This window comes from Canis aureus, chromosome 20 (genome assembly GCF_053574225.1).
Source record: "Canis aureus isolate CA01 chromosome 20, VMU_Caureus_v.1.0, whole genome shotgun sequence".
NCBI classification, from domain to species: domain Eukaryota; kingdom Metazoa; phylum Chordata; class Mammalia; order Carnivora; family Canidae; genus Canis; species Canis aureus.
The window spans coordinates 16,049,647-16,121,735 of NC_135630.1; the positions used below are offsets into that span (position 1 = coordinate 16,049,647).

General features: G+C 34.1%; 1 long non-coding RNA gene across 1 annotated transcript; it reads left to right on the plus strand.

The window, feature by feature from the left end:
* Nucleotides 1-23,411: 23,411 nt before the first annotated feature.
* Nucleotides 23,412-37,788, plus strand: LOC144291901 (uncharacterized). Its single transcript, XR_013359455.1, has 4 exons — nucleotides 23,412-23,560; nucleotides 26,621-26,683; nucleotides 27,220-27,364; nucleotides 37,171-37,788. It is a non-coding gene; the product is annotated as an uncharacterized LOC144291901 (long non-coding RNA).
* Nucleotides 37,789-72,089: the final 34,301 nt, after the last annotated feature.

Here is a 72,089-nt window from a genome sequence, read left to right on the forward strand (position 1 = left end):
TTTTCCATGATGTGGATCCTGAAATCCAACCCAATATTCAATTTCCATTTCTAATGTCATTTTTTTCCCTAAATCTCATGTTTCCCATAAATGCAATGTCAACTCTCCACTGAATATCCTTACTGAATTTGTCTGAATCTACTCTTGTTCTCCTATAGTTTTTTCCTTCATTTTAGTGTGTAGCTTGTAAACACACACACACACACACACACATACACGTGTAAGTATATGTATATACATAAATAATATATATTTTAAAATTATAATGTCAAGGCAGTTCACATTTTAAATAATTTTGAGTTGTCCAAAGCAGCCACCACAGATACTTAACCTCATATTAAATATGACAACTATTTGTCAGGTGTCTAATACATACCAGGCACCAATCTAAGCACTGTACATATATTAATGAATATTAACAATTTGAAAAGTATGTTTTATTATTATCATTAGAGAATATTAATCTTAATCATCGAAGACATTTGTTTTGAATGGGTTTTTAGAAAACAGCAACACATACAGAGAAGCCTATTTGCTTTTCCCTCAATTCTCTAAGGCAGAAGTCACATAATACCATTTACTCACAAAGACCATCATCAGTGATGGCTAGCTGTCACAGGTTTGTACATGAGTAAAACAGGCCTCGGTGAAGCATAGGTCCCAGGTTCCTGGATCTATCCTTTTTAAACGCCTTTAGGTTAATGAACATTATAGCAGGTTGTACTATTTATTTGAACATCCAAATTCGAAACAATTGGAAGAATCTAGGAATTAAGCAGTGAAAGTCAGTTTTCTACTTCTTCTTCTTTTTTTTTTTTAGTTTTGTTTTACCTCAAAAACATTTAACATGTTGTTTAAACTGCCTATCCATATTTTTAGTACTACCATGTTTTATGCTTCTCAGAGAACATTCTTTCTTTTTTTTTTTTTTTTAATTTCTTCTTCCTTGTTTTATTAAATCCAGGCTTTAACTACATTTTCTTGTTTCCCTGCAATGTCCACCTTTTGTATCTGCTTCAGGCCTCATAACTAAAACCTCAGGTCAAGTAGGTGGCAACTCTCTGTGTTTTAAGCATTAGAAGATTGAGACTGTGATTGCTTATTACCATAAATGGTGGGAAACAAGTCTTGGGGGGGGAAAGAAGATCTATTAGTTACATAATGAAGCAGGACTAGGAAATGGCTTTTCCTCTGCTGGCTGCTGCAGTTTGTGGAGCAGTTGCCAAGCTCACTTGTGGGCTCCCATGGGCATAACTGCTCCCTTTCTTTCACAAATCCACTGTATTTACTGTATTATTCTTACCTAACATAATTCTTTCCCCATTTATTGTGGAAAAATGATTTTGCCATACAGTTCCCTGGCCTCATTCTTTTTTGTTTTGTTTTGTTTTGTTTTTGTTTTGAAACAGCAATTGCATCTGCTCCTTGAGAGGTATAAAAACATCCATCAGTTTCACAGCTAGAGGTAGAGTGATGAAGATTCAGCCTTGACTTTTTGTCTCATTTTAACTTCTCATAGAACCACTTTGGGTTTTGTCTTTGTTTTTGTTTCTTGTGCAAAGTGTATCGTGTTGCAGGAGCTACTGATTGAGATGTTAAGAGCAGCTAGATCTTTGCCTTTGCCTGGGACTGCAGACCCTGAAGGTAAGGGAACAATTCCTTCCTCTGATAGCTGATCGCTGCATCTCCATAATCCTTGCTGCCCTGCTTTTCAATCCCTTGTTTGGCCATTTGTTGAATGTTACTTAAAATTCAAGTGAGGGGGTGCCTGAGTGGCTCAGGGTTGAACATCTACCTTTGGCTCAGGGCCTGATCCCACGGTCCTGGGATGGAGTCCCACATCAGGCTCCCCGCAGGGAGTCTGTTTCTCCCTCGGTCTGTCTCTGCCTCTCTCTCTGTGTCTCTCATGAATACATAAACAAAATCTTTTTTAAAATAATAAAAGAAATAAAACTCCAGTGAGGCACTTGAGTGGCTCAGTCAGTTAAGCGTCTGCCTTCCAATCAGGTCATGATCTCATGGTTCTAGGATTGAGCCTCAACTCTGGCTCCCTGCTCAGAGGGGAGTCATTTTCTCCCTCTCCCTCTTCCCTTCCTCCCCTCTGTACTTTGTCCCCTAAATAAATACATAAACTTTTTATCAATCAATAAAACTGCAACGACTTTCCACCACTTAAGGAGACATGTATTTTTTCAAGTGGTACTGCATCAATTGCATAATCCTCCTTCATTTGGTCAAACCCTGCTATCACTGTCACATTGCTTATATAAATCATTGTTTTCTTTTCCAGTATTTTGTGATTGTAATATAAGTGCTGTCTTTTTTTCAGAATTTGGTTATATCTTTTTTTAACTTTTACATATCTTTTACATATCTTTAACATAGAATGCAAAAAAAAAAAAAAAGTCTGAAAATGGAGACTGGTATCCTATTATAGTGTTCCCTGAATACCTGCAATGAGGAGTCATTTCTGAATCCTATGGGTGATGCAGAGGCAGGAGAGGTCTACTTGTTCACCAACTGTCCACTCAAATGCAACATGCCAGTAATTTAAATTTGTGATATAGTGTGTATCCTTCATTATCTCTTAAAATATATCTCTTTATCTTCAATTATTCCTCAGTGACAGAGCTTTAAGGTCTATCATCACAGGCCTGACATATGTTAAGTGCTCAATAGATGGAAGATGTAGCAAATTTAAATGTGTTTTACTTAGTAAGTAGGTAAGGGAATACTTTGAATAGAGTTAACTTTAATAAAAGTAAATTCACCACGGTGCATAGCATGGCTTCGGCTCGGGAGTCTGTAAAAATATATAACTTAGGAATCACTTACAAGCTTATTTTTATAGCCTTTGAATAATGATTACACAAGTGAGATTTTATAAGGTCAGGGACTATTGAGTTGGCAATAGCAACAAAAAGAAGGAATGGAGTGCATGGGCAATGTCCTGGTACAATCTATAGGACTCTGGAAATGATTTCTTTGTTTGGAGAAGGGAGTAGAAATAAAATATTTTTAGCCTAGGCTGAGCAACATAAGTACAAAAACACCCCTGAATTTCAAGAGATAACACAGTGGGTAGAGAAGGAATATTTGATGAAAGAAAGGAACTTGAATTTTATATTTTGAAATTCTAGCTATTATTCTCAACTGTGGCCATAACTAGCAATTTGATATTGAGCTAAGCCCTTAACTTTTAAGATCCTAATTTCTCATTAATAAGAAAAAAAAGATTAAGGATCAAAATGCTGGGGTACCTGGCTTGCTCAGTCAGTATAGGGCATATGGTTCTTGATCTTGGAGTCTTCAGTTAAAGCCCCACATTGAGCCAAGGACTCCCCAAAAAATCAAAATGCTTCTAAACCCTTATTCCATGATTTCTAACAAGAAAGCCCAAGCTATGAAAGACAGGGACAGAGAGTGGGATAAATGAGTGAAAGAGATTTCCATATTTGAAGGAATGTATTTTGTCTTGTTTTAAAATTAAGAAAAATAAGGTATAGAGAAATAAGGATGACTTAGCACCTAGCCCTACAGGACATACGTTTAAAAAGTATTAATAGAACAGATAAATATATAGTTTAGAATTGGCCAGGAAATTGGGCACCTATGGGTGCCTGTGTGGCTCAGTAGGTTGAGCATCAGGTTCTTGGTTTCTGCTGGAGTTATGATCTTATGATGGTGGGAGCAAGTCCTAGGTCAGTCTCTGCAGTTGGCATGGAGTCTGCTTCAGATTATCTGTTCCTCTCCTTCCCACTCACTCTATCTATCAAATAAATAAATAAATAACATCTTTTAAAAAGGGAAATAAAGAAAAGGAGAGCCTCAGTGGTGGCATCCCACTCTTGATTTCAGCTCAGCTCTTGATCTCAGGGTCATAAGATCAAGCCCCCCATCCCATAGGACCCCATGCTCAGCAGGCAGTCGGCTTGAGATTCTCTCTCCTTCTCCTTTGCACCTTCTCCCACCAGCAGTGCTCTCTGCCTCTCTCTCAGAATAAATTAATAAACCTTTTTTTTAAAAAAAAAGAGTTGACAAGAAAAAAGGAACATGCTAACATACCAATAAGTGTCATATATACAATATATATGTAAATATAACGAACCATGTAACATATATGTTAAGAGGCAAGCAAATTGAGGACTGTTATCCCAAATTTCTGAGAGATGTGAAAAATGAGGCTGCTATTGACTGAGAAGACTGCATGATGGATACTAAAATGCTTTGAACCTGTGGATGAAAAAAGAGATGATTCAGGAAGGCAATAGTAAGTGATAAAAAGAGATGGAGATTCCATTTGAGGAGACATAACATGAAACTTAGTTATATGAGTGAATGTATTTTCTCATAAATTTTCTCATCTTCCATTTTATGGATTTGAAGATGATAGGGGCAATGCTTCCTGACTGGCTGACACTATTTTGGAAAGAAAATTGCATATGGTCACTTTGGTGGGTACTATTCTAGGTGAGAGAACTGAAACAAGTCCTAGAACTTGAAGGGGCTTACCAATGAGACTGAAGATGAGATTCAGAGGGACTACAGGAAGTTGGGTTCATATTTCAGTTTTCGAGATTAAGAAAATGGTACAAATTAGAGTTAACAAGGTGTAAGGTACAGTCACATCAGGGTAGACGGTAAGAATATGGTAGAGGTCACTGAAGTAGTGCAGATATAATGCTTTTGAGGTCAGGGTTTTATTAAGGACATAAGTATAGCTCTTAACATATCCAGAGTTTTTCTTAATGCAATGCAGAGTGCATACATAGCTTTCACAATGCAAAGAACACATCCAGGAGATTAAAATATAAACAAATCTCAAAGGTTTATTATTATTACTATTGTTATTATTTTTATTATTATTGCCAATATACCCTTGAACTAGATGCTGAAGTGTAGTGGAGGAAATAGATAATGCGCACATTGAATAAATGTATAGTCATACATAACAATAAAGAATTTGGGAGATGAAAGCATAGAAATCTGGGAGAAAAACTCATTTAAAAATGAGTTTATAACACATGTTAGAAAAATCCCCCTGAAGAACTGGCAAACTTAATCTAAAAACTTACACGGTTGCTAATTCCTACTAGCAAGAAATTAGCGAAACAAAAGCTTAGAGAAAAAGTTCCTGGAAGTGGACACAAGAAAACCAACTACAAAATAGTTAGCATCATTCCCATTTGGCTGGGGTGGGGCTTGAAATGACATTGAAGAAAAACTGGCACTTCACCTCTCAATAAATGCATAAATTAATTCTAACTCTATATAGCAAATAACATATATGATAGAGTAAATATCTGTTTCTTCTTTTTTTTAAAGATTTTATTTATTTATTCTCTCATGAGAGAGGGGGGAGCAGGGGCAGAGACACAGGCAGAGGGAGAAGCAGGCTCCATGCAGGGATCCCATCCTGGGACTCGATCCCAGGTCTCCAGGATCACACCCTGGGCGGAAAGTGGCGCTAAACTGCTGAACTACCCAGGGTGCCCTGTTTCCTCTTCTTATTTTGAATAACTGTAGATTAGGAAAGTTATTAACATGTTTTCAGTCTATATAATGCAAGAATGGAAAAGCATTGATTTAGGTGTTAGTAGAGAAATAGGAGGGAAATGTATCAATCACAAAATACATGGCTTTTGCTTTGCTTTCTAAACTCTAAACATTCTTCATTTATAAGGAAAAACTAGATCCAGGATATTTAACAGAGACCAGTATTAAATTGTCTAAGTACAGGGTTACCAACAGATTTTGTTGTTTTGTCTGTCATTGGAGAAGCTTGCCTTTTTTCCAGTGCTGGACCCTCTATTCCTATTAGCTCTGACACTCCATTATGGTATCTACATAAAATTGTCCTATCCTATCAGGGGAGGAGTGTTCATTCAAGTTACATCAAACTGGGACTGAACTGAGACTGAGAAGAACATGTGGAATCCAAGCCAGTAGTATTGAAAATGGATGATCAATGCATGACAGATGATGGCCAATGATTTGTACTCCTTAGAAGCTGGTACTGATAGTGGATGGTTTTTGTCCAGGTGAGTCTCATGATTTTCCTTCTAGAAGCTTGATCCCTTCTCCTGTTAACTCTCCTTCCTCAGTTGATATTAGCAAAAGGATGTATAATTTATTTTAAAGGTTTTATTTATTTATTTGACAGAGAGAAAGGAGAGAGTGCACAAATGGGTGGAGAGGCAGAGGAGACAGGAGACGCAGAGAGAGAATCCTGAGCAGACTCCACAAACCAGCAGAGAACCCCACATGGGACTCGATCACACAACCCTGAGATGATGACCTGAGCCAAAACCAAGAGTCAGATACGTAATCGACTAACCCACCCAGGTACCCCAGTGATATATAATTTTTATTCCCAAAGTTGAAAGTTGATGGGCCATGTTCCTAGATGCACTACAAGTGCAATTTGTTAAGTGCTTTTTGGCATTTGTTTGACCAAAGCATTGATTTCAGTACACAGTGGATAAAAGATCAGTAAATTTTGAGGAATTTCTTAAAATTTATTTCAAGAAGACAGAAGAGAAGTTGAACCCAAACTGGATTGGTACATATTAAGACAGGGTTACAAACTAAGCACAGTGAGAGATCATAGAGGGAAATCTCACAGAAGAGTTTCCCTGAGAGGTGTTTGAGATGGACTTGGAAAAAAACTGTAATACTTTCAAGTGATGGAGTTGGGGTTTGTGGACATTATAGGTAAATGTAATAGCCTGAAGTTAAGATCAAAGAATAAATGTTGAAGCTTTTTGAAATGTTGAGTTTTCCACTGGATAGGATAAGTCTACAGATTTAAGTTTGACACTTATTTGTATGGGAATGCTAGTTGACGTTAAAGAAATGAATAAAATTCCATTAAAAATATTAGGAAGAAAGTTAAAAGGACAGAATATAGAATATAGATAAACCTCAGCAACCAACAAACCTCTATTTTTCCCCCAATCAACTTTTCACATTCTTCTTTTCCTATGCTATTAATATTTTGTTCTGAACTCTTCTATCAATATTTATGAGCCGTATTCGCCTTTCATTTTCTTTCTTGTCTCCTTGTTAGTATCATAGTTGGTCTCACGTAACAAGCTGGGGAGTGGTCTCTATTTTCTGAAAGAGGTTTCCAAGATAGATAAACTTCTTCCCCACATGTTAGGCAAATGTCACCGGTGCAGTCACTTAATATGGAATTTTATTTGTGGATAGTTTAGTTCACTAATTAACATAGAATTATCCAGATTCTATATTTCATCTTTGTCACTTTTGGTAAATTGTACTTTTTAAGCAATTCCTATTTCATATTGTCATATGTATTCCATAATATTTTTCAGTAATATCCTCTTGTGATCTTTTAAATATCAAGTCTCTATAGCGATACCCCCATTTTATGGGTTATTCATGTTATTTCTCTTTATTTTTCTATTATGATAGGTGCTTAATGAATTTTGTTAATCTTTTAAATAAGCAGTTTTTGCTCTGATTTTTTTTTCCCTTCTTTTGAGTGTCTGCTTTCAGTTAATTGAGTTATCTTCTTAACAGCATTATTTTATTTATTCTTTTTGGCTTTATTTGATCTTCTTTCTATAACTTTTTGAGATAAAGACTTAGATCATTTTTAATGTTTGTCTTTATTAATATATGCATTTAAAGTTATATATTTTCAGCTAAATATTGATTTAGCCAAATCTAAAAATCTTTGATTTATCATAATTGAATTTTGTCAAATTATTTCCCAATTTCCATTTCCTTAGATCCTAATATATTTGGAAATATATTTTACAATTGCAAACCATTTAGAAATTCCTGTGATCTTCATATTTAATTAAATTCTTCTGAGTATAATGATGTAATTCTTACTTCTTCAACTGTTTGAAATATTTTGAAGCTCCTTTCAGAATATATCATATGGCCACTTTGGTAAATGCCATATGTACAAATAATGACAATACAGTTATTGGAGAAAGACTTCTGTAAATACCTTTTAGCTCAAGGAGGTTAATTAGGTTTCTTAATTCATCAAAATAATATATTTTTCAAATATTTGCTGATAGTATCAGTTACTAAGATCTCAAATATGGTTGTGGATTTGTTCATTTGTTATGTTAATTTTGTGATTTTTTTTTTTTGCCTTAAGTATATTGAAACTGTGCTATTAGATTCACACACATTAGTATTGTTACTTCTTGTTGCTTCATGCCTTTTCTTTTATTATGAATTCATCTTTATCCCAAATAACTTTTTTTTTTTTACCTTAAAAATATACCTTGTGGGGTATCTAGGTGGCTCAGTCAGTTATGCATCTAACTCTTGATTTCATCTCAGGTCATCATCTCAGGGTAACAAAACTGAGGCTTACCTTGGGATCCACACAGAGCACAGCACAGAGTCTGCCTGAGTTTCTCTCCCTCTCACTCTGTCTATAACCCCATGCTCACTCTCTCTCCAAAGTAAATAAGTTTTTTAAAAAATATATAACTTGTGTGACATTGGTGTAGTAATACCAGCTATTTTATATTGAAAGTTTTACATGATTTTACTTTCAAATTGATTATGTTCTAATTATTAAGTGAATTCTGCAAACAGCATATAGTTGCAACATTTATTAGGTTTTAAGTCTGAAAAAATCTGTCTTTACATTTGAATGTTTTGTCCATTTATTTTTAATGTAATTAGATATATTTTGCTTGAATCTACCAGCCTACTTTTGTGGTTTGTCTTTGCTTTTTTATTCTTACTTTCTACTTTCTTTAGCAAATTATTTTTTCCATTTTTTCTCCTTATAAACTCCACAAATTTAATGTGCAAATTAAGCTTTGGTATGGGTATAAACCCATAAACCTGTCAACATAATCAAGATAGTAAACATATATCTATCACCCCTCCCCTACCAAAGTTTCCTAATGTCTCTTTGTAATCACTACTACCTCCCTACTGCACCTGCTTATAGGAAGCCAGTGATCTAATTTCTGAGTAGTTTGTATTTAATAGATTTTTATGTGTATGAAATCATAATGTGAACTGTTTGTCTAGCATCTCTAATTTAGCATAATTATTTTGAGATCCATCTTTGCTATTGGTTCATTAGTAGTTATTCTCTTATACTGCTAAATTGAATTTTTATTGTGTGGTATATTATAATTTCTTTATTCATTCACATTTTGATGGACATTTAGGTTGTTTGTATTTTGGAGCTATTATAACTACCATGATCATTACTGTGTAGGATTTTCTAGGAAGCTTTTTCATGTATCTGGAATAAATATTTAGGAGTAGAAAAACTGGCTTGTAGAATAGGAATATGATTAACTTTTTATGAAAATGTCAAATTGTTTTCCCAAATGGCATCTTACATTCTTATCATCATTGGACAAGAATTCCAGTTCCTCCGCATCTTCATTAACACATGGTATGTTGTCTTTTTAATTTTAATCATTTTAATATATTGGTATATATCTTATTATGACTTTGATTTGGATTTCTCTAATGATTAAATAGGTTCATCATCTTTTAAAAAACAGATGTGAAAAAAATAAGAAAATAAAAAACTGATGTGCCATTAATACACCTTCCTTGTTGAAGTGTCTGTTCAGAACCCTTTCACATTTTTATTTGGAGGTTTTAATCACTTGGTTTTGAGTGTTCTTATAAATGTTATAGACACAACTTCTTTTATGTATATATCATTTACACATAGTTTCTCCTGGTCTGTATCTCCTAATTAGTATCTCCTAATCATTTTATTCTCTTAACAGTATCTTTCTATAGGTCGTTTTTTGCTTTAAACTTAGGCCAACTTACAAGTTTTTTTATGGATGGTGCTTTTGGTATTATATCTGAAAAAAAATTTTTCCTAACCCTAGGCTATAAGGATATTCTCATATATTTACTTCCAAAAATGTGTAGTTCAAAATTTATTTACATTTATAACTCATTAAATTAAACATTTTATATTTGTGAATTATGGATTAAGTTAATTATTTGTGTAGATGTCTAACTGTTCTAGCACCATTTGTAAAACTGCAATCAGAAAGTTATACTTTTCTTACATTTTACAAAAAGAGTATAAAAGTGTCATTTGAATATTGATAATGATAATTGAAATGTGTGTGTGCTAATCTCTAGGACAACCACAGGTCTAAATAAATGTTAATGTATTGAAATCATTCATAGTATTTTCTATAATTTGCACAAAATTGATCTACAAATCAAAAATAAAAATTCAATTAACTGGAATGTCCCTATATATGTGAAAATTAAGAAATGTCTAAATAAATTATATGTCAAAGAAATAGTTTCCTATGTGTCAAATAAGTTGCTAGAATGGGTTTTTGGTGTATTTTGAAGAACATGAAAGTAAAAGTGCAAAATTGCAAAGCTTGTGGAATGCAGCAAAAGCCATGTTTACCAGAAAATTGTCTAAGTACAAGATTAATCTCAGATGGCCTGGTGCAGTCCGGTGCTTTTCTCTAAGGATACTTGGAAACAGTGCCAAACCTTGACCAAAAAAGCAATAGAATGTACTAGCTAATGGTTATTGCTTTTCTATGCTAAGATTTATGATATAATAATGATTAACATGTAGCAGATTTTCAGCTTTGTCTTTAGATATGTGCAGATTTGAGTTTATGTTATCAATGTTTGTATTATTGATTTTGGTCAAACAGCATGGTTTTAGTTAGCTAACAAGAAGAATATAAAAGACTTGTCTATGTCCTGTGAGATAGAAAGTACTCTGAAGGCCTTCTGAATGTTACTTTAGGTTTGTTTGCTTTTTCTTGCTATGTATTTTTGTTTACATTAAACTGTTTCATGGATAAATGTTTTGTTTTTGTCAGTCCTTTCAATTATCTAGACCAATATAATTAATATAGTTGGCATATTTGGCAGAATAATAGTATAATCAATCAATACTAGTATAATCTATTCAGTAATGTAGAAATGTTTGGATTTTTTTTTTTTTAATGAAAAAGGATAAGAAGAAAAAGGTAGTAGAATATGCTACCCCAAAATATGATTGTAGAGGAGTTTGCTACTTTGGTAAGTTGATTGTTTTGAGCTGTAGGCACTTGAAAAACAGCAAATATGGGGAGAGGCTTTCTTTGAACTCCCCCTATCTGTTCAGATACAGATCCTCCAAAAGGAACTTAGCTTTGTAAATCTTTTCCCCAAGAATTTCATCAACCAGAGAAGACTGATTCTTATAAAAGGAGAGACTAGAAGTTGATACTGTATCCCAACAAACTTTATCACAAACTACCATACCTTTCATCTATTATTTTAAGAATTCATTCGTCTTTCTTAGAAATCACTTACTCTTCCCTAAGAGGCCTAGATCTTCCTGTCCTTTTCCTTGTTAAGATGGTATTTAATTCTAAACTACCTTAGGGAGTTATTCCCTTTCCTCTGGATGTCTCCCATGTATACAGGAGATATATGTGTTAGTAAACTGTCTGTTAATCTGTTTTTTATTAGAAGCATCTCAGCTATGAACTTATAAAGATAGAGGAAAATTATTTTTCTTCCCTTACAGAAGGACAGGAGGAAGAGGAACCTCTGATATCTGGATTGCTGCTGAGCCATACATGGCTTGAAGGTGATCAAATGTTATTATCATTGGCAGTTAGAAAAAGCTTATCAATGGGATTTAGAGGTGGTAGGCCCAAAAATTGAAATCATTGCTAAATCAATAAAAAAGTAATTTAGACAGAAGAGAACTCAACAAAGAATTTGGAAAGCTATTGCAGAGCTGTATATTATCCAATGGGGACCTAAGAGTTTCCTCTGTAGCTCAAGACACAGTGATCTAAGTGTAGTTCGAGCTTACTCAGCATCCCCAGTTAATCACACCCTGTAGAAATGGATAGATCTCCAATCTGATGAGCTGGTTAAAGGTGAGAGTTATGTAGAGATTACTGTGAGAAGACATTGCCCAAGCCCATCTTTATATATTAAAAGGAACATTCCTGAGTCTGCTAAATATTAAGAAGGTAAGCTACTTTGGATTGAGTATGTGATGACATTAGGGTGCTAAATTATCCCTTTAACTGAAGTCATGGTGGATGCCAAAACCTGCCTCTTTGAGCATCTTATTTTACATTGTAGCTAAAAAACAAGACCAAATAAGAGAAACAATCATGAATAAATGAGCTACCAGCACATATTGGAGCTGCTTGACAGAAAGAAGATACGAATTATTCAGAAAAAATTGGAAATAGTTTAAAAAGGGATGATACAAAGGCAAGGTGTTTAAATCAAATGTGTTTAGGTGGGTAGTTAACAGTGGTACAAAAAGTAGGAGGTAATTCAAGTGGCAGTTAAGGCGATTATGGATGCTAATGTGAGATCAGGTGGTCAGGCTGCTCTAACAACTCCTACAGTGAAAAGAAAGTAACAGATTTCTTCATTCATCTTAGTCCTGATGAATGTGAAATCTGATAATGACACAAAAGTGAAATATAGTCTCTTCAGAATCAGTGCTGATCAAAATAGTATGAATCAAGGGACACCTGGGTGGCTCAGCACTTGAGCATCTGCCTTTGGCTCAGGGAGCAATCCCGGGATCCCGGGATCGAGTCCCACATCGGGCTCCCTGCATGGAGCCTGCTTCTCCCTCTGCCTCTCTCTCTGTGTCTCTCATGAATAAATAAATAAAATCTTAAAAAAAATAATAGGAGTCAAAAATGAGGATTGTGAGTCAGAAAGTGTGGGGAGCTGAGGTCTCTCCTACTACTGCCTCCAGAGGGAATCTGAGGTCTTTTGATTGGTGTGGGTAAACTAGTCTGGAAGTGATGAAGAAGGATTACTAGATTATAATAAATGGGGGCTTAACACATACTGCTACCTATACCTGAAAATGAAAATCTGAAGGGCATCGTATTAAACTTCTAGGATGTGGTGATGTTACTTTGGAACATTCAAAAGTAAAAATGTGCCTTCAGATGGGAATTTATAAATGAATTATCATGTCTGATAATCTCATTGTGTATAGATTTATGCATTATCAGAATGAATGTGATGTCCAAGTGAGAAACGCTTGCCTCACCCAAATGATTGAGAAATGAGGATATCATGCAAACTGTCCATTTTACTTGTTTGGTCAGATTGTTGTTTATTTACTTTTATTTCATTTTTTTTAAAGATTTATCCACGCATAATTGATATGCAATAAACTTACAATAAATGACATGTACTTAAATTATACAAGTTAGGTCTTGAGATATGTAAAAATCCATTGCACCTATATAGTGAGCAAATCCATAGCCTCAAATGCTCCCTCATGCTCTTCTTTAATCCCAACTTCCTGATGTTCTCACTCTTCCATCTTCAGGAAAGTATTGGTCTGAATTTTTTCACTATAGATTGATCTGCATTTTCTAGAATTGTCTATAAATAGAATCATTTAATATGGATTTTTTAAAAAATTAAAGATTTTATTCATTTATTTATTCATGAGAGACACAGAGAGAGGCAAAGACACAGGCAGAGGGAGAAGCAGGCTCCCTACAGAAGCCCAATGCAGGACTTGATCCCAGGACCCTGGGATCACTCCCTGAGCCGAAGGCAGATGTTCAACCACTGAGCCACCCAGCTGCCCCTGTTTTTTGTTTTGTTTTGTTTTGTTTTGTTTTTTTAAACAGGATTGTCAATCTCCTTTTTCTCAGCATAATTCTTTGAGATTAATCAATGTCATGGCATAGATCAGAAGTTTTTCTTTCCTTGCTAAATTCTATTCCATTATATGGATATGTGCCGATATATGTAGATCACCATCTACTTGTTGATTGACACTTGGGTTGTTTCCAGTTTGGGACTGTTAGAAAACATCAGTTATGAAAATTAGTGTAAATGTCTTCAGTGGCCATATATTCTCAATTTTTCCTCCCGGGTTTATACCTAAGGGTGGAATGGTTCCTAGGTATATCTTCAATTTCAATGTGAGAAGAAATTGCCTATTTTTCCAAAGTGGTTATATATAACATTTTATACTCCTACTTTCAGTTCATGAGGTTTCTATTAGTTCCAAATACCAACACCTGGTATGATCAGTCTTTTTAATTTCAGTTCTAGTAATGTGTCTGTTTAATTTGCATTTCTCTAAGGACTCATGGTTTTGAAGAGCTTTTCATGTGTATTTGCCATTTATATATTTTGCTATGACATTGCCATTCACCTTATTTTTATTAGGTTGTTGGATTTCTTATCAAGTATTGAGAATTCAGCATCAAAGTTATGACTTGAAAATTTGTCTGCCTGTTTTTTTTTCTTTTCATTCTCTCAATAATCTTTTGAAGAGCATGTGTATTTCTTTAGTTTATTTTTTTTAATTAAGTCAACTTAACAAGTTCTTCCATTGGCTAAAGTTAATACTTTGTATATACTCTATTTCAAGTCTTCCTTGTCCTTCCTTGAGATTCAACTTAATGGAGCATATTTAATAACAGCTATTTAAAGGAAAAATGAACCTATATACCTGATATTAAAATGATGGGAAACTTTAATTTTCTTTCCTTTACAAAGTGTACCATTGCCTACCCCGGTCATACCACTTGTGTATCTTATGGCAGTCACAGTCATAATGGATTTCACTGGACAATGGCTCAATGGCACACAGCCCCATTTTTTTTTTCTTCCAGAAATACCTAAAGGAGTAACAGGTTTTAGAGAAATATTCTAATGGAATGAATATAATACTATCTTTAGTAGCACAGTCTGTTTAACGGTTGTCTGGATAAAACCAGTCTCAGTTTTGCGTCTTTGTATTATGTTATATAACAAAGAGTCATCTTATTGTTTTGTCCTATGTTTGCATGTCCTAGTCAGAGCTATGAGGGCATGCGTACCAATGACTTATCCCATTTATATTAGCTAAAAAGAAAACAATCATAAACATTCAACATCAACTTAATGCATCAACACAAAACACAATTCAGAAATAGCAATCAGGGAAGAAGAGGAGTATGTATTCAATGCTTAATATGTGTCAGGCATTGCACTAATCATGTTACATGACATATACACAGGTCATCCTTAAAATGTAATCATGACAACAAATGGCTTTTTGGAAAACAAAGTTAACTGTCTTCCATCTCAGAGCCAACTTACCCTGTACTGATTTCACCTTAGGATGTATATCACTTGTTTCAGAAAACTTGCTTTAGGTAAGAGAGTTCAATATACCAAAATTTTAGTAAATGTGACTTTGGGAATAAGTGTTTATTTTTTGTTCCTTCCCTAGTAGCTTTCAGAGCTTTCATATTAATAAAATCTCTCACATATAGAATATTGTTTTCCATTAGCCAAAATACAAATATACATATTACCTATATATTTTATTTGTTGCCCTATATCCATTATGGACATCTACTATGTTGCTCTATATTCACTATAGCCAACTTTAATTAGTTTTTTTTTTTCCATTACTTACTATGTGGCTGTCACTAAGCTAAAATAAACTTGATTTATCTTGTAATAATGAATAAGGAAGTGACTTCTGAATGTCTGAGTTTGACTCCAGACATTTTTCTTAAATTTTCTGTTTTATCCCTATAAGAAGAATAACAAATCCTCCACAGGTAGAGAACAGAGAATTTTGCCAGAGGCTCAGATAAATCTCTTTTACCTTGAAAATTGCTCACATAATGCTTTTTAAAATCATGGATTATATCATGTTTGGTAAATTCTAGGATCTATATTTATTTGTATTATTCTAAAAGCAAACACAAAGTTTCTGGATCGAATATGGATTGTTTATGACAGCAATAACTGTACCTGTTCCCACGTTCCATGTCCTTCCCCCGCCACCACCACCTTCAGGATGACGCCATGAGGGCCAGATGGGCCCTACACATACAAAAGAAGTTTTATACACTCCAGCAGAGGGACTAAAAAATTATGAATCTTGGAGCTTATGGACTAAACACTGCTTCCTTCCCTTCTGAGAGATGAGGGAAACATTTGCTCCTAAATGAATGCACCATAATCCTATGGAATGCAAACAGCCTACTCCATGGTTCCAGGTTTCATTGTACTTTGAAATGTAAACAAATTTTAAGATAAATATCTAAATCTCTCCAGAGGTCTCCCACTAACTAGTCTGTCATCTTTTACCTTCTGAGAGATTTGTCCCTTAATCCAGCTTCCAGTTTCTTTGCTGAGAAAGGCCTAACTGTACAAAACATCAAAATACTCACTTCCTGACATGTCAAATCTGAATTAAAACTCTATGTAACTATGAAGACTAGAAGTACTGCACAAAACTTAACCATGAAATTACTAAATATGTATTTTCTCACACGTGACAAGTGGCAGCGGCTTTTTTTATTTGTGCCAATAATACAACTAGCCTGTATGACTCAAGAGTCTTTCACACATAACTCTTAACAGTCGAACTCTTTTTTTTTAAAATGAAAATTAAAAACAGCATGCTGTTTTCATCTATCTAATTGTCACTACATGGGATAAAATGAAAATATTGCATTTCAAATAATTGTACATCATGCTATGTTTCCTCAGAGACTTAATCTACATGCAACATTTTTGGAAACAGCAAAAGCTTTAATAAGAGAAAGTCAATGAACCTCATGTACCTTTTATAAAACATGACATCAGGCAATATAATTAAAACTAAACTTATTTCCTGTGGTGAAATTAACTTACAGAAATGAAGGTGTTTATTTATTAAATGGGATCTCTGGAGCTCTCCCCTTATTCTTTCCCCTCCTGGGAGAGTTTTGATTGTTTGCTTCCTTTCTCTTGCCTGCTTGCTGTGTAATTTAAAACTGATGCCTTCCTTTGGGAAACAAAATTTGATAGAACAGCCTGCACCACCAGCTAAACAAATTACCAACGTTTTACTCACTTTTCTTCCTGTATCCTTTTTTTTTTTTTCTTTAAGAACCAGAAGAACTGCGTGCTGGGGTTTCCAAGTGCTGTTGTACAGTTTGGGTTTAATTTGTAGCAGCGTGGAAGACATACTGGTCCCGTAGTGACACACAGCTGCTTGATGAGAGTCAGCTTAGAAGCAAACAGGTTACTCTTCTCTTTTCCTCCTAATGCCTGAACTTAGTCTTTTTCTGAAAAGCTTTTGGTTTCTCTGGAACTATATTTTGATTACTGATTAAGTTACAAGTGCAAGATAATTAAAATAAAAACAATTATAAAATTCTTCCTTATAAAAGCAAAGACCAAATGGTTTTTATAGCACAATACATCCAAATAGTATCAGGTACAGCATATAACTGCCCATTCGTTCATTAAATAAAACATTTATTGAGTTCAAACTCTGCTTCAGATATTATGGAAACGACTGCTAATGCAGACATAAATATGAATAATATACTGTTTTGCTGGAGGCAGTTTATGTAGCAGTCTGTTTACTCATTTTGAGGAAGACATACATGTGAATATATCTAGCCAACATGACCCCAGATAGCAGTAAGCTATGATTCACACTTGATTACTAGATGATAGCCAGAATTATCTTTTAAAGTGTAAGTAAATTTGGTCAGTTAATCATATGCATTGAAAAATCATTTTTCAATGATTAGGCTCATATTTGCTTTGGAAAATGTTGCTATAGACCATCGGATTTACCAAGACAAATCTAACTATATTAGACAGGTTATTACTTCTGATCCCTTATTTTCTTTGTAATCAACAATTTTTTTCTAAAGTTTAAATTATTCTAAGTTTAACTTAAGATATGTATAAATACTATTGTTTTAAATAAAGAAAGCCTTATTACTACTATTTATTTAATTGTACCTTAAACCTGTGGACAATTTATAAAGGTACAGAAAATTCTCCAAATTAAAGAGGACTTAGATATCTGATAATAGTTTTATAAATGAAATATTTCCATGTGGCCTCCCAGAGAGTATTGAGGAGTGATTATTTGACCCTCCTACTTTCCCCTAAATTTATGATGAAACTTAATTCCCGGGTTGATGGTATTGGGAGGTGGGACATCTGAGAGGTGCTTAGGTCATGATAGGGAGGCTTCATGAATGGGATTAGTGCCTTTATAAAATATATCTAAGAAATCTTGCTTGTCCCATTTCTGCCATGTAAGTTGACAGTGAGAAGATGGCCATCAGAAAAGAAGGAGGCTCTCACCAGACACTGAATCTGCTGGCATCCTGATTTTAGACTTTGCAGCTTCCAGAACTGTCAGAAACAAATGTTGTTGTTTGTAAATGCTGAGTATTTAGCTAAGCTAATCCATGCATTGTGCCTCAGCACCCAGTTTGTTTGCCCAAACACCTGGCAGTAATCTTAAATGGCCATTAGTCTCTCATGCAAGTACAAGCTCTATGTAGAACCCTCCAAGTCATTTACATTAGTAAATGTAAGTTCCTAATAGGACTCCCTCAACAGTCCTTGTGATCAGCAGTCTCCCCTGTCTCCCAATACCTTCCTCTTATGTACCCTTTAGATAAGACACCCAGAAGGCTTGCCAAAAATCTCACTCTTTGGCTTGAATTGACCATTCTGGCCTTAGCCTGGGAACTCCAAAGCGCTCCCATCAGAGACCCTAATAAAGTCATGTGTCCCAGACACTGTCTCTCTTTATCTGTCTGCACTCTGCCTTGATCTTCCTTACAGCCCCTGGAGGCATGCCAGATACTTTACCCAGGACTTGTGAGTAATAAATTTCTCTATTTCAATTTCTCTTGTGTCTATTTTGAATTATGAATCACCACTCAGACCTTGTGCTCCATTTAACAAGTGTTAATTCAATAAATTCACTACAATAAGCCACCCAATTTATGGTATTTGGTTATTGTAGGTCAAATAGACAAATTCACAGAATTTGTGAATGTCCACACTATATAACCCAAGCTTCCTTACACTGAGTCGATGTTTTTCTCATAGAAAAACTTATGTAAATTAAGTATTTTGTCCACTTACTTATCTGATAAACAGGGATTCATTGAGCATCTACTCTGCCTAAGATTTTGCTATGCGCTGAAGACAGAATAGTAAAAAGGCTGTGGTGGGGCTTGCAATCTAACAGGGGAGTCAGTCACTGCTAATTATAAAATATGTAAAGAAAATAATATCAAATTATAAAACATGGTATAAAGGAAATTAACAGAGTGCTCATATAGAGAATATCAAGGTTCTGGGAGTGTGTGTATTTGCTGAGGACTATTTACATATAATAACCAAAGTAGACATTCCTATACATATGGCATTTATTTTATTTTATTTTATTTTACTTTATTTTATTTTTAATATTTTATTTTTTTTATTAAATAGAGACACAGAGAAAGAGGCCGAGACATAGGCAGAGGGAGAAGCAGGCTCCCTGTAGAGAGCATGATACAGGGCTTGATCCCAGGACCCCAGGATCATGACCTGAGCCAAAGGCAGACGCTCAATCACTGAGCCACCTAGGCACCCCTACATATGACATTTAAATTAGTAAGATGAATTGGAGCGAAATATGTGGGGAGAGTTAGAGAAGTGTTCTAATGTGGGAAGTCTACAAACAATGACTTTGTGTTACAGAGACTGAATGAATACCAATGATTGTATTATCTGAGGATCAATGTCACTATGTATGTCCTTATACGTGTATGTGTTAAGAAATTTAATTTTTTCCATGTCCAATAAAAAATGAAATGATTCTTTAAGCAACAAAGTGACAGAATGCATTTCTCTACCTTGCTGCACTATGGAGAAAATATTGAAAGAATATAAATGTTGATAGTACTTAGGATACTCTTGCGATTGTGAGGGAAGTCAGTGAGTAGATTATGATGTTGACACTGATGATGGAGAAGAGTAAGTAAATTTGAGAAATATGGGACACGGTATTAACAGGCCATTAACAAGTAAAACATATATAATTTGCAGGAGTATAGAGGAAAGAGAGGTGTCAAAGTAACCATTAGGATAATGGCTTAAGCAATTAAGTAAGAGTGTGATTTCCTAAGATTGGTGAATTTGGGGTATTACTGGGCTATTATTTGTGGAAGGGAGGAATTCAGACTTCAATTTTGGACATGATAAGCTTGAGATTTCTGTGAAAGACACCCACGAGGAAATACCAAGTGCATACTCAGAGGTGCGTGTAGGGGATTACGGAGATTTGAGACAGAGACATAAAATTGAAACATGGCATTGAACTGAAATTTTAAACTTGGGAAATCAATGATACAACTGACTGTGGAATTCCAAGACAGAAAAGGGGCTAAAATGATCCCAAATAGAGGACAGAGAATGGAAATAGAGGATGTTGGGGAAAAAAAAAAATGTTAGTGAGACAGAAGTAAAAACAGGAATAATTGGTGACAAAATACTACCATTTTTACAAGAATGATGATGGGTTCACTTCCCTAAATGATTTCCAAAGGTGAAAAAAAATGTGAAGATGGAAAAATTTACCTTGGATTTCTGAATGTTTAGGCCACTGGTGACTGAGATGAGAGCAGTTTCACTAGAATTCTGGGGTTGAGAGTTGATTTTATAATTGATTGAAGAATGAGTAGAAGGTGAAATACGGACACACTGGGTATAGGTGGCTCTTTACAAATAGTCAGCTGTGAAAGGGAGCAGTGAATTTGGTGGTCTCCATATTTCACTATTTGGCAAGAACATTAACTAGGACATATCTGTGCACCAAGGAAAATTATTCAGCCGAAATGGAGAGAATGATGGTGCAAGAGGGAAGGAGTTAAGTAAAGGTGCAGATATTAGGAAGTCTAGAGTAGAAGCGATCCATAGCACAAGTGGAGAAATGGTTTCCTGGTGAGAAAAGAATGGTTTACAGGAGGAAATCATTTTAACAGGAAGAAAGATGATGGGAACAAAACAGTAAGTGTGTAGGTTTCAGTGCGTGATGGTGAGAAGATGTGTAGTTGTTTATTTTCCCAATGAAATGTGGAAAGACCACAGCTGAAAGTGAGAGGAGATGAAGACATATGGAACATTGAAAGAGAAATCAAGGCTGCAGAGTAAACATTTTAGGAAGTGAGGAAAAGAAAGTCCATTCTAAATAAAAGGGATTAAAGGATGACTGTATCTGTTATTGTTAAACTATGAATGGCAGGAAAGCAAAGTAGCAGTGGCTTAAGTAAGACTAGAGTTTTGTTTTCTTATACCCATGGATAGACAGATAAGAGTTAGTGTGAGGATCACGGGATCATCAGGAAACCAGGCTCCCACAGTTTTGCTCCACCCACCTTAACATTGCTTCCTCCTCAACGTGCAGATTGCCTGCTTAAGCTCCGTGATACCCACAACCTTCCAGGCAGCCAGAAGAAGAAGGAGAAAAGGAGGAGGTGCAAATTTTTTGTTCCATTCAAGCACAATTCCAATTAATTTCCTGCATCATTTTATGTTACGTGCAATTTGGCCAGAATGTAGACATGTGGTCATGCTTAGCTGCAAGGCGACTGAAATACAGGCTTTATTTTGGCCATGTCTCTAGGAATAATTTGGGATCTACTTGCCAGAGAAAGAGAGAACACATATTAGCCTATGTGATGGTTACTTTTATGGGCCAATTTAACCAAGCTAAGGGATACCCAGATAGCCGGTAAAATGTTATTTCTGGATGTGTCCCTGAGGATGTTTCTGGAAGAGATTAGAATTTGAATCAGTAGACTAGGTAAAAATCTGCCTTTACCAATGTGGGCAAGGCATCATTCAGCACACTGAGGATCTGAATAGAACAAAAAGTTAGAGGAAGAGTGAATTGTTTCTCTCTTCTTGAACGAGAATGTCCATCTTCTCCTGCCCTTGGTCATTGAAGCTCCAGGTCTTTGGACACGTATTCAATCTGAATTATAACACTGGCTTTTCTGGTTCTCTAGCTTGTAGACAACAGATGGTGGGAGTTCTGGTGTCCATATCTGTGTGAGGCAATTCATATAATAAATCTTCCCCTGTATGCATCTCTTTATCTGCTATTGATTGTGTTTCTCTGGAGAATCCTGACTAATTCAGGCAACAAAAGTAATTTGTGCTACATCATATAGAGGATTTTTTTTAAGATTTTTTTTTTATTATGAACTTCAAGTGAAATAAAACAGCTTCACTTACTCCAGTGTTTTCATCTAGCCGCCACAGGATGTATATCATATACAGAGAGGTAAAGGGTTCAACTGAGTTTTAGATTTTTCTGGGTGAACATGAGTAAAAACTGAGGGATAATATGTTTATATAAAAACAAGAATATATTCAAAGTTATATGCAGTGCTGTTATACAGTTTGGGTTTAATTTGTAGCAGCGTGGAAGACATACTGGTCCCGTAGTGACGTGTGTCACTTGATGAGAGTCAACTTAGAAGCAAACAGGTTACTCTTCTCTTTTCCCCCAAATGCCTGAACTTTGTCTTTTTCTGACAAGCTTTTGGTTACTCTGGAACTATATTTTGATAAGTGATTAAGTTACAAATGCAAGATAATGCCCAATATATCTTTTAAATTGGTAAGGGGTGAATTTGCACCTTGTTTTGGAAAGCATAATTATTTATCCAGATAATTTACCTTCCTTTAATTCATGTATTGATTTATATCCTTTTTTCCATATTCATTGAAGTGAATTAAGGGAAATATGTATATACTTGTTGGTACTATATAATGGTTCTAATTGTTTAGGATATAGTTTATCACGATACTTCCAACTTATGTCCATGTCACCTGACCTTTATTTTCACCCTCTCCCTTTTCTTCCCTAATATTAAAACAGTAGCAGATTTATAATCCAAAAGCAATCTGATTTTGGACACCAAGAGCCATGTCACTAGTAAATAGGAGTTTTTGAGGGCTATGAGGGAATACGGAGATAAACTGGCTGATAAAACCTAGGACTTATTGGCCTCATGATACCATTCATACTGTGGAATCAGGCAAAGCCTTAGCCTGTGACCAACAGACACATTTTCATATGCAATTCATGAGCTATTTTCCTCTTTTATCCTTTTACTTTTCATCTAAGAAACTTTTCTGATTTTTGATAGCCCAAATATATACAAAAAATAAATTGTGTGATTTAGATTGATGTTTACCATAGATCGTATACCATTTAGATGCCATAGCTTCAGGAATGATGAACAATTTAAATACTTAACTGATGTCCTAGAAAGGAGAAAGGAAAGCCATTGTGCAGTGGCTGGGACACTCAGGTCACTCCCTGAGGAGTTAGGAAAGGCTGGAATGGCAAATAACCTGTTTTGCTGTGACTTCAAAACAAAACAAAACAAAACAAAAAAGCAAAAAAAAACCCTTATGTTTACTTCTTGTTCATGCTCCATATCCCATTAATAGGGATCATTAAACTGTTTTGCTCCACACAGGCTTTCAAGAACCCAAGCTAACAAAATCTCTATTGTTTCCTTCCCGCACCAGCTGAATTATGCAGCTGTTTTAGTCAGTCAATGAATCAGAGGGAAAAGATTAGGGGCTCATTAATCGGCTTTCCACTGCTTACATTCAGAGTAATATAGATGACCTTCTTTCATAGCCCTTTGGCCAGAGGTACACGTAGCCTCACATATATGGAGGGCAACTGAATAATGTGGAGAAATGACAAATGGAAGATTTGGTAAGTATTAATATCCTTCAATTCAATCTTTTAACTACTAAATTCCCTCTTTTTTTTTTTTCCTTTTCCTAACTCATAAAAAACATTTGACAATTTCACAAGCTATTTAGCTCTGAGATATTCTTCAATGTCTTTTATCCTACTTGGCCACATATTAAATAGCTTAGGAAAATACGCTCTCCTTGTAGATTAAATATCTTTCTCAGTGCATTACCTGAATGTAGAAATTGTTTGGATCAAAGCATGGCTACGGTTCCAACCAGTCATTGTATCCAGTGATGGAGTCAGATTATGATCTCTTAAAAAGGTCAGAAAGATATTTTAATTGGCTGACTCCACAGTCTAATAAAAAAATACCTCCACAGGATAGTAATAGAACAGGAAAAGAAAAACTGTAATAATCACATTAAAAAAAAAACCTGGAAAATGATAATAGCAATGACTATTGCTATTTAGTACTATTGAAGTAGAACTAAAATCCTGCTGGGTAGACATTGAAAGAGTCCCTTATTCATCCTTTCACTTCAAACTCTTGTTTTGCTCCCTGGAAGGAGCTCTCTTTCCAGCATGTAAATATTTGGGAGCCAAAGTACAATTGTTGGGAGGCCTGGGTGGCTCAGCAGTTGAGCATCTGCCTTCCACTCAGGGCGTGATCCTGGGGTCCCGGAATTGAGTCTCACATTGGGCTCCCTGCATGGAGCCTGCTTCTCCCTTTGCCTATGTCTCTGCCCCTCTCTCTCCATATCTCTCATGAATAAATAAATAAAATCTTAAAAAAAATAAGTACAATTGCTGCTTAAAAAAAAAAAAAGACTTTATTTATTTATTTGAGAGAGAGTTGGGGGAGGGCAGAGGGAGAAGCAGACGCCCTTCTGAGCAGAAGTCCCATCCCTGGGTCCTGGGATCATGACCTGAGCCAAAGGCAGATGCTTAACCTAGTGAGCCACCCACATATCCCCAAAGTTCAGTTTTGTCTTAAACACTAACGGTATCTTTTAGGTCTGGCTTTTGCCATTTTTGACAGAATATATTTCTCTAAAATTTAGTAAACATACACATATTTTTCAAGATATATTTGTTGAACTTTTGTCTGGTTTGTTATTTTCACATTCTACTTTCTAGTCTCTGTCCATCTTTCTTCTCACCTTAATATTGGATACCTTGAATGGATTGTCTTTGATCAGAAATTCACATTCATCTCTGCTCTGGGTCATTGAATTGAAATAATTCACTGGGGATCACACATTTATTTTCTTTTCCTATACCTGGTGCAATTTTATCATTTGAAAGATACTTAGGATTTACCATTCACATACTTTGCCAGTCTTATTTTTTGCTCTTTTGGGTGAGAAGCAGTTGGTGTTTTTAGCAATGAAAGGCTTTTTTTTTTTTTTTTTCCTGGAAACTCTATATTCATCTTCTATTTTGCTTTCAAGTTTTCATTTTTTCCCTGAGTTTTTCTCTTTCTTTTAATATCCTGGCAATATAGCCAATAAACATCAACATACATTAAAAAAATTCTATATTCTTACTTTTTCTCACAGGGATCTAGGTTCATTTAAGCAAGGTATTTTGCATCCATTTAATTTCAGTTGAACTTTTTTTTCAAAATATATAGCCACCATATATCATGGTTCATCCTCTTTCCAGCCTTTAATCAACTTTCTCATTTAATGCCACATGTTTTAGATATTTTTATATTTTTTTTCTAAAAGGATCATCTCATTTTTATCATGGCCATTTCTTTAGCAGTCAGTAATAGATAGGTCATACTGTAGTGACACAAATTATTAAGATCTCATCTGGAGTAACACATACAAAGTTAAATCTATGCTCAGATTCATATTCAGTGCAGTCCCATGGCAGTAGTCATGCTGCACATAATCACTCAAGAATGCAGATGAAGCTCAATATCCTGGAGCTAAAATATCTATTTGGAGCAAATGGACAAACGTTGCCAAGGCAAAGTAAGAGAGACCAGAGAGGCTTCTGACCAGCCTGAAGGGGACGCACATCACTTTCTCCCCCAGTGAGTGATGTGCTCTTGCCTACCTGTAAGTAAGGAAGGGTAAGAAACAGAATATTTAGTGACCTTTACCCTCTTTGCCACTTCTACAATGTGATAATTTATTCCTAAGCTATTTATTAAACATATATATCATCGACATCTAGATTTCGCATTGTGGTTAATAAAGAAGTCCTTGCAACTCCCTTGCACAAAATATTCTTAGGCCTCTCTTGAATTAAAATAGATGCATGAGCCAACGTTGAGTCTTAAACTGTGATTCTAATCTTCCTTTTTAACTATATTCTATTGATATCAAATCTTGTTTTTTATATAATCTTCGCCCTCCAAATACAACAGTTTCACTCACATGTAATTACTTTATTCATTCATTTTGATTCCCTTAAAACTACCTAGATCCTAGCATCTCAGTAGTGGCAAAACTTAGATCTTTGAATAAAAATGGGGGGAAAAAGAGTATCAACTAACATCTTTGAAATAGTACCTAAATTCTTTGAGTTTATATTCTATTGTATGATGTGGGATGCTACTCTGTGTTTTATGAAAGCATTTCTAAAGGCATTCATGTAAGAAGTTCTTAAGAACACTTGGTTTTTCTTTCATTCACTACTCCTATCTGGTGCTCTTTGTCCTATGGACAATAAAGTAGTCCAATTGCCAAAGAACTGAATTTCAAACCTGCCTATGGGTTCTATGTCCAAAATATGTTATCCCCTCTAATTCTTAATTTCTCATTGATCGAGAAAGTATAGCAGCATTCTCCATATTGTTTTCACAGACTTACTACAAGTTGAACTTTGCAACATGGTTTTTAAATTCTTAATGGGTAACATAAACATCATGTATTCTTTTAATTGATATCTATGCCATTGAAGGTTCATTTGGTCTAATAATTTCTTTAAAAATTTATACAGCCTTCTCAGGACAGATTTAACCATTCTTTTTCTTAAGCATTTATTAGTTGCAATGATTTTGCAGTTAAAAAAATAAAACAGTCTCACAGCTCTTTAGGTTTTTTTTGTCTCTGTTCCTAGACACCCATTAACCTTCCTGCAGGGGTTGGTGTGAAGCATGACTTTTGTCAAGCTCACTACTTGGTAAGTGCCCAATGCTATCTGTCAAACTAAATTAACACATTTATCCTTCTGGCCTGTTTACATTAATATCATTATCAAAAAATATCTGCTAAAAGGAAAATTTGTTAAACAAAGAAATTTTCCTCTAGTTCAAATGAGACTTTCATAAACCATGAATAATTTAGAATTATTGGGATTTTATAATAAAATGTTTTACTCTCTGTACCCTAAACCTAAAGTTCATGTCTGTTCAATAAAAACCAAAAAAAAGTATTACTCTGGTGAGTTATCCACATGATTTTAAAAGCTCCATTTCAATTTTTAAATCCATCTCCTTTCTCTTAGAGTAACTGTCTTTTCTGGGAGAAAAGTTGGTCTCAGTTCCTTCTGCAATGTTTTCGTCACTAATCTTACTGATAATGATTTTCAAGGCTTTTATGTTTCACTTATAATGGAAATAATATTAAAAATATGTTAAATAAAACCCACAACTGCTTTGTTTCAGAATTCTGAGTGGAAATATAAAAGTTATAGAATCATAATCTTTTAAAACTCAGGCCATGTTAAATATCATCCTGAACAACTCAGCACATTCTCAGTAATGAGAAGCCCGACACCAGGAGTACGTATGTGAAATTGCTGTGTCCACACTGCTTGAGAGTGTAAGAAATGGATCCAGAACTCCTGTTTCCTGACTTTCAGGTAAATTTGCACCACACTGCAGTAAGTTCGAATTTCTTTTTGGTACCTACGTGATAATGTTTAAGAAATAATATTTCAAAAGAACAAAATAGAGGCCCCTGGGTGGCTCAGCAGGTTAAGCATCTACCTTCATCTCAGGTCACAATCCTAGGGTTCTGGGATCAGCCCTGTATCCAGCAGGGAATCTGCTTCTCCCTTTCACTCTTACTTTCCCTCTGTGCACCTCTCTCTCTCTCTCTCTCTCTCTCTCTCTCAAATAAATAAAACCTTAAAAAATATATGACAAAAAAATCCAGGTGTGACTTTTATTTAGAGGGGATATAAATATATGTTTAAATCACACAAAATTCAACTAAATGAATAAAATGATAAGAAAGTTATTATTATTTTTAATAAACTTAAGGATTTGGGACATTTAGGTAATTTGGCAAATTCATAGTGGCTAAAGGATTCATAGCAAGTTAGGGAATGAGGAGAGAAATAAGGTTATTTTCATACATGGCATTTTCTACTGTATTAATAACTTAAGACTGGATTCTGAAGGTGTCAATATTCCCTTCTGGCTTGCTGTCTTCATACGTATGGCTTCTCAAGATTGAAATGAAGTCCCTTCATCTAATAATTAAAGACAGGATGAGATGCCTTTAAAATTATTGGATATAAATGTGGCTAGAGGTAGGGAGGGCAACAAAAAGACAAAACGGTTTAATAAAAAAAGGATATGGAGCACCTGAGTGGCTCAGTCAGGTAAGTGGCCTACTCAATTTCAGCTCAGGGCTGGATCAGGGTCCTAAGATGAAGCCCCATGGCCGCCTCCCCTCTCAGTAGGGACTCTGCTTCTCCACCCCCCTCTCTCTCCCTCTGGCCTTCTGCCCTGCTTTCTTTCTCTCTCAAACAAACAAACAAACAAATCAATTAATCAGTCTTTACAAAACAAAGAAAGGATGAAGTAACAGACCAGGGCAGAATGGACAAAAGAGATGGAGGAGTACTAAAACTAGGAAGCAGAATAGATGAGTTATGCTAATTAACCAGAGAGAGAGATGGAGAGAATAGTATATTTATAGAGATTCATGCTTAGGCAACAGGGCCAAGTGCGTCCCTATGATTGGGAACACAGGAGCAAAAAAAGTCCAGACAGGGACAAGAAGTTGTCTTGACAACTTGGCTTTGAGATACAAAAGGAAATCCAAGTAGTGTTTCTAAAGAACATTGATATTTAAATTTGAATTTAAAAAATATGTGTTTTGGAAATAAATTTATGCCAACGAATATATAGGTTTTAGATGAAGCCAAAGGTATACAGTGTTTAAGAACGCATATTGAGAGAAGAAAATAAAGCAGAGGACAAGATGCTAGTGGCGGTCGAGGAAACATAAAAGCAGCATAGACTGAACAGAGGTCAACCAGGAAATAGACAAAGGCAGAGTGGAGTTAGAGAACCCAAGTGAGGCAAGGAGTTGAAGTGCCTACTACTGCAGAGAAGTCAAAGATAAAAGAGATGAACCTGATAGGAGATCTCTGCTCAAGTAAGTAGAAAATTACTTACATGGAGGGATGATGTCATGCGGCAGTGAGCTGAGAAGGTGAAGATGACATACGGACTGGAGGAACATAGTTGGGTTTTTTGTTTTGTGTTTTTATAAAACAGGCTGTAAGAGTGAAAGAGAATGGGTAATACAAAAATGGACAAAGATGCTGATGGACTTTTTTTTTTAATTGCAGAATAACTGCAAAGATGATTGATCATGTTTTTAATATGTGTAACATCCAAATTACTCCTCTCCCCATCACCCTTTTCATCTCACATATTTTTTAGCAGAACAAGAGCCATTATGCTGAACTAAAAACTACCTGTGTTTCTTGATCCTCTCCTTCCAACCTGCTGAAATGGAAGCAACATATCTCTGTCTGCTGCAGGTACCTTTCCCTGGGTCCAGCATGCCATCTCTTTCCGCTACCTCATTCACACCTATCTTTCTGTCATCTCCTCCGGCTGGATTTTAGCCAACAATATTTATACATATTCTGGTAGCTCTCTTGTTAAAGAAAAAGTCTTCTCTTTTGATACCAATTCTCTCAAATTGCTGCTTTGCAGCACATATTTACATCTTATTTCTTTGAAGAGATCAGACCATTGAACACACTGATTTCATTTTCTTAAAGTCACTTTTAATTTGCACCATTCTGGCTTATACCCCCACTGAAACTGCTCTTTCAAAGTCAACTGTGATCTCTCTTTGCTAAATAAAAGGGAATTGTGTGTGTGTGTGTGTGGGGGGGGGGGTTGCCATCTTACTTTGTTTTTAAAAATAGATGAATACTTTTTCCTTCTTAATTATGCTTTAAGTTTCTGAACATAAATTTCAATTTGTTGTTTTTGTTGTTGCTGCTGTTCCATGTTACACGTGCCACTGTTCCACTTCTATGGTTGAACTCCACTTTCCCTGTCCTACTTCTGAATGTGTAAGTTCCACCGGCCTGGATCCCATGACCAGTCACCTTGTTCCTCTGTACTCTTTCTCTCCCTGGGCTTGCATTCTTTGACAAAGGCTTCTATCCAGCCTGTATAGAACCCAATACACTTAACTCCAGCCCCATGCCTACCAAATGCTGGTACCTCCTATTTTTCATCCTCCATCTTAGTCAGTGGCACCTTTCACCATTTAGTTATCCCGAAAATATTAGAACAGTTTCCTTTTCTCTTTTCTCAAAACTTAAAAACCGTTCATAGTTTATTCTTCCCTTCTGTAGAACATTGGGTCCTCTCTTGATTTTCACCACAACCTTTTAGAATAAGCCTGTATCTCTCACGTGGGCTAGTATCTTCATCTACTACTCAAACTTCTTAAATTCACCACCTTCTTGACCTTACTTTTTTTAAGGGTACAATTCAGTGATTTTTAGTATACTACCATAGTTCTGCAACCATCACCACGATTTTAGCACATTTTCATAACACCCAAAATAAACCCCATATACCAATTAGCAATCAGTCCCCATTCCTTCAACAAGACACAGCCATAGGCAGCCACTAATCTACCTTCTGTCTCTGTAAATTGAATCATCCAGTGTGTGGTCTTTTGTGGTTTCCTTCATTGGTGATATATTTTTTTCAGGATCATCCACGTTGAAGTATATATGAATATACTTGAATATACTGCTTCCTTGTGAAGCAGAAAAATATTCCACTTTACACATCTACTATATGCAAATGACATCAGTTATTTGGACATTTAGGTAAATTCCACTTTGGGAGTATTATAGATAAAGCTGCCATAAAGACTAGTTTATATGTTTGCATGTGGATACTTTTTAAAATTTCTCCTGTGTCTATGCTTAGCAGAGGAATTGCTTGCTGATCCATATGATAGCCTTCTCCTTGACTTTCTGAGGAACTGCCAAACTCTTTTTCAGAGTTGCTGCACATTTTACAATCCCCTCAGCATTGTATGAAAGTTCCAATATTTATATATCCTTGCCGACACATTACTGTATATCTTTTTGATTATAGGTATCTAGTGGATAAGAAAGGATATGTTATTATAAATTTATTTTATATCTCACTAGTGGATAGTGATATTGAACTTATTTTTGTGTCTTTACTAGATATACATATATATATATATATATACACACATATACATACATATGTATATATATAATCTTTGGAAGAATACCTATTCAAATTGTATGTTCACTTTTTAATTGGATTTTTTTTTATCATTTTTAATGTTGTACTACAAGAGCTCTTTAATCTAGATATGTCTTTTATCAGATAACTAATTTGTGATCATTAATTTCCATTTTAAGTGTTGTCTTTTTATTTTTTATGTTATTGATTACAACAAAACTTTTTAACTTTTCATGAATTACAATTTACCAATTATTGGGTCATTTGCACTTTTATCTAACATAAGCTCACACAAATTTATTTCTGTATTTCCTTGTAAGAGTTTTAGTTTTCCCTCTTAAATTTAGATCTATGAACCACTTTAATTTTTTATATTTGTAGTAAGGAAAGAATCCAAACCCATTCTTTTAATGTGGCTATACATTTGTCCCAGCACCATTTGTTGATAATTCTCTGCCCCATTACTTGTCTTGACATGCTGTAAAAAAAATCAATTGACCATAAATATAAGGTCTATTTCTGCTCCCTAAATTTTGTTTCATTGATCTACATGTTTGCTCTTTTGCCATTATCACACTGTCTTGATTATTAGATATTTTTAGTAAGTTTTGGAATCAGGAAATGTGAGTTCCCCAACTTTTTATTTTTCAAAATTGTTTTGACTATTATTGGTTCCATGAATTTTTGGACCAATTTATCAAATTCTTAAAAAAAAACAGTTGAGATATTGATTAAAATTCTGCTGAATCTGTATATAAACATGGACAGTTAATAAAATTAAGCTTTCTGATCCATGAGCATGAGATATCTTGTCCATTTATTATTTCCATTTTCTTAATTTCTTTCAACAACATTTTGGAGTTTTCAGTGTATAAATCTTGCACTCATTTTGTTAATTTTATTCCTAAGTATTTATATGCTATTATAAAAAGGAACGTTTTCTTAATTCAATTTTCTGATTTTTAATTGTTATTTTATAAAATATAATTAATTTTTATATTTATCTTCTACCTTGCTGAAATCATTAGTTCTTATAGTTTTTAAGTAAAATGCTTAGTTCTTTCATGTAAGATCATATTATCTACACAGAGAGATAATTGTATTGCTTCCTTCCCAATCTGGACTTTTTTAAGGTTGTTCTAGGGCTTACAATATACATCTGAACTTACCAGAATCTACTTTACAGCTATACTAACTTAATTCCAATGAAATAAGAGAATTGTTATTCCAATATAGCTCTATAAAACTTCTATCTTTTTTTGTGCTATTACTGTTAAACATATTGCATTTAGAGGTATTATAAACTCAATAGTAATTTTATAATTATCAGTGCATATAAAATTATATCTTTTTTTGGAGACTTTATTTGAGAGGGAGAAAGAACATGAGGAGGAGGGGGCGGGAAAGAAGGAGAGGGAGAGGGAGGGAATCTCAAGCAGACTCCCTGCTGAGGGAGAAGCTTGATCCTATGACCTTGAGATCATGACCTGAACCAAAATCAACAGGATAATGCTCAACTGATTGAGCCAACCAGGAACCACAAAATATCTTTTAAAGAAGGTGAGAAGAGAACAATATACTATAGTTCATTATGTTAATATTATTATTTTCCATTTCTTGTTCACATTCTTGTTTCCTGTCATTTTTAGAAACCATCTGTCCCATTTGCTTTTTTTTTTTTTTAAGAATTTATTTATTTATTCATGAGAGACACACAGAGAGAGTTAGAGACATAGACAGAGGGAGAAGCAGATTCCATGCAGGAAGCCCAGTGTGAGACTCCATCCCTGGACCCCGGGATCACACCCGGAGCCGAAAGCAGACATTTAACCACTGAGCCACCCAGGCATCCCTGTTGCCATTTCCTTATACTAATACAGCCTTTTTTTTAAATCTGTGCCCTTTGCACTATTATTGTCAAATATATTACAACTCTTTGTGTTCAACTTCTGTTTCCGCTTGTTTTGTCTGTTGTTATAGAGTTATCAGCCCTCTTTTAATTTCTCACCACCAAAATCTTTATTGTTTTTGACAGTGCTCTTTGGCTCAAATATCTCTACACTGTGTTCCAAATAAAACCAGTCCCTTTATGGAGAGCTCCTGGAGTGTCTGTTCTTATAACCTGCTCTTCCCTTAGGCAGAGCACCACTGCTCTATTGCTCGAGTATGGACAGATGCTTGCTATGATGAGATATGAGAAGAAGAAGTAGGTCATCCTAGTTTATGAGATGAGATATGCTTCTCATATCTACTCATGCTTGCTATGAGTAGATATGAGAAGAAGAAGTAGGTCATCCTAGTTTATCTCTCATGGTACAGATTCTTCATTTTATAAGCAAGGAGAGCCATGAAGTTTTGGACCACCATGCTTGGGTAGAAATTCCTCTTTGGAAATTGAAGGTGGGTAAAAGAAAGGAGCCCAGATTTTTTAGTTGTGCTTGCTTCAAGTAAAGCTTCTGTAACATGAATTGATTGTAAGGATAAAAAAATCTTGATACCCGGTCCCTCTCAGGGAGAAACCATACCCTAAACTTGGAATTTAGGCCATATCAACCAGGGGTTCCATCCCCCTAAATTAGAGTAAGTGTTGTGGGTCATTCCTCAAGTCCCACAGACTCTTTCACTCTTCCAACCAAGATGCATTTGCTTCCTCTACCAGGAATGTTCTTGCGCATTTCCATGTGGATAGTTTCTGCTCAACTCTCTGGATTCCATTTATCCATACTGATAGCTCCAGAACCTAGCATGGATTACATTAGGTTCTGAAAAGTTACACATTACATGAATGAATAAGTGCATAAAAATGGAGGAAATTCATAGAAAGGGCAGAAAAACATTGACAAATTCCTAGAGGTAAAAGAAGTGGTAGTTTTCTAAGATACATCTGATTTGCATATGGCCTCCTCCTCAAATGAAATACACTTTCTACAAAAGAGGCTTTCGTGGAAGCCCATACTTCATGGGAAGCAACAAGAAAATGCCTGGTATTTCATTTGTTACTTCCTGCCTATACTTTATAGTGCAAGTGCAAGGACTCTGTTTTCTGTCCGGATAGAAGGTTATCTGGCCTCAGCCATAGAAGAAATATGTACTGTGTCCAATATTATATTTTCATCTCACAAATTCTAAAATGCAGAAGGAATTTTGAGCTGAAAATGGGAAATTAAGGGAGAATTAAAAACAAACTATTGTTTCCTGAGCTTCAGTAACACATAAGTGGCTACATCTCAAGAAAATCTCTCTCTCTCTCTCTCAAAGAATATATTGTAGCCTATTTTTTAAAAATTATGTTTCAAATGATATTTCTTCAGTTTTACACATGAAGGAATTGGGGCTTAGCAAGACTATCTACTTCAAAAGGATTAAATAGCAGAGCTAAAGCTAATTCTTTAATAATATAGCATTTCTCAACAAAGCATTTTATTCACTCCTTAATTCATTTATTCATAAATACTCATGCATTAAACTTATTCTTTTATTTAAACATGATTTATTCATTACTTGGAATTATGCAATTGAATTAGGTTATGGTTTTCTAAACCTAGTGGGTTGTATATGAAATATTCCGTCATACTGATTCAGAAACCCTCTGGAATGGATTGAGAATCTGTATACTGGCAAGTTTACCTGCTGATTTTTATTTAGTCTACAACCTTATACAGACTAAGGGTTATGTTTGTGAAACACTTCACTGGACATATAAAGTTGGCTGAATTCCCATTTATAATCTTCTATTAGGAATAAGATATTTTCATGAAAAATATATGCCAAGAGTATAATTTATATATTAAAAATGTTACAGTTGAGGAAAAGGAAGAATAAATTTGTAACTTGGGTGAAAAATTAGCAATTTTCCTTTATAGGCTCACTTTGGGTTGAATGGCTGAATTTTGAAGGTATAATTCAGGCTTTTCTCATAATGGATTATTTATGAATATAGTTATGGAAGCAGTCAAATGGTATACACATATGTACAGTGTGTTGCAATGTGGAAGGGTTATGGGGTTCAGGGAAAGGATAGCAAAAAATCATGCTAGAAGTTTAGATTTGTGCCAGATAGGGCTTTGACTGTTGGCCAGGAGATCAGAATATGCAGCATGTACTGCAGACATAGGTGATTCTTTGGTCAAGGGCAAGACATTTTAACAATTTTATCCAAGGGAAAAGTAATCTTTTAGCCTTATATTTAGCAGATTACAAGAAAATATTCTAGAGGTCAGAAGCTGTGTAAGCTGACCATTTGGAGGGTCAGTTGTGAGTAAATGAGCTTTTGAACTAAGGCTTTTAAGGAGCAATTAAAGGCACAAACAGAGACCAGGAAAAAAAAAATCATAAAATGGTAAATTCCACATCACAAAGCAAAAACAGAAAAAAAATAGTAATATTTTCAGGAAAAAAAAACGCAAATTCTCCCTGTAATATTGGAAACTAATGAAAGAGAAATACAGGCTATAGGATTTTTTTGCAGTGCAGCATTCCTCAAGGAGATAAAACAATTATTACACATTATTGTCTCCCTTCTTTCAAATTCCACATCGATTTCTACATTATTTCTTTCAAGCTTCATAATGGAATTGAATGCCTACTGAACACTGGAAAATGAGGTTTGCTTATTTAAGAGCACCATGACTTTGAACATTTCAGATTTATTTCAATCACCATCATTTCGGCTCATATATAATGCTCAACTTCAACTGAAAACCACACACAAAAAATAACTTCTTCACAAGAAAGCTAAAGGCACTTATTATTTTTTTTAAACTGCAATAGCGTATGGCTATTTGGCTTTCATTTTATACTGCAATACAGTATTCAGAATTTATTTAAGCATACAAAGAAAACACATTCTTCATAAAAGACTCCCAAATCTTCACAGACTTCAATCCATTCTTTCCTTTGGTCAGCTGTAGAATCTCTTTCTTTACAGCTACTGTGCTGGGTTATAATTCTGTTCTATCATAGTTTTCTTGCTTTGTGATGCAATTTATGAGAGTAGTGGCATATTTTATTAGTGATTAGGAGAAGAAATGTCAGCCAGGTAGTGGGGGAATGGAGTAGAGGTAAGCAAGAGAGGTCTGTATATAGTCAGTAAGGTAAAGCATCATTCCATCATTAAAAATTTTGATATTTTTAATATGATGTATTTTCACAGAACAAAAGAGCAGGGGAACAATTATCTAATTGAGATGGTTTGAATTTTGCTGACTTTTTCTACTTGGAGTAAGTTGAAGATAAGCATAATATAATTCAGCTTTCTGAGTATCATTTAATTACATTGTCATCTGAATATCTCAGTATTTTAAAATGGCAAGTCAAGGTATAATTGCCTATTTTGCAAAGGGGAAAAACTGAGGCTCACAAAAGCTATGGCCCAAGAATAGGAACCAAAAACTGACCAACTGAGAGTTCCAATGAAGATTTTCCATTTCAAAATCTATTTCCTCTCTCTTTCAACTTCCCTCTTGTTGACTTTTCATTCTTATCCCTCTCCTGCCTGCTATATGTTTTCTTTTTCTTTAATTCACTCATCAAACATTAATTATTCTAGTCATTTTAACTTTCCTAGAGATTCAAAAGTGGATAAAACAATCTGTGACCTCACACTGCCGTGTATAACACGTAAAACAGATGTTGGAAGTTTTGTTGGATAACCTGTGATTTCCACCCCTGCTAAAAGTCAAGCAAAAATGGGGCACTTTACATTATCAGAAAGGAATTTCATAAGAACATGAAAGTTTTCTGAATCTTCTGTAGAAGAGACTGAGGAGAATATGTAAATGACACAGTTGTCATCTTTCCAGCCCCCCATTCCCCACTGGTTATATTTTCTTAAGTGTCTCCCTTGAACATTTCCCTAAGGAATCTAAACCCTCTCCCTTTTCTAAGCCTGTCACTTATTTTTTTTTTCTTAAACTGCATCTTTTCTCCTCTTATGTGCATATGATTGTATTTCTTTTCTTTTTTCCTAAACATCCACAGGGATGTCTATACATACAAGGATAAAAAGACTCTTCAGGTGCCAGTGGAGAAAGGAAAATAGTAATATTTACTTTTCCTCTCAAAATTGCCACACCGGAGTGTTATATATGGTACCAAGGGCTGAAGGCATAGCAGAAGCCCACACAGGAGAATTAGAATTGACCATTCTTACTTGCCTTCCTTCTGTCCCCAGGATGTCTAACGCGGAAATATTGCAGCCCATAAATCAACATATTCAGTATTGTAATGAAAATCCACATATAAAGCTATTTGTGAAGATTCTTTCTGCAGCAAGAAAATCCAAATAGATCATTTGTCAGCACCACATTACAACCAACCTAGCTAACTGGCCACTTCAGATAGTTCATGTTATATCATCTTTCAAAATAGAATGAAGTATGAACTTTGTTGTAATTTTTCTAAGCTATTTGCTTGGTTTCTGAAAGCAAAGGGCTAAAATAGCAAATGGTAATGGATTGTATTTTCAATTTGAGTCTATTGTAAATAGTAATAAAGTCTCTGGTTTTGTTGGCCGAATCACATGAAAATCATGGTTCTAGAGTTTAGAATGCAAAACTAATTGTTTCACCCTCAAGCTGGGAATATTTTAAAAAATAAAGATTATAATACCGGGATCAAATTATTACCTCCCCCCCTTGGTGTGGAAATTTTTTTTATTAAATTGGTAAGACTTTGTTTCCGTTGTATTCATAATGTTCTGTTATACATAACATTAAAATGTTCATTAAAATAAAAAAATTTGGATCTGTCATTTCTTCAATGTATGACTGGGCAAATCAGAAACTTAACTCTTAACGTCTTATCTATGAATGAAATAATAAAAGCAGGTTTATGATAAGCTTTTTAAGAGATAATAATATATGTAAAAGATCTTGCATAAAATCAAGTTTTATTATTGTTAACTTAATTAAACATGAAGGGAATTAGAGGGGATCCCTGGGTTGCTCAGTGGTTGGGCACCTGCCTTTGGCCCAGGGAGTGATCCTGGAGACCCGGGATCGAATCCCATGTCGGGCTCCCTGCATGGAGCCTGTTTCTCTCTCTGCCTATGTCTCTGCCTCTCTTTCTCTCTATGTCTATCATAAATAAATAAATAAATCTTAAAAAAAGAAGGGCATTAGAATGAGATTATTCTAAAAGCTTAGTAGCCTATAAAGGTAGACCACGATCTAAGCCTATAAATGCCTCAAGATTAAGAAATCACAACCTAAAGACATCTAATGACAAACAGTCAACCAAACCTTTCTGAATAAGGCTGATGTTTAAGCTATAGCCAATCAAGTAATTTCCTTGCTTTGCTTCTGCCTTTTCTCTATAAAACTCATCATCTCATCCTTCATCATTACTAACAGCTACTACAAAAATTTTCAATTATTTATAAAACTATTAACATGGAATACCGTATGACTAATGCTAATACATTAACCATGTGATACAAACCAAAAGTGTGTGAATAAAGAAGAGAAGGGACTATGTTAGAACTGGAAGAGATAGGAATAGTCTTATTGGTAGTGCTAGGAACATGCATTAAAGAAGGTTAAAACATTTCAGGGAAGAGCAACAGTAGGCAGCTGAGTGGAAACGTGATAGGTGTGCTGGGCAGGGGAATATCTAACAGATTAAATATGAGCAATAAAACTGATGAAAATTTGTGTTAAAGTGATATTAATCTCAGAGCTTTGTATGTGACAACTATTAGAAAAATGGCTCTCTGCTTTTGATGATGAAAATCATCACGTATTTGCATATTTATTTAGATTCATAATATTCTTTCAAACAGCTAATTACATTTAGTCTTCACAACACACCTGTGAGGTAAATATTATCATTACATTTATTTTACATATAGGAGTGATTCGCTCAACCTCATGATATCAGTAAGTGGTGAAAAGAGATGCACGTACCATGTATAAGAATGCCTGGGCAGGGAAGTAATACAAGCTGTAAACCAGTCATGCGTTGCTTGCCAAATCCCCTAACTTGGCTCAGCACTGTGTCAGCCTGGAGAAAGAGAACCTAACTGGGAATCTCATTTCCCCTCCAGATTCACCTTTCTACCCTTCCCCATCGTGTCTTCTGCCTTGGGCTTTCCTGCCCTCTGGCACCTAGTTGTGTTGGTCAGCAGGAATCACCAACGGAGATTAAAGTGAGGAAGGAAAGTATTGGAGCCTTTACTTTTCAGTCTTTCTCTCTCCAGCACCACTTGAGACTGGCTATTTTTCCAGCTCTCAATATGGACCACTTTGTCATCTATTTCACAGTTGTTCCCTCCCTTACTCAGTTAATGGAAGAGAAAGTAAAAAAAAACAAAAAACAAAAAACAGGGTATTCTACAGATCCTTGTAATTTCAAATATTTGTGTAAGATCTTTAATATCTTTAATTGCCCTAACTGGATTATGCTAAATTTTTTTCCTGCTGGGACCCTGACTGACATAAAGCCTACTTCTACTTTGCATAGAAAAGCAGTTTCCTAATTTATTTGCTTTGAACAGAGCCTTTTCTCTTACAAAAATGTACTATATGTGCTTTCATCTACTTAAGGTAAAACTAGAATTTAAACTTGTATCTTATCAGTAAACTAGAAGGAACTTGGCAGTATAATTTCTAATACTTCCTCTCTCATTGAGCTGCTAGATGAGGTTAGACCTTGCCCTTGACCAATTAACAACATCTTTTGGGGCTTGACCTCAGGAACTTGAGCTCAAGAACTGAGCTGAGATCAAGAGTGGGATGCCTGAAAAAAAAAAAAAAAAGAGTGGGATGCCTGGGTGGCTCAGCGGTTGGGTGTCTGCCTTTGGCTCAGGGCGTGATCTCTGTCTCTGGATCCAGTCCCACTCTGGCTCCCTGAGGGGAGCCTGCTTCTCCCTCTGCCCATGTCTTTGCATCTCTCTCTCTCTCTCTGTGTCTCTCATGAATTAAAAAAAAAAAAAAAGTCAGATACTTAACCAACTGAGCCACCCAGGTACCCCTAAAATAATATATTTTTAAGGTTCTTTCTTGGTATAAATATTTTTGTTTGTTGGTCTTCTACCTTTGTTTTGTTTTGATTTTAAGGTTCTATAAAAATTACACTAGGAAAAGGTTATCTTATCATAAATAATCATAGTATCATGAAAAGCTTAGATTTATTGAAATTAAACTTATATGGAGAGAGTAATATATTTTATTTAAAATATTTCTGGGATGTGTTTTAATTTATATTTCTAACTTTTATATGAGTTATGTATTTTAGTCATTAAAACCATTTTCTGAATATACACAAATATAACATTGAATACTACTGTAAGTATCTCCAAAGTATGTTTATCTTCTAAGTAATCAATAAGCTTTGTGAAAATTGTTACATTAATAACTCAAGGTAATTATGAAAATGGATTTAATATCATATATTTAAAATAAAATGCAATAGCAGCCCAGTGATTTCATCTTTTCCAGGTATATTTATACCTGTACAAAAAAATCAATCTGAACCATGAAAGCAATACTTCCCCTGTACATAATGTTTTCTTATCTACTGTATTTATATTTTATAGAAAATGTGTAATAAGTCTATTAAAATGCACAGAAATGAAGCCAAAACATCATGCATGTAATTAATCTACAAACTCTAAGCCAAAAAATATTGGGGATTATTTCCTTAATAAAGGGAAAAAAGAAGCATATCATTGATTTTTTGAGTGGAAAATTCATTTTAATCTAATGCCAAAAGTGTCAGGTTTATCACAGTATAACATAGCTTGTGTTTTTCATGGTCATCTAAATAAAATTCTTTATAAATTATCAAAATTCTTTCCTCTGCCCAATAGCCATCACTTCCATCTTCTACTGATTAAATTTCAAATGGTTCACACTTAACTCAGCCAGACACTAGGCAAGTCAAACAACTCTACCATCTGGCCTAGGCAAAAAAACTGAAAGAAAGCAGTGACATGCTGCAATTCAAACCAGAACACCACGCCTGTGATGGCTTCCAATGTGAACATTTCTTCTCCAAAATATAGTGAGGATTAAAAAAATAAAAAGTACTATTAAGGTTAAATATACTATAATGCACAAAATAGCATAACTAAGAAAACATTTTAAAAGAAATACATATTTTTATGATTACTGGAAAGGACTAAAAATCTTTTCCGTCTACTAGACTAACGATTTAAAAATAGTTACAAAGTAGAGTTAAAATAAAGAGAGAAGGGATCCCTGGGTGGCGCAGCGGTTTGGCACCTGCCTTTGGCCCAGGGCGCGATCCTGGAGACCCTGGATCGAATTCCACGTCGGGCTCCTGGTGCATGGAGCCTGCTTCTCCCTCTGCCTATGTCTCTGCCTCTCTCTCCCTCTCTGTGTGACTATCATAAATAAATAAAAATTAAAAAAAATTATATATAAAAAATAAATAAAGAGAGAAAAATTTAATATGACAATATGATCTTCTAGGTAATCTGACCGAATAGTCCACTGAAAAGAAGTAAAACTTCTGTGGGATACATATGTATATCTCATGTATAGATCCCACAACACAAAGTATGCTTTGAGGAATAAGAAGCAAGGACCCTGATCTAAATAATAGTAATTGAATATATGTCTACACACACACACACACACACACACACATACATTTATGATCTGAATTCTTAAATTGAATATTAATTATAATGAGAACTTAGAGAAGAAATGAAAGCAGATAAAGACAGCTTTCACTTTAGGACATTTACTGATTACATAGAGATTTATCTTTTGTTATCAGGAAACTCATTCTCAAAAATTACCCCAAAGAATAATTCCAGTAAAATTGAGTCCATAGTCAAAAATATCACAATTAAGACTCGGTATCATGAATGTAGGCTATCACTAACAATGGGAGAAAAAAATGTAAAAAGTCAAGGGGAGATACCAAGTTATAAAAATAAGTATACTTAATAAGAAGAAGAAATAAAAGGTCAATAAAAGGTCAATGAGAATAATGACTCCAGTATAGGTGGTTAAGTTGATTAGAGAAATAAAGTAACTGAACATATAAAAATTAAAACTATATAACAGAAGTTAAAATCTCAGTGGATTTGTTAGCAGAGATAATACAGAATTGAAGAATCACTCTTAAATATATAACATAAGTTGTTATGCAAAATGCAGTTAAGAGTAGAGATTAAAACAAATGAAACCAAAAGAAAAGAAAATATGGCAAAGATACATAGAATTTAGAATGGAAATATATGAAAAATTTTATCAGAATTTCAGGAAAGAAGAGCTAGGACACAAAAATATTTGAAAAAATAAAGACCAAGAACTCCAAAACTAGTAAAAGGAAACAATTCACAGAAGCTCAAAGAATCTCAAATGAGGTAAATAAAAGATAACTACTCCTCGGCATATCAAAGTGAAGCTGTAGTACACCCCAAACCAGAGAATCTCTTAAAAGTGGACAGAGGTAAAGAAAATATTGCCCTCAAAGCATTTCAACTAGATATATAGGTGACTTCTCAACGGTAACCATGGAAGTCAGAAATTTTTGGAATATCACAAATGTCCTGAAGAACATTATATTAAATCCACCTAAGAATGACTTCTATGAAAGTGAAAAAGTAGATGCCTAGCCATACAGACAATGAGATCTTTCTTGCTACAAATGGACCCTCCTAATAGGAACTTCCTTCCACAGGATGTACTTCTATCAGAATGAGTAGGATGAGAGTAGGACATCCATGATGCCATGCAGATAAAAAGCAAAGAACCTGTTACACAGGTCAGTAACTGAAACAAAAATTGTCTGGAGAAGCCAACATTAATTGTATCTTGTGGGAATTAAAAATACAAAGTTGCAATAATGGGTGATGATTTGAGAAAATTAGGGAAGAGTTTGGTTATGTACATTTTTAAAGATTTTATTATTTATTTAAGACAGAGAGCACAGAGGCAGAGAGAGAGAGGGAGAAGCAGGCTCCCCACTGAGCAGGGAACCCCATGCAGGGCTCAATCCCAGGACCCAGGACCAAATCAACTGAGGTATCTTACATTAACAAGTGAAGAAGAAAATTCTTATCATCATCTCAATAGATAAAGATATATTTTAAAAGTCAACTTTCTGTGATTAAACACTGTAGAAACGAGGAATGAAAGAGAACTTTCTTATTTCAATAAATACCTCCTATGAAAATCTCCTATAAAACTTTATACTTAATGGAACTGTCAGTAATGAGGGAGACCTGAGTTGAAGGCAGAGGCTTAACTGAGCCACTCAGGCACCCCTAGTTTGGTCATATTTAAAATACTCTAAATACTATTTGCGAGAAGAAAATACCAATTAACTTATTTAATAAGTGTTAAAATTGTGGAGGGAAAACTAAAGATAAATAAAATATGTACATTTGGTTGAATGCAGGGGGAAATGGAATTAGAACAAAAAATCACAACAGCAGAAAAAGAGTGAAAATGCATAAATGGGAAAGTGTAAAGGGCAAGGTTAATATCAAAAATAAATGTATATAAATCAATAATTGTAACAAATACAAATGAATAAGGTGCGTGAATTAAGGAGCACAAAGTTTTTCAGGATGAGCCCTTCAAAAAAATATCTATGTGTTATTCAAAAGAGACATATCTAAAACACAGAAAACAAATGCAGAAAGTAAAATGATGAACAAAGGTGGAAGGGTCTAATAGCATTACAATATGTATAATAACAACCAGTGCTTAATTTGAAAAACATTATGCCAATTATTATGAAAAGATGAACCAAATAAATTTCTAAATATATATTCACTTAAAATATGTTAAAATCAGATTCATTTTATAACTTTAAAAGTATTGACTTAGTAAAGTCTTCAAAAAGAAAACACCAAACCTAATTTTGCATATTTGTTTGTTTCACCAAAAACTGCTAACATGCATTCAAGGATTAAATAAATCCCATTTCCAATGGATTTGGGATTTCCACTCTGAAATACAGAAAATAAGAAATATTCTCCAACCGTATTTGTTGGATTAACACATTCTATATACTAAAACCCACAAGGGGATATCCCTGGGTGGCGCAGCGGTTTAGCGCCTGCCTTTGGCCCAGGGCGTGATCCTGGAGACCCGGGATCGAGTCCCATGTCGGGCTCCCAGTGCATGGAGCCTGCTTCTCCCTCTGCCTATGTCTCTGCCTCTCTCTCTCTCTCTCTCTGTGACTATCATAAATAAATTTTAAAAAAAAATTTAAAAAAATAAAAAAATAAAACCCACAAGGACAATATGAGAAATGATTACAGGCAATAAACTATTACCATAAATGCAAAGATTTCTTAACAATTTAACAGATCAAAAAAAAAACAATTTGACAGATAAAATCTAGTAAATCTTGAGTATTTAATATTTATGGACAAATTATATTTTTTTCTGGGAATGTTAGGTTGATTTTAAATGAGAAAAAAATCAATTGAGGTATCTTACATTAACAAGAAGAAAATTCTTATCATCATCTCAATACATAAAGATATATTTCAAAAGTCAACATTCTGTGATTAAACACTGTAGAAACTAGGAATGAAAGAGAACTTTCTTATTTCGATAAACACCTTCCTATGAAAATCTCCTATAAAATTTTATACTTAATGGGACTGTCAGTAATGAGGGAGTGTCTGCCTCCTGTGAATGAAGGTCTGGGTCCTTGGATTTCCCATGAGATTGATGTGAGGCTCTGTTCTCCAGTAAAGACAGTCGAAGGAAAGTAGCAATAAAGCAGATTATTAAAGTGAAAGTACACTCTTAAGGTGGGAGAGTGGGGCGTCTCCCCAAGGTGGTTTCAGCTTCCAGGTTGTTTTGCAATTGAATATCATTGCATCTCTTGGCTGGCAGGTGCTGTCACCTACAGTGAGGTGGTCTCTGATCCAGGCTGCTTCCAATCATTTGGGAAACTCCTCTCACAGGGTGTGAGGGGGACTTTTGACCCTACAAGGTTTGTGCTGGAACTGTCAAGCCTTTCTCAAGGATGGAGAAAGCAAATGTATTATAAGGGGTTCACCTGGGACAGAGGTGGACGAGGAGAGAGCATGTGCTGTACCTGTGGCTCTTGATCTGTTGGGCCCAAGTCGTTGGAAGCCACAGCTTCAGGATGTTGAGCTCCAGGACTCATAATATGTAGGGTTTTTTGTTTTGTTTTGTTTTGTTTTTCCATCACTCTCCTCACCTCCATCTCATGTCTCTGTCATTCTCCTTCAAGGATTTGGGACTTTGCCTCTGGGTGTTCCTTCCATTATTCACGTTTAGCTTCTACCTAACAGACCATTGAAAGCATTACTTTTAAGGATGTACACTATGCACCACTTTAAGGGTTCACATGCTCATCACTTTTATTTATCATTACAGAGAGGAATCTAGTTAACATGGGAAGATACACAAAAGTAAAACCACATTAAAATAAGAAGTTTCAGAAAGAAGGAAAAACCCCTCACAGCATACAGATAATACTATTTCTATAAAGACAAATTCAAATGAAAGTATGGATATAATGACAAGGCACTATAGTTTCAAATGTTTGTTTGACACAAAGTCAAGGTACAAAACTGGTTCTTTCTATATATTACCAACAAACAGGAAGTTATACTAAAATACATCACTAAAATATCTCAATTAATATAATGTAAATATGTTATTTTAGTATATAAAATAATGCAGAAATATATATCTAGAAAAATGTGTGTGTCAGTCCTTAGTGAAGAAAATTATAAAACTATATTGAAAGACTTTAAAAAAAGTTTTAAATAAATAAATTTAAATAGATAACATTCTTAGGAAGGTTAGATATGATAAAGGTTGCATGCTCTCCAAATTGATAGATTCAATGTAATTTCAGTCAAATTTCCATAACACTCTTTTTAAAAAAGATTTTATGTATTTATTCATGAGAGAAACAGAGAGAGAGAGACAGAGACAGAGACAGAGACATAGGCAGAGGGAGAAACAGGCTCCCTGTGAGATCCCAATACAGGACTTGATCCTGGGACTCCGAGATCATGCCCTGAGTCAAAGGCAGATGCTCAACCACTGAGCCACCCAGGCGTTCCCCATAACAGTCTTTCAAGGAATTTTCCAAGCTAATTCTAAAATTATAAGATAAGGTGAATAATCAAGGAATCATAAGGCATCCTATGCAAAATTAATAGGGTGGGATGACTTCTATTATATCACAAGAGTTACTTATTCAGCTAAAATAATAAGCACATGCAATATTGCTACAGAGCAGAGAAATTGAGCAATTAAACAGAAGGCCAAGAAACAAATATCATTGTATGGAAATTTGATTTATGACAGAAATGGTATTGTTAGTCATTGCATAAAGAAAGAACTTTACAATAACACATGCTGAGATAATTAACTATCCGTATGTTAAAAAAATGAAACAAATCCTACCTCACAATATAAACAAAGATCTAATGAATTACACATTTGAAAATGAAAGGCAAAGCTACAAAACTTGCAGAATTTACATAACAATATTTTATAATGTAAAACTAATAAAGCGTTTCTCAAGTTCAAAGGCAAAATTATAAGACAAAGGTAAAGATTGTTGAATGGGACTATATCAGAATAAAAATACCTACCTATGAAAGTAAATTATAACAGGAGGAACCTAAACTATGAATTGGAAGAAGATACACGAAACTGATATTATTCATATATTCAGAATATATAAAGGTTATGTCATTAAGAAAAAGAGATAATCCCATAATATGGGCAAAAGACAGAATTCCCTGAGAACAAAACCTTATTAGACATTAAATATATAAAGCTGTTGACCTGATAAATAATAGGTGGGATTCAAGCTGAACTTATAATGAGATATAGTTTCATATCAACCAAATTAGCAAAACTTTAAGTCTGAAATATCAAGACTTAGTAATCATATGAAGGAACTGGAATAACTTTATGCTTCCGGTGGGAGTGCACACTGATAAAACTGCTTTAGAAAGAAATTTGACATATTCTAAGAGAAATGAAGATACACATACCGTATAGGACAGCAATTTTATTCTTATTCATATAGCTCTGAGAATCTCTGACACATGTGCCCCAGGAAATAAATCTAAGAATGATCATGGCAATGTTTTCATTTTCACAAAAAGCTGGAAATAATCTTATATTAAATACACTTGCTGTGTTATTCAGTGAAATATTACCCAGTAATTAAGAATATATGATAATTATTTACAGGCACATAGATGAATTTCAGGAACACGATGTTAAGTCAAGTAACCAAATCACAAAATAATACAAAATAATATTTATTATTAATAAATAATAATAACCCAGGCCCAGGAACACACATATTTCTTCAGGGACAAAGGCACCTATTTGGAAAACTAAAGGAAACTGGAGAACAGAAATGTAACATTCAGGATAGTGGTTTTCTGTGATGGGAAAGACTGATTTAGGATCCAGCAAGGAAAAAAAAAATAATAATAATTTAAAAAAAAAGTATCCAGCAAGGGCTCACAACAGTCTCCAGGGCAATTTTGATCTTTTTTTTTTAAGATTTTATTTATTCATGAGAGATACAGAGAGAGAGAGAGAGAGAGAGAGAGGCAGAGACACAGGCAGAGGGAGAAGCAGGCTCCATGCAGGGAGCCCGACGTGGGACTTGATCCAGGAACTCCAGGATCATGCCCTGGGCTGAAGGCAGGCGCTAAACTGCCATGCCACCCAGGGATCCCAATTTTGATCTTTATTGTAGATAATACACTACATACATCAGTGTTCCCTCTAAAACTCACATATATTAATGTGTATTTTTAATATGTTTGATATTTAATAAACTGACGACAATAATGCTTAACATATTCAAAATATAAGCATTTTTAAAGATTTTATTTATTTATTCATAAGAGGCAGAGACATAGGCAGAAGCAGGCTCCTTGGGGGATCCCAATGCAAGACTCAATCCTGGGACTCCAGAATCATGCCCTGAGCTGCCCAGGTGTCATAAAATTCACAATTTAAGAAGACAAGAATTATTCTGATACTAACTGAGGACAGTTGGTGCAAGGCTTGGAAGATTAATTTTGATCAGGATGTCTATTTCAAAGGAAAGAAAAACATCAAGTTTGAATTTGTAAGAATCTAAGGAACTTGTACAAGCCTGCCTTAAGAGTTGCTTCTGTGAAGACATGAAATAAAGGAAGTTAGGGCATTCTGTTCATTGATCATCAGTCTCTTATAGGTTGTGTTCAGGGCATATGTGTGAGGAAGGTAGAAGGAAAGCATAAAAACAGGCTTTGAGTGTATGCATGCTGGGAACAAACACTGAAGGCTTATAACGGGTTTTCTCATAAGGGAAATGTGTGAAGTAGGCCTACAAATAGAGCAATTTACAGTGACAGCATAAAGCAGAAACAGGAAAACAGTAGAGTCTGACCTAGATTGTGTTGAATCACATTTATTATAGTCGAGGGCTTAACAAAATCTCACAATTGAAATTAAGCATTTAAATGATCTGTTCACCTGACATCATATATTCTTCTACGTTATACTTATTTCAGTAAGTATAGTTTATGTAAGTATCAACTTAATTTAGCAGGTAGGATAAGATGACCAGGGCCTTGAACATCTAGACCTATAAGTAGTGTACTAGTTTCCTAGGGCTGCCATAGGCATCATCAAAAACACTTTTAAAAATAAAATTTAAAAAAATAAAAAATAATAAAATTAAATTAAATTAAATTTAAAAAAAGGAAAAAGACAACTGGCTTAAAGTAAAAGACATTTATTTTTCTCACAGTTCTGGATACTAAAATTCTAAAATCAAAAAAAAAAAAAATTCTAAAATCAAGGTGTCCTCAGTATTCAATCCTTCTAAGTGCTCTAAGGGGGAAATCTCTTCCATGCCTCCCTATTCGCCTTTAGTAATGGCAGCCAATCCATGGCATTCCTTGGCTTGTCAATGCACCGTTCTAATCTCAAATTCTGTTTTCACATGGAGTGTACCTGATATTTCTATGTCTTCATATGGATCTCTTCTTATAAGGACACCAATTATATCGTGAACTCATCTTAACTCTATTAATTCTGCAAAGATTCTATTTCCACGTAAGGTCACATTCCACATTCTCAGGTACTAGGTAGGGATCATGACTTCAACATATTGTTGGCTCAAGGAATTTCTTATTCATATAAAATTTTATTCTTAGAAATAAATTCCGCTTCTCTATTGTGTATACCTTAAAAAGTATACATTTTCTTATTTCTAAAATGGAAAAGTGTAAAATACAATGTCACTTTATTGTAACCAAGTGATTCATCTGTAAGTTTCCTGTACATTATTTCTTGGATATAAAGTATTAGCTGCTGAAGTGTTAGACTCTTTGTCATCATTTCATATTTTACTTACAAAAAAATAATTACAAACACTAAATGGTTTCTTTACTAGATTCCTTCATGTTAACTTCAATAAAACTACTGAATTACAACTAAGAGAATAACTAGCATAACTGATCTGCAGCTCAAATAGAATCACAGCATGGAATACTCCTCATAGCCTTAAGTAGTCCTTATAATACAAACTGACGTGTCATTCAGTAAGAACACCACAATAAAATGGGTAAAAAGGAAGAAAACTGATTACTGTGAGTACTTAAAAATTACTTTCTAAAGGTCCTATCAATGGAGAGTGCTACATTATTGTATTTTTCAGATTTGGCATTTATTCCCTAAAAATTGACCCAATTGTTGTATAATTTCCTAGAATTACTCTTTCAGTTTCTTAGCCCTGCAGTAAATTGTTAAAATAGATCTTTAAACATTCCACTATGGTCAGATACACATATTTCCAAAATAAAGATCAGTCATAAAATTAGAAGAGACCTATCCAGCCCCTGGCATAAGCAAAATCAGATTATAAGCCAGTCAAATATAAATGTAGTAAAAGTATATTTATATATTATAGCAATAATTCTCAAATATACAATGTGTAGCTTAAGAAACATGCAGTATTTTTTCACTAATTTTATTTTTATTATTTTTGCTGCAAACTTGACAAGCTAATCATTTTCCTTCTAAAACTATTAAAATCAGGATTAATTTGTGATCACACATCATATAGAGAACAACAGAAGGAAAATAAAACCAGAAATCTTTTTCTTTTATTAAAATTTAAATGCAAAATCCCACTAAGTGCCCAAATGATCCAAATTTGGTTAATTATATAAATATTAATTATTGAAAACAGTTTAAACCAGTAGTTTATTATAATAATTTAGGTATGTCTTATCTCTGGATATTCAAGATATTATTTTTTTCGAGGTATTGTTTTTAAGGCTATTTATTTTTAGGGAAAAACTTAGAATTTCTTGTAGATAAGTACAATGTATTCATGACAATTGATCAAGATGCGGATTATCTGTACTACTCAGGTGGAAGGCAACTTATGGTCACGAGTCACAGTCCAGTAACATTTTTCTTGCTTGGTTTGTCACTAATGCACCACAGAAACTACTAAAAATCAGAAACTCTTTTAGAAGGGCTGAGTAATTTCATTTGTAGCAGTTTGTAAAGAACCTATGATATTAACTGTTTTTCTGTGTGTGCAGGGCTAATTGGAATCCAGGCTCGGTATTATAGACTGTGTGCCTTAACAACAATGAATTTCTGGTTAGCCTCCAATGCACACTCCTTCCAAATTGCTCTTGCTGCCAGTTGAATGTTTTTATTTTCTCATTTGGACTTCCATGGTAGCATTGACTCCCGCATTATATTCTTACAGTATCTCTTAATGGCAACATAATCTGCTAGAGAGAATGCAAAACTCCTACAGAAATTACCTCTTAGCTTAGGTTTAAAGAGGAGTTGTGGCCAGAGTGGCTAATATGTAGTTAGCAAGAATAAGGTTAATGATAGAGAAAGAGGTTTTCAAAGAAAAACTTGGAAGGAGGGGAACAAGAAATTGCCTCATTAAAAAATGAAAAAATATAACTATTAATTATTGTACTAGTAAATCACGCTAGCATATAGGTGGGTGTGCGTACACATCGACAATATGTGTACTTGCATGTTCTTATCCACGTTCTTTTTAATTGTATAACACAAAGCAGTCACATAGTCTGCAATGTTTCTAAAATTGATTTGTACTGCAAGGTTTAGATAATAACCACTATTACCAAGACAAAGTATTTTTTAAATGAGCAAATAATACTCAAAAGCTAAAATGAATATATAGAAGGCAGCAAGGACTAAATAGTTTTATTTTTATTTTATTTTATTTTTTTTTAACATGGTTGATTTTTTTTTTTTTAATTTATGATAGGCACACAGTGAGAGAGAGAGAGAGAGAGAGGCAGAGACACAGGCAGAGGGAGAAGCAGGCTCCATGCACCGGGAGCCTGACGTGGGATTCGATCCCGGGTCTCCAGGGCCTCCCTGGGCCAAAGGCAGGCGCCAAACCGCTGCGCCACCCAGGGATCCCGACTAAATAGTTTTAATAAAGAAAAGATTTTTGGGTTTTTGACTCTAGTAACTTCGGTGGGCTGGTCAATTATCAATAAGTTATATTGGAAATTTGTTGAACTCTCTGCTAACACTTTAGATTTTAAACAGGCTATACATTGTCAAAACAAGTTCTTAAAAATTTTCATGAAAAGATTATTCATCTGTTTACTGGATCGTATGGATACAGAATATGTAACTGAGTCAGTGATATTTTACTGCTCAAGGATTACATTAGCATCGCATAGGCACAGACTTACTGAAATTTTATTTAAGTAACATGAATTTTACCAAGCCCTGCTTTGAACATAAAACATTTTAATTTGTCATTAATCTTGTTTTCCTGAATTAACCCTTGAAAACTAATTTTGAGAATATTCATATTTAATTTTAAAAAGATATTGGTTAAAAATTGAAGAAACTGCAAAGGAAGAAGGTATTGTGTAACAGTATATATTATTTTAGTTGTTGACACAATGAAGAACCATTGCTTAAAACTTACTATTACTTTGAAACAAAACAAAAATCTTGCCCCAATTGAATTTGCATTTGGTGTTGACTATGTCATTTTTAACTCAAATGACAGTATAGAAGGCTTAGCAATTGATATTCATAATGCTCTTTTAATGTCTGAAGTATTCACTAAATGTATATATAACCTCATAGTAATTTAAAGAAGAGAATTAACAGATTATTTACCTCCTAATTACTCTAGGTCTCAAAGTGATAATTTAATACCTATGATTTTTTTTAAAATAGAAGTAGCAATAAAACAGAAAATATATCCTTCAATTTGATCAATAATCCTTTTACCTTAGTATTTCTAGGAATTAGCAAGAACAAAGACAGGTGTTAAAAGCTGCCCTTGGGATGTAAGATAACTTATGAAACACCAAACTGAATATATAACGCATACTTTTAAAAATTGCTCTTGATATTCTTCATATATAGATGCTGGGAGTCAAGAATCCATGCCAAAAGCTGTTTCCATTAAATTAAATGAAATGATCTTCTGACCTTTGCTTCAGAAATGGTAACCTACTTCAGAAACAGAAAAATCCACTCGTTGCTCTGAGACTTTTTTTTGCTTATTTTCCTCTAACAATTTCCCCCACCAGTAAGTGCTTATCTTTATATATTGCTCCTTTGCACCTTGTTTAAGGAATTTTTAACATGTTAGGAATTTTTTTGCATATTTTTCAGATATATTTAGAATGATAGCTGGCTAATTAAAAAGCAGTAACTTTTAATATAGCATTTTGTGTATTTTTAAATAGTTTTGATTTCCTGGCAGATACCTTCTTTGGTGTAATTTCTTCTCACTTGAGCTTCCACAGTGTTGCCCAGTGTAAAACACCCTGGAGATAGCTCTCCTTATCTTAATCCAGACTGAAGAGTCAGCAGTTCTTTCACAGAAAAATGTATTTGATCACAGGTTCTGCTACTGTCAATTATGCTACTGTGTATTCAGATATTTAGTAAAAGAAAGGAATTGGTATGTTTCCTTTACTTCATTCCCCTCCTTTGTTAATTTGAACTTCTCTCAGCTAAACCTTATATTTAATATCATAATTGGAGCTCTGAGTGTCTGAAAACCAGTTGAAATGTGTTTACAATGTCCATTACTCCCAGATGGAACAGGTGTACTCAAGAGCAGACTGTTAGGGAGAGATTAAAGCAGTTACTCATACCACTCCTTGGAAATGCTTCCAGAGCACGATATTTTTTTCAGCTTTGAGATATAATGGACATGTAACGTTGTGTAAGTTGAGGGATGAAACATGATTTGATACACGTAAGTATTGTGAAATGATCATGGCAATGTTAGTTAATATCCCCCACCTCATTGTTATGATTAGCTTTCCTTGTGATTAAAACTTAGTAAGTAGATCTTACTCTCTTAGCAACAAGTTTCAAACATACAAAGTATTTTTATCTATAGTCACCATGCTGTACATTATATCCCCACAACTTATTTACCTCATAATTGAAAGTTTGTACATTTTGGCCTCCTTCACCCATTTCTTCAAACCCTACACCCCACCTCAGGCAACCACTGATTTGTTCTCTGTTTACGAGTTTGTTTGATTTTTAAAGATTTTATTTACTTATTCATGAAAGACAGAGAGAGAGGCAAAGACATAGGCAGAGGGAGAAGCAGGTTCCTTGTGGGGAGCCAGATGTGGGACTCGATCCCAGGACCCTGGGGTCACACCTGAGTCAAAGGGAGATGCTCAACCACTGAGCCACTCAAGTGTTCCTGTTTTGTTTTGTTATGTTTTTTAGTAGATTCCACATATAAGTGAGATCACATAGTATTTTGTCTTTGTCTGACATTTTACTTATGCCCTCAAGTTTCATTCATGTTGTGACAAATGGCAGGATTTTCTTATTTTTAATGGCTGAATAATATAAGACCAAAATATTGAGATTTAATGTAATAGAACTCTTTATTTATTATGATGCTATACCTCAAAAACCTACATGAATTTTCTAGGTGGTGATATGGTTTAAGTATTTGTTAACTACATGAAACAAATCATAATAAAATTTATTTTAAGACAAATGGGGATGAGCTGTCTGTAACCTGTAGTCATTTAAACTAATTTATAACTTAAGAACTTTTAATGATCCACAGCAAGGAAATAAGATTGTGTCTAGTTTTAAACTGTATATTTATTTTTTAAAGTTTTTTTTAAAATTTTTATTTATTTATGATAGTCACACAGAGAGAGAGAGAGAGAGAGAGGCAGAGACATAGGCAGAGGGAGAAGCAGGCTCCATGCACCAGGAGCCCGACGTGGGATTCGATCCCGGGTCTCCAGGATCATGCCCTGGGCCAAAGGCAGGCGCTAAACTGCTGCTCCACCCAGGGATCCCTAAACTGTATATTTAAAGTTGAACATGAAAATATGGCTTTACGGTCAATCAAGAATATGTGAATTAAGAAAAACTTCAGAAATTAGTGGGTCAGATTTGTCAAGGGTGTCTCTCCAGTATATTATCTGTGCATATCTATTAGTTCATGTGATTTAGACATGAATTGTTTGGGAAAGGCAAAATTAATTATATTTTCTGATTCTATTTTTTAGATACACTTTTCGAGTAGGTCTAATTTTAAGCATGACTTGGGTAACTGAAGTAAAGGAACACAGTGGAATAGATAGAAATTTAACACATGTTGAGATCCTATTTTAGAAACAGACTATGGTTTGAATATTGACAATGGCTGTGATCAAATCTGTATTGAAAGGAACTAAGTTTATAGAAACTAATTATTTATTGAAAATAGCTATAACAGCAATTTTCAGAAACATGATTATAATCTTCAACACACTTGTTATTTGTCAATAGCTATCTCAATGCCTTAGTGAAAAAGTAATTTTGTTGGCATCATCAGTGTCGTAATTAAATCTTCATGCCTAAACACTGCACCTTCAGGAAAGATTTACCTTTCTTACAGAAAAAAAAATTGAATTTAGGAGCAGGTTCCTAAATTCATGTTTACTTAAATATAAAGACACATTTTTTCATCAATATTTTTGACAGGTTTGGATTGAATTCAGACCCACAAGATTTTCTGCAGATGTAAGGTTTCCAAAGCTATTGCTTTAGTGATTTTGCACAGTGTATTATAAATGTGTTTTTCCCCCTGACTTCTCTTCGTTTCACCCGATCTTAAGACATTCTTTGCACATTAATGTATTTCTTCTGAGTCCAGCTCTTGTCAACCTAATCTTCTATGAACTTGCTTTTGTTATCAAGGACTATGACTTTGAGTATTTTGTGCTTAAAGTTAGGGATTTAAAAGAAGCTTTTATTCAATTCTGTATTTAAATACTCCAGGCAACCATGTTTGGCTTTCTCTTAGTACTTGGAACAAGATGTATAAATAAACATCAGGATCGAATTTATTCCCTACAAAATAATTACCTGTAGTATTCTAGAAAAATACAAATAAGTTGTCATCATGATCACAATTATTATTTCAATTTAATAATTATTTTGATTTAAGCTCACCAGGATGATTAGGAGATTAATGAATTAGCAAATGGCAAGTACTCATAAGATGTGAAGTATGCAGTTATCTTCAAATACACAGATTGCGGGATTTAATGGAAACATTTAGCAATATCTGCACTTCTATTCACTATGTTTATTTCTGGAAAATTCTGTAATATATCTAAATTTCACCTTATCTAGTTTTAATATTATAATAACTGCCTAAAATAGTGTTCTGAGGATTAAACTTAAACTATTCTTAGAGTCCTTGAAGTCTAATAACATTTTTATTAAACATAAGATTATGATTGAAGTGAGTCCATGCAAAATATAAATATATCATTATATATTTATTTTTGCTATACCAGTTATATATACCTTTGTATTGTGTTTACCACATATAAATATAATCATACAGTATTTTTATTGATGTCAATATTTGTGGGCATGCCAAGTGATAAGTCAACATTTCACAAAATAGAGTCAACAATGAGGTAAATGTCCCAAGAGAATTTAAGAATCAAATATAAAAGTAAAAAAAAAAAAATATTTAGAACCTGATCAAAAGCCTGACTCAGTAAAATTGAAGAAATATTTGCAATAATCCTCAAATGGTTTGGGAAAATATTTGAAAACAATGCAGTTATATTTTACTTATTTGGGAAAATGTTTAATTAGTCCCTAGTGATTTCTGGCAATAAACTAATGAGTCAAAAATTATTTGGGCCTTGCCTTCAATGAGTTTTATTCCAATAATGGAGATGGAAATTAATAAAGTAATATTATAATTAAGAATGAAATAACTTTATGAAATTCTGTTTACCTACTTTATGCAGGGAACTTCATTTTTACTTAATAATAAAATCTACATTTTTTTCTTAGGTGAAAGATCATTCCAGGAACAGTGAAAATGTATTTTAATTGAGCAATATTAGACATGAGTTGGCCAACATCGAAGCTACTGTAGGATATAGGAATGGGAAAAATCAATAGAACTAAATTGTAAATTGAATATACATGTTTAAGAAAAGGAAAGTGTCAAAGATGACCTCTGGAGTGTTGTATTTTTCAGTGGTTAGATGATGATAGCATTTGCCAACCATGAAATTTGAATACTTTGAGTTTTTGGATTCTTTAAAACAATGTTGGATCCAATAGGCAGATAGAAAATTTATTAAGGTAAGAGCTGGAGTTAATAACATCTGCCGGAGGCCAGATATTATATAGTACCATTGGATCACTGCAAATATTTACAAAGAGTTTTCTCAAATAGTTAGATGGCAATAAAATTACAATAAAGTTTACTAGGAATCTTGGATAGTCTATCTGTGAACTGACATCAATGCTGCACCTTCACTGCCATCATCCATATTTATAAGATATGACAGCAGTCTTAATAATATATATGTGTCTTTAAATTTTTAAAGAATTATTTCTAAGTTATAATCTACAAAGTTATAAATATTGGGGTATATGATAAAACGGGAAAAATGGAGAAACTGCAGTGGTTACAGATTGATCTTTAGGGAAACACAAAATATAAAATAAAGTATGTTCATGATCAAGTCTTTAGATATAAGGTTTAATCAACTTAAACAATATTAAAGTGTTTTCATTATAACCTTGAAAATTTTATCCAACATATTTAGTATGTAGTGTTTGCCAAATTCAGAAGAAATCTATCAGATTTAATTTATTTTTTCAGAGGTTTTTTCTTCCTAGTATTTTAAATGAGGAATTCATTCATAAGTAAGAATTTGGAAGGATATGATGGCTGACTATAGAATTAAATTATATTGTTGAGGAAGTAAATAGTTAAATAAAATATATCAATCCATGATCAATTGAACAATGTGTGTTAGATTTCTTTCATATTGTAGCCAGTGGTTGGTAGTTTGTGACAAACATTCATTAAAACTTAATCATGTTAAGTTAATACTTCACTTCACTGCACACTCTCACCTTTCCATTAGGTATCTTGTAATATATTTTCAGAGTATTTGAACTTGTATTGTTTTATAAAAAAGTTTTATGAAAAAAAAAAGTTTTATGAAACATATTATCTAAGGAAAATAATAGAAAGACCAAGTTTATCCTGCTACTCTCATTCAGGTAACATCATTTAAATTTGATTTCATGAAGGAACAAAATTATTAACAAATCTATTAACATTACAAATGATTCTGAAAATGAGTCAAGAATTATGAATGAAATATTCTCAGTAAATTGGCAATTGTATTTTACTTTTTTACTACTAGTAAGTTCCTGGTTTATTCACGCACAAAATCATACTGAGATAAATGCTGACATGTTATCTCTCCTTCCTTTAGACCAAAATAAAATATAGATTATTTAATATTAAGACATATTTGGTTTATTGTTTGTGATGTTTACTGAGAGAAAGGTTTTTGTGAGGAGTGGTTCAGGTTTTTTGTTTGTTTCTGTTTTGTTTTGTTTTTTTGTATTCTCACAGCATGATTTTCCTAGGAGTTGGAGAAAGTATGGAAACACCAAAACTTTAGCCCTCAGCTCTATTCCAGCCTCTCTCAGAAATAAGAATAACGATTTCACTCAAAAATTTCAATGAATATTATTGGCAGTTTCAAAGTGTATCTTAAATTCAGTATCATAAAAGATTGATTTATTTCGCATGTATTAAAATAATTTTTATTCTCTATAATCCTTAAAATATTTTAAATAAGAACCTCTTTTATAAAAATATCATATTCTATTTCTCCTCAGTTGTTGGTAGATTTCTAAGTTCCCCTCATGACTTCAAAAATTGTACTCTTTTGTCACAATGTGGGGCCCTGGATCCTTCAGTCTATCATTCTAAAACTCTAATTGCTGGAGTAGAAAATAGACTCTATAAGACTATATTTTCTGTAGCAAACTCTTAGGTAAAATAATTCAAAACTTGCCAAGAGACATTAGTTAAAGTCTAACCCTCTTACGTTACCTAACTTCATTCTGTTTTGTCACTCGACAATCATATATTGAGCTACTATTTTGTGTATATCAATGCTTTAACATTAGAAATCCTTATTGAGTAAAATCAACACAGATTGGAGCTTATATTCTAGAAAATGAATGAATGCACAATTCTTTATTTAACTGATATTATAAAGGAGTACAAATGCAAGAGCAGATGTACCAGGTTGCTGTGCTCTAGTCTGGAGCTTCAGGGAAGGCTTCCTGGGGAATGTTGTTAAATTGAAATTAAAATGTCATTCCAGCAACAGGAAATAAATTCTGCATATGTTCTGGAGGAGAAAGGAATAAAGCACATTAACAAAGGGAGTAGATGGATTTTATGTATTATAAGCAAATGATTATATGAGAAGATAGTCTTCCTGTTATTAGTGTTTCTTATTTGTAAAACTAGAGAATGCTGGTGTTGAGGGACTAGATGTGTAATATATCATATATATTAAACATCTTTTGATTTCTTTTAACCAACACTGTATATAATCCATGATATTTTTCATAATTTATGAAATTTCATGGGAACCAGAGAATACTGTCCCATTTTGGGAGCTGATAATTCTAAGGAGTTGTGTGACCAGGCTCATTGGTACAGATTGTACTGAACAGGCACAACCACTTTCCACTTTGAACCAAGGGCCAATCTGGCAAAGATGCAGGAATGATGGGAAATCTTTTCTCAAGAAACTATCTTGGCAGCAAATCAAGGTTCCTTAGAACAGCATTGACTGTGAGAATAATGTGTCACCAAAGATCTAGTGCCAGGAAGTAAGATCTGGTGTCTGGTGCTCGGAAAAGTAAGAACAAACTTTTCTGGATGAGTTCTATGGGTATAATTTTGCTAAAAGTTATGAATGTGGCAGATTTTGTGTGGCTCTCACTGGTTACCTTCTTTCCCTTCTTGAAGATTTTCTGAGACTGGCTCTCTAGCGTTCTTTGCTAATTTAGTTATCTAAACATTTGTCAATTCTCTTTTCTTCTTAAATAGACCATAATAGGTTTTTATTATTTGGGACTGGAATTAATTCCAGAATTGCTACCAGGGAAGGATAATGAATGGGCTAAGAGAAGGTGGTGGGAGAGTTTCGGAGTGGTGATCTGTCATTGTTGGGGCTAAATGGAAAATCCATCTATTGCTAAGGAATGAGAATCTAATAACCAAAGCATGAAGTGGAAAATGATTCCTTTGTCACCAACCTCATCTGGAATGATGTTCTCATTGAGGATTTTTTTATAAATTTATTTTTATTGGTGTTCAATTTGCCAACATATAGAATAACACCCAGTGCTCATCCCGTCAAGTGCCCCCCTCAGTACCCATCACTCAGTCACCCCCACCCCCTGCCCACATCCCCTTCCATCATCCCTAGTTAATTTCCCAGAGTTAGGAGTCTCTCATGTTCTGTCTCCCTCTCTGATATTTCCACTCATTTTTTTCTCCTTTCCCCTTTATTCCCTTTCACTATTTTTTTATATTCCCCAAATGAATGAGACCATATAATGTTTGTCCTTCTCCGATTGACTTATTTCACTCAGCATAATACCCTCCAGTTCCATCCACGTCGAAGCAAATGGTGGGTATTCATTGTTTCTAATGGCTGAGGAATATCCCATTGCATACATAAACCACATCTTCTTTATCCATTCATCTTTCGATGGACACCGAGGCTCCTTCCACAGTTTGGCTATTGTGGACAGCCACTCTGGAAAACTGTGTGGAGGTTCCTCAAAGAGTTAAAAATAGACCTGCCCTACGACCCAGCAATTGCACTGCTGGGGATTTACCCTAAAGATACAGATGCAATGAAACGCCGAGACACCTGCACCTCATTGAGAATTAACATTTAAATATTAGAATGGCTGATACCCTAAAAATGTATAAAAAGCAAGAAAACTACAGTAACTTGAATCAGGTTGGCTATGTTAATAGTACTTCACATTGTAGTAGAATAGAATAGGAAGTAAATATCCCTAAATATAGTTTACTTTAGTATTTGAGATACAGCCTGAAAAGTGACAGTTTCCTTTCATTGTTACCAAAATAGTGGGCCCTGAGAAAGGTAATAGAGAAGGTATAAGAACTCAGAATTTAAAAAAAAAAAAGAAAGAAAAACACCAATTCCTACTGAGCTTTCCTTGTCAGTTAAAACAAAACATTTTCCCCGTTTTTTTTTTTTTATAAGAAAAGCATTTTCTTACTTAAATGGTATGTCACTTGAGCCAAAAGCTAATTTGGAAAGGTAGCAGTGGAAGTAGATAATCCTTGCTGAGGTCATTGTCTTGTGAAGTGAACGTGGTTCTCCTCTTGCACTAACAACTGTTTCTCACTATGTCTATACCCAGTGAGGTGAGCCATATCCCAACATGTGTGTGCAGGAGGAGGCTAGTGGTGAGAAAATGAGAAGAAAATGAAATCAGGAAGGAGAAGACCATTTGATAAGCATTAACTAATATAGAACCATGACAAAATCTTGGTAATAAGTGTACAAATGAATTCTGAGAGTAGTGAAAAAAAAATAATGACCTTTTACAAATGGCTAAATCTTAAATCAGGGGCAGACTAAGCTATGTGATATTCTTGAGGTCATAAGTTGCTTATTAAACAAGAGAAGCCATAATCCAAATGTTTGGGAAAGGCTTTAATTTTTAAGAATATTTATCACTCCCAACTAGCTCTTAAGCTCTGATAAATCCAAAGACTTCTTGGATCAATTTGCCAAAAATTAAATTTGCTGAAGCCAGTGAGACACATGGGCAGTTTGAATGTGTAAGTTTCCTTCAACTAAGCATTTTCATTGATTAGTTGAATGGAACTAGAATTCTGACATGTAACTCCAAGGAATCAGAGATTTTCATTCTCACACATAGACCTCCAGGTTGTCATGAAAGCATATTTGTTAGGAATATAGGTCATATGTCATCTAATTTGATTTATCGCTTCTAATTTAGATCTATAGCATATGGTCCTTCATTTGTATTCTTGCCATGGGAAAGGCATATCCGTGCCTACCATACTTTTGTCAGGGCCACAATCTGTGGGCATTCACCATCTTTGATATCCTACACAGCATTACTTATAACCAACAGAACTATTTATTTTGAGAGAGAGAGTAAGAAAGTGAGAGAAGGAGCGGGGAGGGAGGGAGGGCAAAGGGAGAAGAAGAAGCAGATTTCTCGCTGAGCAGGGAGCCCCACATAGAGCTCATCCTGGCACTCTGGGATCACGACCAGAGCAGAAGACAAACTTAACCAACTGAGTCACACAGGCGTCCCCCCCCCCCCAGCATATTTACTTTAAGGAAAAAATTGAGGTAATAGGCTGATACTCATTGATTTCTTGGTCTTATCATATTCCCCATTATCCAGAAGTTGAATTAAAAACAATTAGAATGGTTATATTTCACAAAGTCATAATGAAAACATAGAAATAATGCTTAAAAATGGCATGAAGAATAAGAAATACTACAAACTAGCAAACAATGAATGGTGCTAAATTTTTCCCTACACACAAAATATTGGGGATATATTTTGTAGCTGAAATTCCTAACCCATTAGAAGAGAGAGAGAGAGAGAGAGAGAGAGAAAGAGATGGATGGATAAAGAAATGATATGCAGGAAGATAAATATATGAGAGAGAAAAGGAATTTAAGCAGCTATTAATCATTTTATTGTACAAGAAGTATTTGAGTCCTGATTCAAAATTAAACTCAAACAAGCAAATGAAAAAAAAAAAAAAAACTTCACAAATAACTACAATACAAACACAAAATTGGAAAATTCTAATGTCATCTGGATATTTGAAAATGTGGAAAAATTATTGTGAAATTTTAAGCTTGGAAAGAATACTTCTCTTTTATACAAAAAAATGATAATATTTGCAGTTACCTTTCTTGGGCAGGAAACGCAGCTATCACTCCATTTAACAGGATACAGAGGCTGCAAATTGGCAAGTTCAGGCTCCTCTGCCCATGGGTTAGCAAGGAGATAATGAGGTTACTGTTTTGATAAGGGATTTATTTCTGACTTTGAAAATAAACAGAATTGTTGCTTCTGGATAATGCCAGAGGAGATTAAGTAGAATTCAGTCTATTTAGTGAAATGCCTCTTTATGCCTAGGAAAAGCAGTTAATGTTAGAATACAGGTAGAAGCATACGATGCAAGTCCCTGAAACTTGAAGTTTCATTTTTAACTGGACAGTGACCTAGACAAGCTAAAGTGCTGACAAAGTACACATGGAAAGGATTTTGAGAAGGAGTTATGATAAACACTAACTTGGTGACCAAGTACAGAAATGAAAATTATAATATTCTCTCTTATTTATGTTCCTTTATGTGTGTATATACATCCTTATATTGAATATATATATTCAATATATAAGTATTGAATTCATTTCTCTTTCATTTATCCACCACTTTGCATAAGGCATTTTGATGGTGGTAAACTTGGCTATTTTTCCCATAGATTCCAATATATCAAGATATAATTAGGATAGACTAGAGTTGCAATGAACATTACCAGAGATTCTGAATTAGAATTGACTGAGGATTTACTTTTGGTATCACCAGTTCTTGATTTCCCTGCTGGGGTTGAAATAAAAGCCAGTTTCCACGGGTAGCATTAGCAGTGAGGCCAAGCATAGCGCCAAGTGTCAGGTGATAGCCTCAGCTTCTACTTCAATGAATCCCTTCGTCTTCCCAGTAGGATGTCACCTAGTGAAAGTATTTCCCTGCTAGGAGTGAGGATGTCTTATTTGTTGCAGTTGAAGGTTGTGAGGATGGGCTGTTCAATTGTTCAAGCCAGTCATTCATAATGATGGAGAAAAGGAAAAGTCTTGCTTCTAGTCTTGCTTCTAATTTCTGACTTTTAAATCCATGTATTTCAAGAGGACAGTGTTAAAATTATACTAATCAATATCCCATTCTATTATCTTACTTAAACCTCCCAAATATCATTCCACTCATTTTTTTTTTCAGCAGACTAAATCTGATGATGGGCTACAGAGACTCAAGGATTGCACATTAGTTATAATTACAGATGCTCATTAGTTATAATTTTGAGGGTTTAGAAAAGTGATTCAATATGTGGTAATATTGTATGAGATAATATTTCAAGGGATCGTGGAGGCCTTGGATATGGGGATGGCTGAGTCCAATCCATATTCTTGGTGTTAGTCCATTGCCATAAAAGATACCTAGCTGCCTCTTTTATAGTGAAGGTGGTCTAATATAGCTTACTGCTATCAGGATAGATATTGGCTTTTCTAGAAATAGAGTTCTGGGTCAATTTCTGCTGCTGGCTGATGGTTGACCAGGAGTCCGCGAATATCTGTAGCTTAGTCTTTCCCCATACAGAGAGGATGTCCAAGGGTAACATTAGCAGATCTGCCCACTGGGGTGATCTCCTTCATCACTGTCCTTTATGCCTATCTGTGCATGGGGTTGTAGTGCAGCAGCAGTGTTTTGCAGCTAGAACTAACATACCACACTGTGTGTTTTGAAAACTTGATCTGAATCTTTTTATTCTCCATCAGGGAAGAAATGCCTGTATTAGGTCGTAGGTTTATGGAGAGGCATTTGTATATTAGAGTTATGCTATGTGGGGTTTGGGCCATCTGCTCATGCAATTTACTCATTCCTTTGGATTTCCTCAAGATCTATCCTGGAGAGTTTGCTTCCACCGATCATGGATTTTGGCTGCTTACACCAGATTTTATGCTTCATAGGTTCTTAAGGCATCCAACTCATTACTGGAAGCAAAGTTTACACAATTTCATGTTGTTTCATGATCAAATACTCATTCTCTCAAAGGACCCAGTAGAATGTCATGCTCTGACTTCCAAATAGAAAGTAGTTCCCTGCTGTGGGCAGATTGCCCTTAAACAAAAAGAGCAAGTTGTTTTATGACAGTTCCTTCTGATCTCCTGCCTCTTATTCCTTGTTAAAGTTTTTCCTTCATGCTTTGAACCCACACTTCCTGGTTATATCACTACGCTTTACAGACTGTCACTGGGAAAGTTTGCCCTGTGGGTAAATTTGAGGCAGTTTGGGAGAACTGGAGTTCCTAAGGTCCTGCCTGTGAATGGAAGGTGCCAACATTTAGAAAAGGCCAATGCAAGGGCACCTGGGTGGCTCAGTGGTTGAGCATCTGCCTTTGGCTCAGGTCATGATCCTGGGGTCCTTGGATCGAGTCCGCATCGCACTCCCCATGGGAAGCCTGCTTCTCCCTCTGCCTATGTCTCTGACTCTCTCTCTCTGTGTATCTCATGAATAAATTAATAAAACCTTAAAAGAAAGAAAAAAAGAAAAGAAAAGAAAAGAAAAGAAAAGAAAAGAAAAGAAAAGAAAAGGCCGATTCAGTAGTGCTTAGAAACTAAAAGACAGAGTAGGTCATTGGACCCTCCACTTAGTGAGCAGTCAGTATCCAAAGGACAGAGGAACCCAAGGGATTTCTAAGAGGCTCATAAATTGAGTCCTATTTTGCAGAAATCTGAAAAACAAATAGACCCAGTCAGAATCATTAGTGTTCAGCAATGTTTGGAATAGAGTATTCAATTACAAAACTAGTTTTACTTTGATCCCATGATTACTAATTGTATGTTACCTTGACCCAGATATTGGTCAAACACTATTGTGTATGTTTCCCTGATGGTATTTTTTAGATGAGATTAACATTTAAATCAGTAGACTGAGTGAAGCTGTTTGCCTTCCCTAAAGTATGTGGACCTTATCCAATCATTTCAAGACCTGAATAGGAAACAAGAGTCTTAACTATTTCCTCAATTAGAGAGAATTCTCCCGCTGATGGACAGCCTTCAAACAGAACTTCAGCTCTTCCTGCTTCTACGGTAGCTTCTGGTCTTTGGACTCAAGCTAAGACATTGGGTTTGTAGAATTTGAACCTGCCAGCTTCCACTCCATATGATGTGAGCTAACTCCTTATTAAAAAGAATATCTATCATCTATATATCCATTTATTTCCTATTGGCTCTGTTTCCCTGGAGAACCCTAATACACACATCGATATCATTGGTAGAAACATGAAAAAATTTATTAAAATTAATGGTCTTTATGATCATATCCAATAACTTACTAAATTCAACTATATTTCATACTAACTTAAACAAACTGATGTGTATGGATAGTAGGTATATATATATAGATAGATATATAGATATAGATATAGATATAGATATAGATTTTTTGGATAGTAGATATATTTTTTTAAAGACATTTACTTTTAAGATCAAATTGATGGTTAATATAATAAGACCTACATGTTAGAAGTGAACTGGAATTCTTAAAGTGTTGCCAATCTATAGATTCTGAGTGTCTAAAAATAGAGGTTTGTGTTTTGTAGATTAAGTCTGTAGGAGAAAGCACTGTATGTGGCACGTAGATTTTTTTTAAATAAATGGTTTAAGTTTCAGAAGTCAAGACATCTGTTAAAATGAAGTTACTAGAAAGTGTTCTTAAGATTGAGATTAAGGACAGCTTCAAATTAAGTAAATATAAGATAATTATAATTTTAGAAAAGAAATGTAACAGGCTCGAGCTACTTCATTCATTCATTCAACAATGCCCACGATGTTCCTGGCATTGTTTTAGGCATTGGTGATACAACATATTTAGAACATATTTTCTGTCCTTATATTTCCTATCTATATTTTAGTGTAATCTCTGTATGAACATGTAAATATGTGGATGAATAAACGGATATAAAAGGCAAGATTTATTGGTAATAAATGGAAACTGAGTATAAGCAACTGGGTAGATCATGTATCTAAGCAGAAGGTTTTAAAAGGGAAAAAACTATTTAAGGAACTTAACAGTGCATACACAATATAGGAATATAATGCCAGTAGTTCGCCTGTCAAACAAATAAATGAAAGTGTCTTAATAGCCAATAATTCTGAAGTAAAATTAGAAGAGATTTTAATTTTTCCAAATTGTTTTAAAAATGTATTTAAATATTTCTTAGCATGTTAACACTGAAAAATAGTTCTAATCCTGTTGCAAAAAAATTGTAGGTAGTTTCTGAAATTTATTTGAGGCACTTTTTAAAGGATAGAAAGATTCCACTTTCAAAATTTTGAAGTACATTAGAGATATGTGTTCATCTGTTTTAAAAGTTGCTTCATTTCTAATAGGTATCATATCACCAACAGATATCATATGTATAAATCACTCTCTATCCCAATTGTTTTCTTCTCATAAATCTGTTTATGGGTATGTTTAGGTGCTAATGAGTAACTGTATACTGAGGAACAGAATTTACTTTTTTTGCCATAAGCAGTTTCCAATTACAACCTTTTGATTTAAACTTTTCACTTACATTGGTTCCATTGTCAACTTTTTAAGACTTATAAGATTTTAGCATGAGGAAATATTACTTCATCAAATAAGTATTTTTCACAATGTGAGTCTCAAGAGCAGCTGAAGTCCTAAAACTTTTGTTCTTATTTATTTGTCATTACATATTTTTAACAAAACAAATGGGTACTTGACAGAGGGAGAAAAATCTATTGTTCAAGCTTTTCAAGCATTAATTTAGCAATTACCATCTATGGAGAAAATCAATTTGACTCTTTTAAGTCTCAGGAAATACTAAAATGAAAGCAATACAATGTTGGAGAACTATAAGAACTATGGGAAGGAGATATATTTTCAGAAATGCAGAGAATTACATGTAGAGGAATAGATATTGAAGATTATACACATGGGAACATACAAGGGGAATAATGAAGAGAATATAGAGTAGAGGGAGGACCAGGAAGAGAGGTGGATTGAGCAGGTCCCAACAGAAGTATAGCACAGACCTCGCACCCAAATCGACTGGATTTGTATATTAAATTTGTCACTTTAACTTCACGCAGCTTAAATGAGTTAGTATCTCTAAAGACCTTAGGAAAGAAAATGGCAAACTCTGACCTGAATACCAAACTAGTCCATTGTTTTTGTAAATAAAGTTATGTTTAAACACAGTCACGAATCCTTACTTATTTTCTATGGGTGCTTTCAAACTACAAACTTTCAAACTACACATTTATGTCTCTAAAACTACATCTTCCTTCGCCTCAAAACACAGATAGATTTTAATGATTCTAAAAGCAGACAAACTTTCTATGTTCATTGTATTCTCCATCTGTGCTAACATCCTAGAGACCACTTCAGAGGAGATGGACACTAGTTTGGTAGCACAGATGCAACTATTCACCATCACCAGGGGTTTCTTGAGGATCCAAGATAGAAAATCATGCAAGTAGGTCTCATGAGTAATATTAAATTTGATACCACATTTATCTTCCCTGTGCTTTTAGAGACTAATAGTAATGTACCTCTTTTAACCTTGCTTTCTATTCTAGAAATACTGTCAATACTAACAAGCATTTGGGACATTACCACGTATAATCTACTGATATCAGAACAGAAAAAGATTATTCCATCTCCTTGAAATTTTCTTTTTTTTTTTTGAAATTTTCTTTTAAGTGAAATCATGTTAATATTGAATTTAATAGAAAAAAACTCCTAATAAAAATGATTTAACAGTGTTAAAGATATGATGTTAATGATTACTAGCAGTGTTGAAAGAATTATAATAATTATAATAGTTAATATTTCATTAAAATTTATTCTGTGGCAAGCTGCATGTTAACCCATTATAAATGAATTAATTAATGTATAATCCTGATTATATTTTGAAATAGGTAAAATTATTATGCATATTGCACATTGTGGACCTAAGGCTTAGAGAGGTTATGCCAGCTTTCCAGAAAATAGAGCTAAAAAGTCAAAGAACCAGAACTAGAGATACATTTATCAGATTCCAGAGCACAGACATCATTGTGCATATTGCCATTCCAGAACTACAAGGCAATTCCTTCCGTGTGTCTTCTAAACACTTTTTTTTTTTTTTAATTCGTATTCACTATGTCAGAAACTCCTTATTTCATTCGGACAGTTTATGTTAAAAATACCTTAGAGTTAAGCTCTTCACGGAATAGTGAGCTTTGGTACAACAATAAGTTATCTGATAGTTTTGTATTTTTAAATTAATTTTATGAGATACGAATTTATAAAAATGTATATAAGGTATAAATTATTGTGATATAGTAAAACTTATTCATTCAAAATGCAGCTCAGAAAGGAAACACTATATGTTCCTTTGAAGAATTCTGTACTAAATGGACATATCCAACCTCTTTCATTATCTCTATACACAAAGTTAACCATGTGCTCTATTTTCTTTAGATAGATTGATAGGTAGAATAATATAATAGAAAGATAATGCATATCTTGTAACCAAAATTTTATATCTATGTATCTGTGTATCTATGTATCTATATCTATCACCTATTAATCTATAATCTGTCTTTGGTGGGATACAAATCTACATATAATTATGTAGTTACTTATGTTTTTTAACCTAAAAACTATTTTATTAAAATTTCATTTCTTTCCATATGAAAACTAGAGTTATTCTCTCACCCTAAACAAACAACTAGGATATTTGTAAAATATGTGAATCAACTATTTTCAAATCCTTGTCAATATACATGCAGGACTATGATCCCTAAATAAAGGCAAACAAGTAAGGGAACTTTATGGGCTCAGACTAAAAGCAATTTTTGGACATTAGTGTGTAGAGAATGGGAATGTAAGTAAAATAGGGCAATTCTGTGCAGTTAAGGAGTCAGAAATTAAATTTCAGGGAGTCCAAGGCAGCTAAATTGTAAGCTACCTTAGAGAGGAAGGTGTTAGTTACACATACTTTGATGCCTCTTGATGAGGCCTGACTATGTCGTATAAGCTTCCTTGGGTTTGAAGTTTTGGATAAATTCTTCACATATGTAGCAATTTCACAGTTTTTGTTGTACCACCAATTAGGCATGTGGCAAGCAGTAGTAATCAGGAATTCAAGGAATTTAACTCCTAGTGATATGTCCAATGTAAACAATTAAACTGATGAAATCTTGAATAAATACATACTTTGTAGGTAAGGCCAAAGTCATACATGTGTAATAAAACAATAGCCTGCTCCTCTGCCAAGCCCCTGCCAAATTCCCCACACTAGTTTAAAAGATGAATTGATTTACATAAAATGATTTAGTTTTCATATATTGATGCAACTAATGGGCAGGCAGTGTTGATAGATGCCTAAAAGTTAAAATTTTACATAACAAGCTACCAGAAAGCTCTGCTTTATGATCTTTGATTGTTGAATGAAATTCTAGGTTATGATAGCATGAATATTTTATGTTATATAAACACACACATATGTAATATGTAAAAGTATGTTTGTGTACTGTGCAATTTTTGTGCAATCTATGTTATGTATAGAATATCAGCTCTACAGCATTGTCTCCTTCACCGAAATTATCTACTTAGTATCTTGTTTATAACATTTCAAAAACTGATATACTTCTGCTCTCTCTCTCTATCCCCTTCTGTCTCTCACTCACCAGATTCATAAAGATATTAATAGGCAAGTATCACTGTTTTAAAGTGAACATTTTAGATAGCAACATCATTAGTAAAGTAGTACAATTGTGATTATAGCCACCAATGAGCTAAAACCCTTGCATATTCATTGTACGTCTACTTGTCCTATGTCTACTGATAATTCTGAAGTATTTGTTCACAAACTATGTTGCTGTTTGTTAACTTGAGATTTCCAATACTAAGTAATTCAAAGAATAAATATTTTAATTTTATATACCTTAACAATGTAAAATGATTTAAAATTTATCATTTATAAGATACATTGATAATATAGTGAAAACAATATTATGATCTAAATTTTTGCACCATAGGATTCTATGTATAGAATAGCTTTTGTATCATAGGATTCATTTAATATATTATATTAAATAAATATAATCAATAATATCATCTACTGCCAAACTAGATGATAAACTGTCTAAATATTTATTTTATAGTATTTATGCTATAAGGATATTGGCAGCCGACATTTTAATAGAAATTACTAATTTCTGGGCAAAAAGGTAAACCGTTACACCATTATCAAAGAGATATTAAATATGGAACAAAAGCTAAGAATAAGAGTGACCTTTAGTGATGTTTTACAGCCCACTTGGATTTAGTCTTCAGCATTCATATTGCAGCAGGGCCATAGAAGTCTAGTGACTATAGCCAGACATGAAAATCATTTCCCAAGTTCTTACATTTTTCTTTTTCTTCTAGAATGCATACTTAAGAAAAAGAGATAAAGGGAAATTTTTCTCCCTTTCTCCTTCATCACTTTTCAGATTTCACCATTTTAAACATTTTATTTCTATGTAATTAATGAAGTGTTTTGTGCTTTGATAATTATCATTTGAGTCTCTTGTTTCTAAATCTTTTTATACTCCATAAGCTTATGCAAGGCTTTAATTTTACAGTTTTTCATTCTAGTAATGTGGGAGCAATATTGCATGCATTTCACAGAATATTGAACTTCAACCGATTTTTATGTGCCAAAGATGATCCTGTCAACTGTGTTAAATAACAGTATTGTTTTTAATGTTATTCTTTAAATAACTTAGTAAAAATTAAGCACATAGAACAGAGAACAACCATAAGAATGTAAATCCTAAGTTTCTTTTTTTAATATGCTAGGTGCAACATTATGCCTAATACTTAGCTGTTTCTCCCAAATAGCACATATAGTAAAAAAAAAAAAAAAAAAAAAGTTGGAATAAACCGTGTGGAAGAAAATTTCTCATCTGTTAAATAAGATTACCCCAAACAAAATATGTTACAATATTAACTGTTTTCTTTCAAAATAAATGGATTCTAGTATGTAAAAATTATATAAGTTCATAATGTTCAATCTGTGAAAGCTGACTAAAAGACCAGAAACATAAATAAGGAAAAAAATAGCATTTCATATAAAAATGACTTAAATATGTGGACAGGGATCAGAAAAGCACTTTTTCAAATAACAGAAAATGGCTATATATCTTTTATTTATTTAGCTTTGACCAAAATTATTTTATTTCCTCAGAATTACAACTTTGTCTAAACAACACACTTTTATTTTCAATTGGCTTATTCTCATGCTTTTGTTTCTGACCTTCGAAACATATCTTCTTCTATGTATGTGGTAGTTCTATTAAGAGAAACATCAAAAACAGCAGTGTTCAGCAGGTCTTTTAAAAATTATACTATTAAACAAATAATGTGAAAAGACTAAACAGAACAGCTAACAATGAGGTTCTGGAAGTCAGCCAGTCTGCAGGCAATAAAGAGATGGTTATTAGTTCACTTGCCTGCTAGGCTGAAGATTTACAGGGAATAAATACAAATAAAATCCAAAAGCATTCCTGTAAAATATTGTATTCAAGAGGTGAAATGGGGGTAACTAAAAAAGAGAGAAAGCATAAACACTTACAATATATATTGAATTATGTCCTCTAGCAATATGACACTGCTATAAACTGCTTGGCAAGAATAATAGCATGCAGAATTACCAAGATGCAAAAATAGAAAAAAAAAAGGGGGGGGGGTGTTGCTCATGTTAAACAAAGACATTAAAAACAATCAACTGCTTTAATAAACACAATTCACAAATGATGCTAAATCAAAGGTGGCTTTGCCTGCCTTACACAATATATTTTATATATAAAGGGATTGAGTTTTTCTTGGTCTTTCCATT